Source organism: Stegodyphus dumicola, chromosome 3 (genome assembly GCF_044657685.1).
Source record: "Stegodyphus dumicola isolate Sdum_Otavi_A_Nest chromosome 3, ASM4465768v1".
Taxonomy (NCBI): Eukaryota; Metazoa; Arthropoda; class Arachnida; order Araneae; family Eresidae; genus Stegodyphus; species Stegodyphus dumicola.
Window position 1 is genome coordinate 145,557,072 of NC_140770.1, and position 72,089 is coordinate 145,629,160.

The 72,089-nt window shown below is 32.7% G+C and overlaps 1 protein-coding gene across 2 annotated transcripts; it reads right to left on the bottom strand.

The window, feature by feature from the left end:
* Positions 1–405: 405 nt before the first annotated feature.
* On the bottom strand, positions 406–43,303 carry und (methionyl aminopeptidase und). 2 transcript variants are annotated; one of them, XM_035373891.2, is made up of 12 exons: positions 43,121–43,303; positions 37,670–37,777; positions 37,500–37,565; positions 35,496–35,607; positions 28,090–28,195; positions 23,135–23,190; positions 22,133–22,314; positions 15,394–15,488; positions 11,945–12,041; positions 7,892–7,995; positions 3,909–4,024; positions 406–1,634 (listed from the first exon to the last, which is right to left on the bottom strand). In XM_035373891.2, the coding sequence occupies exons 1-12, from the start codon at positions 43,266–43,268 to the stop codon at positions 1,382–1,384; spliced, it is 1,443 nt and encodes a 480-aa protein (XP_035229782.2). In that variant the 5' UTR covers positions 43,269–43,303; the 3' UTR covers positions 406–1,381. The 2 variants fall into 2 exon arrangements, with proteins under 2 accessions (XP_035229782.2, XP_035229783.2); XM_035373892.2 differs by lacking the exon at positions 43,121–43,303 and adding an exon at positions 43,043–43,109.
* Between the last annotated feature and the right edge of the window lie 28,786 nt (positions 43,304–72,089).

The following is a 72,089-nucleotide window of genomic DNA, read 5'->3' on the forward strand; positions in this document are numbered from 1 at the left end:
TAACAAGCTATTCGTATAGTCTTACCTCTTTACAGCCAATAAGAATATAATAAGAAGTATACTGAATTTAAATGTTTATTATTATTACCCTTTACACCTTATTTCTTACATATTTATATCAGACTTACATATCTGGAGTACGTGTTTAAAATAAAATTAACAAAATGACCTACCAAACTACAAAATAAAGAATTGCAATTCAGTTTTATATAGTCTCTGTTCTTATTAAAGAAAGTAAAATTCACTCACTTTAATATTTTAGTTTAAAAAATATTTTTGTTCATTGTAAATGGCCTCCAATGTTTAAAACATTCGAAATTAAAGATTTTTTGGGAGGCCAAAATATAAAGGCATTCACAGAGTGAATTTCAGTCATGTACTAAATTCAGAAAAAAAGCAATGCTATAATTGATGAATATTTTAATATGGCAAAAGATTTTACATTTTAATAAAGAAGTATTGGTTACAAATATTTATATAATTTACATTGTTTAAAACATTGAAATTACAATTTTCTTTCACATTTATAAAAAATAGCTTTCACAAAATGAAATCTCTATTCATTTATAGATAAAAAAAGAACGCCTGAAACATATTTTACATAATTAAACTGCACATTTTGCTGAATACAAAAACAAAACTCATGCTTCATACAATAAGTAATTGTTAAAGAAAGCATTAAAAACAGCATTAGCAAATAGCTTTTTTGGTAATTAAGTAGTGCACAAAAGCTATATTTTATATGTGACTAGAAATTTCGAAATCCGCATGCATGCAATGTATAAAATTATAATTCTCATAGTATTAATTTATAACTAACCCTGCATAAAATCTATTACATTTATGTGAAGATGAAATGAAGGAAGCCATTAAAATTATTACATAAAAATGCCTTTATAAAAAAATGAGAACCAAATCAAATATTAATTGAAATAAAACCTTTTGTTAAATGGAAACAAACCTAAGGCAAATTATTTGTTACAAAAATTAATATACACACTGTTGTATTTAAAAAAGGTGACATATCCTATCTGCGTAATTTATAATTTCAGTATTAAAACATTTGATTCTGGCTTATTAAACTTATAACAGTAATAAAATCAACGATACTGAAATGGATTATGACATGACTTTTGTAAATCAGGAAATACACTATAATTAAACAATTCATTAACAGTCTTGTATTTGAGCAATATGAATAAATATATCTGCATGATCTAAACCTAACAATTTATTATTTGGCCATATTTTAAGGAAACAATTCAAAATGTAGACTTAGAAAAATTCATTTTTACAACAATTGTAAAATGAAGAAAAACAGCAATTTATATGCATTTTGAGTTTCATATTATTAGATATTTAATTCAAAATTCACTAAAATTTAATAATCATCCCCTCTACTAACTATTTCCTTACATGTTGGGCGTAATAATATCGTATGCTCAAACTGAGCTGTGTATGAGCCTTTGATGTCACTTAGTGGTGGATAAGGATCGACAATTCCTTTATCACATAGATCCTTGAGTGCCATCAGATATTTAGTTTGACCTAAACGGTCGAGCCAGCGTCGGCAGAATGCCAGTGTCCCAAAATTCTGATTTATTACATTGAGTAGTTGTTTAGAACGAGCTAACCTAAATAAGAGAAAACATCAGTGTAAAAAAATAAAACATGAAAGCAAGTACAGACAAATATATAAATGCATTTATAGCACAAAGTCCGAAATTTGGATGTCCGATATACAGACCTCTCGATCACCAGTCCAAAAGGAAAAATAAATATTCTTTAAACAAATTTTTTTCTGATTCTTTACTTCACTTTGGTTCTAAATAAAACAATTATCTTGCTTTGCAAGCCAATACTTTCTAATAATGTTTGTCGTTGAGTTCATGCCTCATGCCTATCGAATATTATAACAAACTGGCGAATCATTTATTATTCGATTACATGATTATCAACTCACAGTAGCTTGAGAAATACCTCACACACTGATGTCTAAAATAATTTTTGTTTTAAATATCAATAACTGAATACCAAACAGCTTGGTAACCTTCTGTGCTCAAGTGTTAAATGTGCCGAGGAAGAAATTTAAAAATATATACTTTGTAAATGATATTCATACGTCATTTAACAACTCATTTGTTGATTAATAACAACTGATTTGTTGTTTCCATAAATAGCAGGTGCCTATCATTTACCACCTGTGCTTGCCATCTAAAAACTATTATTATAATTTGAAGTTGTTAACAATTAGATTAAAAAAACACTACAAAATCTGTGGTAGGTGCATAAGAAAAAGTACCCCTTTAAGTATATCAGGGAATTTATTTCATCCCAACTCAGATACGTATATGCTGTAAATGGTAGAAGAACAAATGTCTTTAGTCACTATTCTCAATAGAATGCTCACCAGCTTAATGATGGCAGCCACAAATTTAAAGGTTTTTGGAAACTGGGGGGGGGGAACTTTTCAATTAATAGAACTTGTGGGAAAGTGTTAAAAGTGATAATAAATGAAGATGATATACCAGAAGTATTTCATTGCAATGACAATGTCCCAGTAACCAATCAATTAAAGCACGCCGAAATCTAGTATAGTTCTTAATCCAGAAAATATCACTACCGATTGTGATGAAAGTGAGAGAAGTTGTTGAAAACGAAAATTTAATGAAAATTCTCTACACGGTAATTACAGGACTTAAAACTGAAGATGAAGTTATCTATAATAATTAAGTATTAGGAAAAGAGAAGCAAAGCAACTTTAACAATTTACTTTGAAAAAAATGTTTAACAAAGCAAAGCAAAATTGTAAATTTTGATTCCCTTGAGGTCAATATGCTTCATTATTTCACAAACAACTATTTAAGATTAATAATTTTTACACGTCATTTTACTAGATTTAAAGTGATGATCTACAATCCGGAATCCCAGCAAGTTCAGATCTTGGACTTTGTACTGCATAAAACTATATAGCAATACATGCAAGTATAAATTGTTTTTTCAAAGATTATATGCATAGCCCATAACTGCAGCACTTTATGTTGATAGATAAGAAATCACCTTATATTTACAGTTATTTAAATTTGGTCACAAGTCTAACAAGGGCAAACGAAATTTCTACACCTTCGCAAGCAGAAGAAAAAGATCACTTTAATACTTTGCACTCTGAGTTTTTTTTGCGGTTTATGCATCAGAAACTCGATATTTGTTTGCTAAAATATAGAGGGAAAATTATGAAATTGCAGAATAAAATTTGTCACAAAATATGAAACATAGTGCAGGTCTTAATGTGTACTATTTATGAACTACATTTAATTTTTGAGTGTCGACTTCTTTTGGGCTGCAGTCTTAGACTGGCTTATCTATTTTTTTAAACTATACAGTGCCCTATAAAGAGGGTAAATAAATTTAGTTTGCATACATGTGTAAATGTATGCAAACTAAATTTATACCTTCCCTACTTTTAATTTATGGTGGCCTTATATAAGGAAACCAAATTTTTTACTTTTACTGAATTAAAGTTAAAAAATTATTTTTTGCATTATTTTGTAATTAATTGTAATTAAATTATACAGATTATTAAAGCATTAATTTAACAGCTTTTCAAAATATGTACACTGTACTATATCTTTGCATATCACTCAAATCAGTGAAAAAATACAAATTAGCAACTAGCTTCATTTTCCTTCACCTAGAAGACTAAGCAATTTGGTAACTGATATTTGATTGTATCTACATTATAGTCAAAAATGAAAATTTTCATATTAGTAAGTTACTTATTTGACAAACGACTAACAAATTTAAATAGAAACAAATATCGATGTTAAATTTCTGAATATCCAAGAATTGCACCTCCCCCCAAAAATATCAGTATTCAATACAAAAGTGATATATGAAACTTTAATTACCTGAGAGGTACATGCCCAGCATCAAAATTTTTCATATAGTGAGATACTTCCATATCATCATGTACATAACCTTTTCCAGTGCTACCAAATGTTTCAATGGCATAAAATTCACCTTCCTGCAATAAAGCACAAATTATGCATTACCTTTAACATGTACGGCAAAGGTCTCAAAATGGCAATTTTATGCATCTCGCCAATACATTTCAATTATATATTTTTTTTAATACAGTACTTATAGATTTTGATATGGCATAAATTCACTGGGCAGTGCCTTGCAATACAGCGTTCATTAAGAAAATAGAAAAGCACTAGCAAACATTTCAACTGAGTTCGAAGCTAATGTTAACACACAGCCAAAACTACATATGTAACAACACTCTGACAGAATCCACAAAAGAAGGAAAACAGGAGAAAAGGACATTAATCACAGCATCTCATCGAACCAGAATTTAAAATATCAATATAAACAAAATTAGACAACTAGACTAAACTGGGATGTTGGTACAGATGTTGGTACAATCTATAAATTTATTCGCTAGCCAAAAGTTAGTAAAACATTCTATAATATGGTGTTGTCCTCCGCACCAATGAATTGATACTTTTACCTTCTTTCAGTAAAAGTATGAATGGTTGAAAAATTAACTAGTCTAAAAGACTGCTTGGCTAATAAGCAACTATAAGCCAACATGATGATAGTTTCCAGAAATTTTTATTTGCATACAATCATTTGTGTTTTTTCTGCATGTGTCGTTAAAAAATTTAAACTCGCTTAGATCAGCAGCCTCTTCCATCCATCACAAAAGTAAGTCAAAAGTACTATGTTATGTTCAAGTTGTATCTAAAGCTCTGCCACTTAAAACACAACATATTAAGATATTTATTGAAGCCATCAATAGGGCTTTTCTGGAATATTCATCACAAGAAATGCTCTCTTGTCTGTAGATAGACACTCATAAACAGAAAATTTCTAAACATACAGTGCAAATAAAAGTGATTTCTCTTGCATATAATATATCTTACACAAAGTCTTGCACGTAATCTATCACAAATGGTTACTTTATACAATGGTTACAATGCAGTTTGAATTTTATTTAATTAGCTGTCCAGGACATTTTCATCATTGGGACAAAACTGACTGCAGACGCACTGTTGAGCCTTTGCAATTTAGGCCGATCTGACCTGTTTAGACCTGTAAGTTTAGAACATATGCAATAATAGCGGCATCTTTTGTGTACAGAAAAATGCTACATTTCAAGTGCAATCTTGCTTCAGTGACTAGCACTGCAAATAATGGCAAGCTAGTTGTCAGTCTTACGAGAAAGCTTTAAGCATGCTTCAAGCTTGAAAGTTAAATATATGGATAGCTTAGCGGTTGCAAACATAAAGCATTCCTTTTCAACATAATAATGCAATATTACCATTGGCAGTGCAAAAAGCGATTTAAAAGTTTTTATCTCAGGTCTTTATATTCAACAGCTATACATTTTATTGTGGTAATATTCAGTTAAAAGAATGCTTCATAATTTGATAAATTTTAGTGAAGATATACTCGTAATCAGAAGTATGGGCTATGATTATTTACAATCTGTCAATCCAAAAATCTTTTTGAGAGGATAGTGATAGTGAAAGAGAGGAAAAGATTCATGGATTCCATCATTTACGATGTTTTTCTTCAGAATGGTATGGATCTTTGTGCATTCAGTCTAAATTAAATATCTAATCACTTTTAATTATCCATCCTTTATATCCTTCAAAAACTAGGATAAAAGGAGAGATAATATCTTGATGTGAATTATTAAGTTTTTAGTATGTCCATAATTTCTTCTTTTGATCTGGTCAATATGATAAATTCTATTACAGTAAATGCTTAACTTCTTGTATTTGTATTGGTATTAAAAAAACAATACATAAATATAATCAAGGAAACTGAAAAAACAGGCATTTATTTTATTAGTCACTCATACCCCCCTCAAAAATTTGCTGTAATTATGGTCTACTACTAGCTGAATATTTTATGTCAAGAAACAATGGCATTTTATCTCCAGTTCGGATCTTTGCTACAACAGAATTTAGACGGTTTTTGAAACATGTAATATATATACGAGTCAGTTTCCCTCAGAAAGTATACAAGACCATTATTCTCCATAACCCAAGTGTAATTCCCATAATGCAAACTTATCTAATATATTTAACCACTTAACTGTTTTGCCCGAAAACTGTTCGGGTGACTTGAAAAGGGACTTTTTTGATTTGCCCGTCCACCACTCGAGCAGTGTATTCTTCTACACAAATCCACTGATTGTTCTGGCCTTTCACACATTTTTCACTTTGCAGTGTTTCTGATAGACGTCTCTAGTGGTTCAGGAGAGAGTGGATTGTAAAATCAGTTCATAGAAAGATTTTCCCGCTTTTCATTAGGCAAAGAAATTCAACGAGTTTGTTTGCACGTGTTCAGTGCATTAGGCTTTGCGGATAATTATTTCTTTCCAAATTTGTCATCAAATAAAAGAACAGTGGGTGACACTAAATGGCTCATAGCAAAATATAATTCTGATATTGTATCAGATAGCAAATCTAAATTTTCTGTAAATGATTATGGTAATCCTGAAAGTTCCTTAATCAGAACTCTGCAGAGTTGATGGAGAAACGGAAAGTTCAGATGGTCTAATTCAGGTTCGGAACTTTTGTAAAATGGATACTAGTAATCCTCCACCACCACCGCCACGATTTCCTTTCACAACGAATTCACTTCTTTCACATTTATCTCCTGTAAAGTGTTCCTGCCAGTTTCGCAGTTTCGTCAGAAAAAAACCAACTTTAACTTCAAATATGCTTTAATTTCGCTGTAATTAAAAATCACCTTAAATTAATAAGTGTAATACTTGTAACAGTTTTGACTGCTGATTTGAATTCATGTAATCGATTAGAATACAAAATATGCTTATTTTTGGTCACAATATAGCAGGAAAATAAAACAGTTAAGTGGTTAATGAGATGCAAATAATTTCATATGTGATTATTTTCACAGTAGACAAAGTAAACTAAAATAAAAGAAAGGATGTTAAAAAAAAATCAACTTTTACAAAACTTATCACAGAAAGGCAGTCTTTTTGCGGTATAAATATGCAAATAAGCTTTTTTAACAGAAATATATAGCTGTATGTTCTATATAACAAGCAACACAATGATTTACAATGTTATTAACAGCTTACAGCCGCACAATTAGCAAATGACCAGGATGTAATGCAGAATTGGTGCAAGGGTTAAGTTTAGGGAAAATGTAATATTGGAATTTTTGTACACAATGGCTTTATTTATTTATTTTTTGCCTCATTTAAGTCCATAAAAACTATTTTTGCTGGTGGATTGCTCAAGTATATACAATTTTTTTCACATAAAATACTTCCTACATATTTTGAAAAAGAGTTCTTAATTTCATCAAAAAAATTCTCTATCACTTTATCTCTTTTCTTTCTCACTGTGTTTCCTCTTGTACTGGCATTATTTTATTTATGTAGAAATTAATTACAAACTATATTGTACTTAATAGATATTATTTACATAATCTCCAATATCTTTAGTTATTTATATGCATACAATCCAAGATTAACATAAAAAAAAAAAAAAAAAAAAAATTGAAACTTAAAGACATGACCATAAATCCATAACATGAACATCTTCACATGAAGACATGATCATAAGATCTTCCAATATCTACAGTCCTTAGTCCCAAAATGTGCAGGTCTCATCAGCAGCTGACTGATTAAGATTACTGGGATTTAAACCTCAAGTTAACAGGATGGCTGCATGATTGGTTTTTGTAGTTACTTGAATATGAGCCAGTTTCCCTCAGAAAGTCTTCCACGATGTCATCCCTCCCCTTAAGCAGTAGTTTTCATGTACTTTGCTCTATTCAAATAACCTAACCCAAGGTGCAGTAAATTTTTATTTATTTATGTATTTATGTAATAATAATAGCATACCTCCATTTTTGTAGCTTCACCTCCTTTCACGATAGGCACAGTTTTCCCTGCATGTATACGATATTGCCCAATAAGATGACCATTTAAATTACGAATAGATTTTACTGAAAAAAAAAGGGGGGGGCAAGAGATGTAAGACCTGATAACTTTATAGTTATGACATTATGTATCCAACATGACATTTCTAAATTTTTAAAGAAAGGATAATCAACACAAAAATAGATCTTTGGAAATACTTAGTATCTAGTTTGAATTCTCTAGTAAAATATATGCAGTCAAAAGTCGTTAATCCGGACTCGTCGGGACTTTGGCAATTCCGGATTATAGATCATCAGTTTAAATCTCGTAAGATGGCATGCAGAAATTCTAAAATTAAAAATATGAAACCATAATTTATGAAATAAAGAACAATTATGATCTAAACGGTATCAAAATTTACAAAAAAAAAAAAAAAAAAGCTTAATATTTATTTGTTTACTTTATTAAACATTTCTCTCAATGTAAGTTGTTTAAGTTGCTTCATTTTACATGATAATACTTTCTCTTTAATTCTATAAAAAGACATAATTTCTTGTTCAGTTACAAAGTTCCGCTGTTCAAGTCCCGTTAATTGCTGTGCTGAGAATACCGACTAACTTGTCAATCGAAATTTTTTCGTTTTCACTAACCTCTCTGTCACATTCTTCATGTCTTTATCCATTTTTTGCAGCAATTCCACTTTTTGTTTGTTGGACATCAAAACATACTTTCGTTTTGTAGATCCTTTGGAAGTTCCAGCATCGGAAATTCTATTTGACATAATCGAAAGTTCAAGTTTACTTTTATAAAATTGCTCTTACAGTCTGCAAAAAATAAGAAGCCTGATCCAATTCCAAGATTAAGGAACAACGCAATCTGCAACATTAACTGAAAGAGACAATTAGATAATTTTAGCTTACACCATCCGTTATACATTAAACGCGCAGGCGAAAACGTATTCTGCACTTGCGCACACGCATATTGTGCAGTAGTCGAGGTCTTACGCGCACGCGTAAAACGCCTGTGCGCATGTGCTAACGCGGCGCATGCGCAGAAAGTTTTTAGCTAGAGGTCCGGATTATAGGTGTTCGAATTAACGATTTTTGACTGTACATCTTGATCTGTTGAAATATACTATTTAGTCAACATTTACTTGTTTTAATCTAATAATTTTAACAAACAGGTGTTGAAGCTTTGAACACTGAACTAAATATATGATAATTTGACTTATCAGCTCAAAAAGTAATGCTCAAATGTTTTTAAAGCACTTGCCAGCTTAACCAACAACTAATTGTTTTATTGCAAGACATCAAGATTGACTGGATGTATTTTCATTACTAAAATTAAAAGTGGTATTTGTTAGTTTATCAGTGATTAATCACAAAGCTGAGTAATAAGAATTATGAAATAAGTTTTTTGTTCATATGAAATCTCTTTCTTAATATTCAAAATGATGACGAATTCCAGTTTCCCATCAAATGAAAATGAACTTTTTAAGTAAGAATTTGTCTTTTCAGAAATAAAGTAAGTTATTTTGGTACTTATGTTCCACATTCATCTTGGTGCAGTTCAGCAAGTTTTTCAAATCACAGAGAAAAGAATTCAAAAAATTATTTTGTAACAACACGTTATTCCATGCATAGTTTACGTTTTAAATATTTATTCTGAAAATAAATTAATCAACCTATTTACAAACTTTGCCGTCATTTTTTTACTCGTGGGAGTTTCATGGTGATCACTTTAAAAATACAATCAAATCAGTTATACTTTTTAGTGATTTTGCTGCTAAATCACTTCACTATTTCTTCCACTGCAGGCAAATCACACAAGCACATGTTTGTGCGATTTGCTTGCAATGGAAGTAGTGTCAAGAGAAAAAATGTTACCATATTTAGGCACCCCCCCTAATAAAGCATCTCGAGTGGCAGATGCCCATGCCCCTAACAATTCCTCAGTTTTAACAAACAATTTTGCTATTTTCATTTTTTGGGAGAAGGGGTTATATTCTAAATTATAACAATTCTTACAGTAAAAAAAATGTGACTTTTTTTTTTATTTATTTAAAGCTCAATTTTAAAGCATGTGCTTGCATGATTTGCCTGCAATGGAAGAAAGCAAAATCACTAAAAAATATAACCGATTTGAACATACTCTTAAAGTGATCACCATGAAACTCCCATGAGGAAAAAAAATGACGGCAAAGTTTATAAATAGGTTAAATAATTTATTTTCAGAATAAATACTTAAAACATAAACTATGCATGGAATAATGTGTTGTTACAAAATAAATAATTTTTCAAATTCTTTTTTCTGTGATTTGAAAAAATTGCTACACTGCACCAAGATGAATGTGGAACATAAGTACCAAAATAACTTACTTTCTTTCTGAAAAGACAAATTCTTAATTAAAAAGTTCATTTTCTGGAAAACTGAATATAGGAAACTGAAATTCATCATCATTTTGAATAATAAGAAAGAGAGAGATTTCTTATGAACAAAAAACCTATTTCATAATTCTTATTACTTGGCTTTATGATACAGTCAAAAGTCGTTAATCCGGACTCGTCGGGACTTCTGCGATTCCAGATTATAGATCATCAGTTTAAATCTGGTAAGATGGCATGCAGAAATCATAAAATTAAAAATATGAAACCATAATTTATGAAATAAAGAACAATTATGATCTAAAGGGTATCGAAAAAAAAAAAAAAAAGCTTAATATTTATTTTTTTTTACTTTATTTAACATTTTTTTCAATGTAAGTTGTTTAAGTTGCTTCGTTTTATGTGATAATACTTTCTCTTTAATTCTATAAACAGACATAATTTCTTGCTCAATTACAAAGTTCCGCTGTTCAAGTCCTATAATTGCTGTGTCGAGAATACCGACTAATTTGTCAATCGAAATTTTTTCGTTTTCATTAACCTCTGTGTCACTTTCTTCACCATCGGAAGCTAATTATAATGACGAGGAATTTGATTTAAATCATATCGAAGACAGAGTACATCGAGATGAAATACTACACTGAGCAAGCCAAATAAAATAAAAACATCTGCCCTGAAGATAAGGATAGTGCTGACAGATCAACTTCAAATTCATTGCGCCCCCGGCGTCTCCCCTTCCCCCCACAGAGCAGCGTGAAATTGATACATAGATTTCGGAATGGTTAGAGAAACAAAGGATATGCCTTTATCCTTTTTTTTTTTTTTTTTTTTTTTTTAGCAATTCCACTTTTTGTTTGATGGACATCGAAACATACTTTCACTCTGTAGATCCTTTAGGAGCTCCAGCATTGGAAATTCTATTTGACATAATCGAAAGTTCAAGCTTACTTTTATAAAATTGCTCTAACAGTCTGCAAAAAATAATAAGCCGGATCCAATTAGAAGATTAAGGAACAACGCAATCTGCAACATTAACTGAAATAGATAATTATGCGTCATAGATAATTGATTAATTTCTGCGCATGCTTCAAAGCTCAAAGCTACAACTCAAACTCAAACCTACAAACTTTCTGCGCATGCGTCCGAAGCATGCGCAGAAAGTTTGTAGCTTTGAGGTCCGGATTATGGGTGTCCAAATTAACGACGTTTGACTGTACTGTTTGTTGATAAATGTTACCAACTTGGTGATTAATCACTGATAATCACAAGTACCACTTTTAGATTTACTAATGAAAATACATCCAGTCAATCTTGATTTCTTGCAATGAAACAATTAGTTGCACACAAACAGACAATAGAATCACATGATCAACACATAATAGTTATACTTAGTAATCATAGTCAAGTTCCCTTTTCTTTCATAACACTTAGATAAAATATAAATTCAGTACTTATGAACTATATATTACAAAGCTTAAAAAATGCAGTTTGTTACCACGAACACTACAATAATTAGATTTGAACTACTATGTTTTAGCATTGAAAATGATTATAAGCTTTATATTCTAATCAAATATGTTGAAATTCTGAAAATAAAATCTTTCAAATAAGACAAACTTGTCGTATGCCTCTAAAATAAATTCAAACACACCTGGATATGTTTTCCCATTCAATTCAACTTCATAAGATTCCATGACTTCTTGAATGGCTTCTCCAATGTCACACAACCTAACATCTATGCCTGCTTCCTACATATAAAAGAAAAATATACACCGATAATTTATGATTCTCAAGTTAATTGCAATCAAATTACTGTGCTTTATTTGAGTTATTTTCCCATAGAAATGTTACAATAATGAGGACATAAGTTTAAAACATGAATATTTTCAATTTCAGTCAGACAAAGAAAAAGACAGAAACGTTAATTAAAAAAAACAAACAACTCAGCTTTTGCAATAATGCCTTGATCCACAGGCTGAAGATGCAAGGTAGTATTGGGATGGAGGGTAAAAAAAGAATTTTAATGCTTGGATAATGATTTTGTTGAGAAGGTGCATTATTCAGAATTAAAAGTATATGGAAAGGAACTGTTTTTTCATAACTTTGTCTTACTTATGGAACGAAATGATATAAAAACCAATCCTGAAAAATTATGGCAGTGACCCAAGCCTTTTTATTGTTTTTTAATTGGGGAGATTATATTTTTAACATTTTTTGGGCTTTCTGATGTATGAGCAAACATATTTGTGAAGGTCACAAAACATCCTGAATAAGTTCCAACAAGATTGTTTCCACTAAAAATCCTCCTGTTAGGCTAACGCATTGAAAAAACTCATATCTCATCAGAATTTTATCTAGCAATGTGCATCGCTAGATATGACAACCCCATAACATTTCAACGGTGTTGCATTTCGTTGCACTCTAATTTTTTTAAACATTCCTGCAAAGATTAAGACTAAACTTTTTCTTTAAGTTATCCATTGATATATTGTTTATATTTATTTATTATATGTCAGTAGTTCACTTTAAAAACATCTTTAATGCATTTTATGCTCAGAGCAAATTAAACACTACAGTTATCTCTTTCATGTGCACTGTAAACAGTAATAAATTTTTTTATATAACATAAACTACTGCATAGCTCAACACTGATATTTATCCAACACACAAGAATCTAATCCTGAAATCATATTCAAATGACAAAATAAGAGGATTCCCCTTTATTGATATATATTGATATTGATTCGAATATATCAATATATATAAAAAAGGGGGATATATATTTATTCAAATCAATATATATTGATTTATTTACAAAGGAATACAACAGGCATACAGAGAAATAAATGTATTTACAACCCTTGTCACTAACAAGCACATTTTAAGAAAAAATAAGCACCTGTTTAATTACATATATACACAACTGCATAATCTTAAAAGGAAAATGAGACTCGACCTGTATTTTAAAATATAAAAAATTCAGTATTTATTAACCTTTTCGCGATGGCGCACCTTTGTTTAAGACGCTCGCGCAGGATGGAAGGGAATTGAAGGCAGTCACTGTACATGATGGAAATTTTGCATCGCTAAGCCTAATTTTATAAAAAAAAATCACACACAAAAAAAGTTTTGCTTCTAGCATCGTAATTTTTGGTATCATTTTAAATTATTACTTGAGCTCTTATATATGTTAAAATTAGCTCTTAATAACGTTTTTTTCTTTACTTTACATGAAAATATACTTAAAAAATTGCTTATCTTGTAAAATAATTTTCGGAAGCGCTATTCAAATTATTTCAAAGTTTTAATTGATAAAATCCATCAATAAAGTTTAAAATTAATAAAACAACACAATAAAGACTATTTACAGTAAGAAGTAACAAAATTTAAAATGAAGACTAAGTGTCGTAAATCTCAAAGCATGGAGAAATATTACTTTCTAACTCTTTAGAAAATGAATTATTACTCTTGTCTGCGTTAGTAAATGGTTTATTGACCATATGAGGGTATTCTTCCTCTGATAAATTGCGCCTTCCCACTATAATAGACTGGAGGTGAGGCTTTCCGAAATAAAAAGAGAAGAAATGGCAATATATCTGGTGGAAATGCAAAACATAACAGTACTCCACATACTAACCCTAAAAGAGTACATAGTAAAGGAAAAAAAATAGAATAAACAAAGAAAATGGAAATAAATCAGACTGGTGAATGTTTTCATTAGCAGGCAGCGATTTAAAGAGCTCACCTCTGTTTATGCTTTTCCTCCCCCCCACCCTCCTAACAGCTGATGACTAAAATACCAAAGTCAAGCAGAATATATCAAACTCAAGGTCAGGAACCTAAAACTGTGTTCATTTCAAAAGTAATGGACATAGGATGCCATCTAGTGGCCTTCAGGAAAACGTTCCAGCTTAAAATGCATATACGCATCACCTGTCCTCTGAATGCAATCTCTAGCGATGTGTGGATGGGACGCTCGGCTGTAAGAGACGTTTTAAGTGAATGCATATATGGGACGCCCGTCATGAAAGGGTTAAGGAAGCATTACTCAACCATAGAATACAATTACTTTTTAATTTTAAATAACAGTTCACTTTACAAAACTAGTTTACAACGAGGGGTTTACTAAACTATATTACAAGATTTAATAATGAAATTTCAGTTTTTAATGCAGAAAATTAATAATAAACCATATTTATTCTATTTATACAAAATACAGAAGGAAAAAATGTATGCTTATTAATGAATAATAAAATTTTTGTTTGATTTTTCTTTTGTCTCTTTTCATTAATGTTTGAATTCAGTTGTCTTAACTCACTTTTCTTCACAAATAGTTTTTAAGATTTCATTAGATGTATTTAAAAGATTTTAATCTCTCGTAACTTCAGCCTTTTCAGCAAATTCATTTGCTTTATTTTCAAACAAATTAATTTTGCTTGAAAATAAAGAGTAAGCATCTATAAGGGCCTTTATAATTTATTTTTAAATATAAAGACATATAAGCATTTGTGAGGATTGCCACATACCCTGTGGCAAATTATCAACAACATCATTAATCAACGTCTGATCAACATTTTGCCCTACTACAGCACTTTTACATAAAGCATTTACACTAACTCTTCTTTTTGCAGTATCCAGTTAATAGAACACCAAACACTAATTGTTTGGTTCCATTTGTTTACAAATAGAATATCTGTTGTGAGTTGTCAGATTTTATTCATCAGTTTCAAACAGCACAGGATCATGCAATATGTCCTCTGGTGTTTTATGCAGATACCACTGAACCACCTAAACTTCATAAATGATAAAACAGTTCTTTTAAATTAAAGAATTTCCTGAATCCTTCCTGAATGAATCTTTTGTTTACGATAAGTGATGACAAGTGGCACAGCAGCATCAAAGAGTAGAAATATACTTTGCAAGTGGTTAATTTGATTATCCACTTATTTAACACATATAACTGAATAATTATCTTCATGAATATCAGATATTTTGGCCCTCATAATTTTATATTTTACTAATGCACATTTTCAATACTTTTACAATTATCACACAAGTATACATCAGTAATAAATCCTTTTAAACAAAAATATGACTTACTTTTATACCAGTATTAGTAGCCTCTCTGACTGCCTCAAGAAGCTTGTCATATTTAGAATTGTATGTCAAAGTGAAGGCACAGTCAATTATACGACCTGAAAATGACCAATCAAGAACAAATCAAAATACTACACATCAGTTTAAGATCTTGAACTGAAAAGATGAAAAATAACTGTTCACTTTCTGTACTGAAAATTTACCATATAGTTTATAATTTTTATACTCAAAAGATACAAAGTACTTTTTCACTACAGAGAGGATGGCAAATAAAAATCATTTGGGCCAATGCTAGTTCATGAAATGTATGTTTTAATAACTAGTAAATTGTTTTTTATTATTTAACATAACACAAACCTCTTAAATAGACTTCAAAACAACAAAAAGCAATTTTTAGTTACTGTTTCTAGTTTCTTTGACTGCCAGCCACAAGAAAATATTGTGTTTGTTTACTGTAGCTGCTTCTACAGGGTTCATAGCCATATTTTAGTTAAAAAAATCTGATGTGTATACCACATGACTTCCTTGTACAGAATATTAAATTATACACATTTTTTCTTGCATTTCATTTAAACTTATTGGATTGAATTAAAAATACTTCTTCGATAGTGCATAAACCAAATAGAATAAATACACTCTTTAAAATTCACTATATTTGTTTACCATAGCGACACTCTGGCGCTAAGTTCACTTAACAGCCTTATATTTCGTTCATATTGTAACTCAGAATGCACAAAATTTATATCACTTGAAGAATTATCTAATGGTTGCCACATGTTCTATTCAAATACTATAATAAATCTAGAACGATGTATAAAAAAAAATTAAGCAAACAAAACTAAAAAGAAACAGTTTTTCACAGACGATTCAATATTTCTTATTCAATCAATTCAGTTCTCACTTTGCGAAAAGGCTCAAAATATCTATACAGTCAAAAGTCGTTAATTCGGACACCCATAATCCGGACCTCAAAGCTAAAAACTTTCTGCGCATGCGCCACGTTGACGTTTAAGCGTGCGTGTAAGACCTTTACGACTGCGCATTTGCGTGTGCACAAGAGCAGAATATGTTTTCGCTGCGCATTTAATGTATAACGGACAGTATAAGCTAAAATTATCTAATTGTCTATTTCAGTTAATGTTGACGATTGCGTTGTTCTTTAATCTTCGAATTGGATCCGGCTTATTATTTTTGCAGACTGTAAGAGCAATTTTATAAAAGTAAGCTTGAACTTTCGATTATGTCAAATAGAATTTCCGATGCTGGAGCTCCCAAAGGATCTACGAAAATGAAAGTATGTTTCGATGTCCATCAAACAAAAAGTGGAATTGCTCCAAAAAATGGATAAAGGCATATCCTTTGTTTATCTAACCGTTCCGAAATCTGTTTATCAAGTTCAGGCTACTCTGCGGGGGGGGGGGGGGGGCATTGTGGCGCGCAATGAACTGAAAGTTGATCTGTCAACACTATCGTTATCTTCAGGGCAGATGTTTTTATTTTATTTGGCTTATAATTCCTTATTAAATGTAGTATTTCATCTCGATGTACTTCATCTTTGATATGATTTAAATCAATTGCAATTTTCTAATTTCGGCTATGCATAATGTATGCTTTACGCATGTGCGCGTTGAAAGAAATGTTTAATAAAGTAAACAACTAAATATTAAGCTTTTTTTTGTAAATTTTGATATCCTTTAGATCATAATTGCTCATTATTTTATAAATTATGGTTTCATATTTTTAATTTTATAATTTCTGCATGCCATCTTACCAGATTTAAACTGATGATCTATGATCAGGAAAAATCAATAATCCGGAATCACCGAAGTCCTGACGAGTCCGGATTAAAAACTTTTGACTGTATTAAAAATTACAAAGTAAATCTTAAACACTTATTTACTCGAAAAAATTCCAGAAAGGATTAAGCATGATTTAATTTGCAAGAATAAATGTAGGTGTTATCTTTGTTGTTGCGAAGCTTAGTCTCTCTAGATTGGAAACAAATCTACTATTCTGCTGTTTCAAATGTAAACAAACATTTCCGCCATGTTATTTAAAAATTAGGCTTAACCATACTTAAACAGCTTTTAAACTGTTGATTAATTCTACAAATATTGCTTGCAGATTTCCTAAAAGCATAAAAACCTTAACAGGAAGATAAGAACATCATAATTCAATCATTTTTAAAGCAGAAAATGCACAATTTACAAACATGTAAGAGTAAAGAAACTCAGATGACTGAGCGGGGTAATAGAGTGGATATATATATATACGTTTGGTGCGGCCGATTGCAACCAAAATACGAAGTGCACATCTACATGTTATAGCAGTCCTATATACAAAATTTCAATGTTCTGAGGGCTACTCGTTTTTAAGTTATGCGAGATACGTACGTGCATACATACGTACAGACACCTCAAAAAATTCTCTTCAGAATTCATTTTGAAGCAGTTTTTATAATTTTTTGGAGGCTTTTGTTCTGTCCTTACATACGGATGTCACACAAAAACATCATTAAATTGCATTTGATAGCAGTCAAAATGGATATTTTCGTTGAAATATGCTGCCTGAAACTTTTCGTGATTACAATACTTCCTTTCTAATTTCATACAAGGAAGTAAAAATAAGCACTTTTCAAGCACATTTTAAGAAAAAAAATAAGCACCTGTCTAATTACATTATACACAACTGCATAACCTTAAAAGAAAAATTAGACTTGTAATTAAAAATACGAGAAATTCAGTATTTATTAAGAGAGAATGAGCATTACTCAACCATAGAATACAATTATATTATTTTTTTTTAAATTTTATATAACAGTTCAATTTACAGAACGAGTTTGCAATGAGAGGGGAAAAAAAAAAAAACTATGCAGAACTAAATTATATTACAAGATTTAATGATGAAATTTCAGTTCAAAATAGAGAAAATAAATAATAAGCCATATTTATTATATTTGCTTGGCACCTAAAAATAAATACAATTTATTTTCCCACTCATATTAATATTTACATAATTTAAATTAAATCAAAATTCTGAACATTTTCTAAATTTTCATTGTATAACAGTTTTCCCTCAAAAGATAGTGCAAGCAAAGAAATTTAAGTAAAAATGAGTAAAAAAGGAACTTTTTCTGAAATCAGAAGATGGGAAATTGCTTCATGCAGTCATCCTTTAACAGTAAAAGCCTAACTAACCGGCATACTCAGAAATTACCGAATATCTGAATATTCCGGATAGTCGAGGGTAACTGGTAAAAAAGGAAAGGGTGTAGATTGTAGCCGTTCTTTAGATTTTTCGGCTAAATAATGCTTTTGACATTTCAATATGTACATCATATAAAAAAATAGCCCAATGGAACTGAAAAATAATCTGCTTAGCAAGCACAAGCAAGTAAAACTCTTTTATCACAGCGAAATATCACAATGTTATTGTGCAATACATGCGCCTTAATTCTTCCACACGTGATATTACGCAATGAGAATCAACAGCTGCCGGTATTCAGAGAATAAATAAAAGAAAACGTCCCTTTGCTTCCTTCGGTTTTCACCGTAATGCATATTTATCATTGAGTAGGACACGTGGAAAGAGATTCACCAATCTGGAGTGTTTTTCATTCTAATTTTGAACAGAGTGCGTTAAATGTCCACAATAGAATCATTCTTCGTTTGGGTTGGTAGACCACAGAACCTTTAGTCCTATTCAATCCAGGACGGTTATTCTGCGCTACGAGAGTCGACAGCAAGTTGTGGGCCGCCAGATGTCGCTGCTAGTAAAAATCAGGTCTGCCCAACATCCTATATTCTCTGAGTACGGAAGTTGTCGGGAGCGTATGAAAAAGTGTTGCCGCGTCGCCAATCAGAGTTGTGCAGTTGACGTAGTAAGTAGACAATGGCTTTGCATGTGTTTTCCCCGATGTTTTTTTCATATTTAAATGAAGAATACGGTCGTAGATCTCTGAATAGGTGGCGAATTTATAGAAAATATATTGATGCTTTTGTTCTGCCAAAAGATGTTTTCATTGCATATTTCAGATTCCCAAAATTTATAGTTATTTTAATTTGCGATGAACTGAGAGAGTATTTGGAGCCACATTCAGAAAACAAGAACACAATTTCTACTGAAAGAAAGGTTATACTATTCCTGAAATTGTAGATATAAATTGTATGCTTTAAAAATGTAGAAGACAATAAGTTTAGCAAGCACATAAACTTTCTTCATTTAATACAAATATAGACATCCGATAAAGCTTCTACTCGATTTATGTACAGCAAGGATTACATTTACTTTAAAATCTAACAGTTGAATACCTTACGAATAATACTGTGAACACAAAAAGGAATGCCGTTCATTATTACGCAAAATTCACACTACTGTAAAATAAAAAATTTAAAAAAAAATTATAAAACAGCTTTATAATATCTTTTTCAGTAGCTGTACTACTACTAGTGTGATACTTTTAAAAATAAGTTTACTTTTAAAATAAATCAGTTCCAAAAAAGTCGGTTGCTTGATTTGCTCGAACTGTAACAGTTTTAATATTAAAAAAAAAAAAAAAAAAAAAAAAAAAAAAAAACACGATTACTTTTTTATTTTATTTATGCCATTCCAAATATTATTCCTTAGAAAACTAATCTGGGTTAAAGCACACTTAGCCATTTTTGAAGTTTATCTATACTTCAGCAGTTACTGCAAATATATTATAAATATTCATACATATGCTCATAATATAAGCATACCAATCATTTTTCTACCACTTTCGCAATTCTTTGACCAATTGAATGATGTGCACCTGTCTGTACTCATGTGCACCAAAGATTATGTTAATGCAGAGAAAGGAGCGAAAAGCTATTTCTTGGAGTATGATTCACGATCTGACACATATAAGGAAGAAAAGTTGTTTATTTAGTTTATGCTTTGGTAAGCGGACAAATGTGCAGGAGCACTAAAAAAAAAGTGCTTTAGAAAAAACGTAAGCACCTATAAGGGCTTTTATATTTTATTTTCAAATATAAGGACTTATAAGCACTTGTAAGGACTGCTACAAACCATGTTCTATTAGTTCTTTCTTTCTATTACTGGCCTTATTTTTTAAATCAAGTTGGCACCATGATTATCTCCAACTTCAAGTTTACTTCTCACATGCACTTTGTGGCCAAATGATTTTAATAAACCATCAGTATTTTAATAAATAAAGCTTTTAATAAAGCATCTGATTATTAATTGCTAAATTACTTGAAAGCATCAGTATCAGAAGCATTTTCTCATCACATGGAATTTCACCATATGAAATGCGCATGCAATGGTAAAGGAAAACCGTGTCTTGTAAAATTTGATTCTGCCACTTAGTGCAGTGTCAGTCTTTCAACATTCTGTGTATGGACAGCTATCGTTGGATCATTAAATTTAAGTATTGGATTGGATTATTCAGTTATGACAAAGCACATGAGGGCTATCTGCCTAAAGGGAGGGATGTCTTTCATGGAGAACTTTCTAAGGGAAACTAGCTCGTATACATGTTACACATGGGGAAAACCATGAAAACGCCCATGCAGCCAGCCCGTTTGCGGGATTCGAACCTCAGACCGAACTACCAGTGTTCAGTGTCTTTACCGCTCGGCCGCTGGTGGGCCATTAAATTTAAATTTATGGTTTACAGTAAAATCTCTCTAACCTGCTTATTTCAGCTCCTTTGCTTTATATGCTCTGTCTGAATAAATCATTGATTCTTCTTGAGCATGGTCAATGATTTTTGCTGTAAATATGGTTACCTTTTCGTTCTGGACCTGAACGAGAAAGAATTCACCAGTTCCTTCTCATAACTTGCTAAATATGCAGTACTGTGTAAACACTTTGCCTGCTTTCCTTTTTCCTTATTCAAACAGATTTTTGTTTTATGTTCACAATTTTTTTAGAGCCTACTCACTTGTAGATTGTCGGATTAGATGTAGTGAATACACTTTTTTCATAAAATTGTTCCAGTCAATAGATGTGTTTTTATAAAGGCTGAGTTGTTTTTCTAATCACTTCTTAGACACCAGTTCCTCTGCACATCAATACATTGCTGTGTTGTAACAAGCAGCATTCTAAAACCACTGAAACAGGTGTCAAAATGTATGCATTTCCTTCACTTGAAACTTTTTACACTGTACCTCCAAAAGCTTTCATTGATAGGTAATTTTATTTAATGGCTATTGTTGCATATTCAGATCAAGTAAAATGCATCTTTCTTAGAAGAAAGCTATAGCAAATTCCTCACTTCTCTGGAAATTAAACATTTCAAACCGTAGTTTTGAAAAAAATATGTTAACATGTGAAATAATGAGAAAATAATAAGTGATTGTGAATTATTAAAATTTAAGTGGAAAAAAAGAAAATATGTCTAGTTTATTCAGATACAGAACTAGCGGTCTGAACATAAAAGATACAGTTTATTCAAACGATAAAAACATAATAGAACATGGTTTCTTCTTGTCATGAGCAAGTAATAAATGATTTTTGCTAGGACTGCCAGCCATATGAATATGGTTTGCATTTTTCAATAATCTTGTTGCCATTTACAAAATAGGGGCAATAATGATAAAGAAGTACCCTTTTATTTCTTAAGTTAGTATTTATTATGCCAAATACTTAATATAACATTTTATACCATAACTGGAAAAAATAATTTCATATTAAAATCATATTCATTTTTCATATTAAAGTAGTTTAAAAAAGGTGAAAAAACTTAAAACAGTTTTACCATTAATATGAGTGCCAAAATCAATTTTACAAACATCGTCATATTGTAAAACTATGGTATCTCCAGCATTAGGAGTATAGTGAGCAGCACAATTATTTAATGAACATCCGGTGGGAAATGCTAATCCAGCCTGCAGACCATTTTCTGAAATTAATGTCCTGGCAGTCTTTTCTAGTTCTTCACTACAAGAATACAAGAAATTAGATTGTATATACCGAATTTATATATGATATACAAAAGGTTAATCCTTCAAGCAGTATAGAACTTTTTTCCTATTTAAACAGCACTTATATGCATACTAAATCTGTATTAAATAAATTTCCATTCATCAAGACAATATTTAGGTCATTAAAGAAAATGGAAATATTTTAAGCAATGAGATAACAAATCTCATGAATGGATAAAAGTGGTCACACCGCTCAGATCAATAAGTCATCTAAACAGATTCTTAAAAAACAGAAGAAAAAAATAAAATGATGACAACATAAGCTGATGAATTACTGTTAACTACATGACATCTTTAATCCTCCTTAAATGCAGTCGCATCAAAGGAGGTGGGAAATGTCAGCTTAGGAGGAATGAAACCCTCCTTATAGCAAAATAGAATTTATACTGAAAATCTAGTTTTCTTGAATAATTAGCCATGTTTTCATTTTTTACATCAAACATGCTTTAAAAAAAAAAAAAAAAACTGAAAACTTTTATGCAATGTCCTTTAAATGCAATGGTGCTAAAAATAACTAAACAAATAAAGTGTTACAATTTAAAGAAAGTAATTTTGATAAGACATAATGGCACTGATGTCAGCTGCAATATAAATATAGAATATAGAAACAGCATTTGTTTCATTATTTCTTAATTTTCATGTAACAGTAATTCATCAGCTTATGTTAGCTTTTGTTTTCTACAAGAATAATCAATAGCTTACTGTAACATGTTAGTTATATTAAATGAGGGGAAGGTATTTTTAAGACAAATTAATTGCCATACAAAATAACTTACCATATTTCTATCATTGTCATCCCAGGTTTTATAAACTTTCTAATATATTGTCTAGTCTGAAAAAAGAGTAAAAATATAAGTGAAGCATGAATATTAAATTTTAAAATGACAAAATAATAATAGATATTAAAACTTTATAGTAATTATAAATCTCACTGAGAATATTAAAATTTTATAATAAAAAATCAGATGTATACGCCACATGACTTTTTTTGTAGGGAATATTAAATTATATGCATTTTTTCTTGCATTTCATTTAACTTATTAGATTGAATTACACCTACTTCGCCGACAGCGCATAAACCACAATAGAATAAATGTATTCTTTAAAATTCACTTTGTTTCCCATAGCGACACTATGGCGCTAGGTTTACTTAACAGTATTATATTTATATTATAACTCAGAATGCACAAAATTTATATCGTTTAAAGAATTATCTAATCGTTGCCACATGTTCTATTCAAATACTATAACAAAGCTAGAATGATGTATAAAAGAAATTAAGCAAACAAAACAAAAAAGAAACAGTTTTTCACAGACGATTGAGTATTTCTCATTCAATTAATTCAGTTTTCACTTTGCGACAAGGCAAAAATACATAAAAACTCAAAATATCTGCATTAAAAATTACGAAGTAAATCTTAAATACTTATTTCAGGGTTGCCACTCAAACAGGAGAATGAAATTCCCTGACTTTTCCAGGTTTTCCAGGTGCGTTTCAAGAAAATTACAGTCTATCCGCGTAATGTACGTTGGCTACGCTAAGAGGTAAATTATGGTATTACTTGTATTGTGTAGCAAATTCACTTAATTATTCAATAAATCCCAGAGGACATTTATTCTTAATTATTCTTGGTATACTTTGTTTGATAATTTTGTTTACTTTTCCACTTAAGAAACTTAATAAAATTTAAGATATATACATTGGATAACAAATGTATGTTTTATTTAATTATTACTCATGATCATCACCAGTTCAACACGAGGCTAATCCGGTCCTTATAAATCACAACGCAATGCTAAATAGTTAGGTTAGATTTTAGGTAAATTTAATTTGTGTGAGGTATGTTCTTAAAAAAGCACCTTAACACTTGAAAACACAAATATAATTATAATAGTTGTTGTTTTCTCCATTGAAGATTGAGATTAGAATCTTCCCAATCTGGACTAAAATAAGGCTTTTTTTGCCGACATTCTGCAGCTAAACGAAAGAAAGAAATCTATTTTAATAAATTGAGGTATTTTATATTTAGTTCGCAGCATACATAAGAAACAAATATGTGCATTAAATTTCGTGATGGTACGTCATCATACTGCTAGAATTAATTTCAAGATTATGCCAGAGAAAATTTCCTGAAATTTAGAAATATTATTTACTAATAATTAATAAATTTAGAGGGAAGAAGCATCATTAAATTATACGAATAACATAAAAATAAAGATAATTACTTAAAAATTGAATTAGAATAATCAACGATATTTTAGCGAACATAGTTATATTACATGGTTAGCCGAGATGACAGATTACTATTTTTTATTTTACTGCAAAATGGCAAGGTATTTATTAAAAAGAAAAGTTTAAAAAGATTTTGCGGTAAAATTCTAGTATACGGTAAGGCTTTGGCACGATTTTGAAAATTGTCGCCAAGACCAAAATGACCCGTTTACTGCGCATCATCATGTCGCCAAATCCATACATGGAGATTATTTTAACCAAAAAACGTCTATGCAAAGAATCTAATTCTTTGGTATATGTAGAGAAGAAAATTTTCCATACAAGTAAAATGCTATTACGCCGCTAGAATGCGGAGGGAAAATTTGCCAAGGGATTTGGCGACGGAACCTGGCGGCCAGAATTTCCCTCTCCGCGATGTGTACCGGAAGCATATTTCACAAGTGCACATCTGTGTAGCCACCGAGGGAGTGGCTTCTAGGATGAACCAATGAGCATCCAGTAATATTTCTGTCATGCCACATAACCTTTCGCATGCTTTAAGATTAAGCAAGATGGCTGAAAATATTCCGCCACGCAATTTTCTGAACAAAATAATGAAAGCATTGTCGATTGCTTCTGAAACTTTTCATTGCGAAGTTAAATCAATTATAGGAATTTATGATGATTTCACTACCTGGTTGAAATAAATGCAAATACAATTTGGATACTTCGCAAAAATATCGATGTGAAATATTACTTAATAAGTGGTAAATAAAATGAAGAAAGAAATACGTGATAAAGATCTGAGCCCAAATGCAATCTTTACATAAAACTGTGCATATGAGAAAAATATTTACACCAATTATATATGTAAATAGAAGTCAGCACTTTTTATTGCAGTCTATATGAAAAAGATGTTCTGTAATAATAACCAATGCAGAATTTTATTCAAAGTGAACTTTACTAATTTGCATTCGAGTACATTTAGTGTGTTAAATTTGTTAAATTTCACATTTAATAACTGCTAACTCTTAAATGTACTGTCTACACAAGAAATACTCATGAAACAGAGTGAATTTATTGTATTCCCAACGAGTATATTCAATTTATTCACATATAATTTTTAATGTTAACAATGGATATAATCAGATCATATGTATTCTGAATCTTACACTTTAATATCAAAAGAATTCAAGCACTGAAATAAGAATTAACACTAGATTCATTGTAATACTTTCAGTCATTCTAAGCTCAATTTAAAAAAAATATGCACTTGAATTCTCTTAATCCACATAATATGCCGTGAACGTCAATCCTAATATTAATGCGTGATAAGACGCGAAAGTGAAATGTCAGCCATTAATCAAATTTAAAAAAACGAAAGCACTACAAGATTTTTTCGTATTACGCCATATATTTATAACTGCGAAACAAATGCAAATAAAACGTGAACAACATACGCGCACATGCAACGAAGATTTAGCGTCAAAAGAGCAATAGCAGCTCATTGGTCCATTTTCGAAACCCCTCCCTCAGTAGCTACGCAGATGTGCACTTGTGAAATATGCGTACCGGAAATTGAGAAACGTGTTAAGAAGAAACGTTCTTTGACAAAAAGAAAGCTACGAAAATCCGTTTTTAAATTATTGCGAAAAATCCAAGAAGAAACGTTTTATCAAAGGACGTTTCTTCTGGGATTTTTCGCAATAAATTTAAAAACGGATTTTCGTAGTTCCCCCCTGAAAATTACTAACCTATGAATTAATTTACTTGCGCCAAAAAATATTTTCTTTTAATTTAGAGTTTAACTACTTGCGCTAAGACTAAACTTCACGGTTGCGGTGCCGTGCGCTACAATATAGCAAGTGGTAAAGTGTTTCATTTACGCCGCTCCGCATCTGCGAGTGCAATCCAGAGCTGTAACTCGAGAAATAAACAATCTCATTGTTAGGCGACGTGTGCACCATGTTATTTTCATTTTTGCGATAAATGCTTATCGACATGGTGTTCACGTCGCTCGCAGTTTGAAACAAAAACATCTCGACGTGCATGGCACGTCTTTTTAGCGCAAGTGGTTAAAGAAATTTTAAAGGATATTCATTTAATGAACTCTTGATAACGTGACCTTCGAACTTCGACACCGGTTTCCAGCTTTGGCGGCAGATATATCACGCATGCACAGCTGTTTCCATCTATGATGGAACGGAGCCACGTCTGTTGCAGAGAGGTTTCCCTTCTTTACAATACACATTCTTTGATTCTAACCTCCATGGTACCGTATACTAAGATTAAACCCATTTTGTTTTATACGAGAACAGATACTTTCTTTAGTTCATGCACTGCACATGCGATTCTCGAGAATACTGGAAACCAAAAGTTGCGGGAAACTTGCTTTGCCTTTCTAAAAGGCAATCAAATTGGAGCTGCGAAAATTGGCTCTATGCCAGCAGACACTCACGTGATAGGCAATTCGCCAAAAAAGTTATCTCTTCCGAAGTCGGCGCAAAAATTGCTTTTTTTGGCGGGATCATTGTATGAACTTCCCTGACTTTTCCAGATTTTGACAAAAATCCTTAAATTCCCTGACTTTTCCCTGAATTTTTTGGTCAATTTTCGAATTCCCCGACTTTTCCCGGTTTTCCAGGTAGCGTGGCAACCCTGTTATTTCCTCAAAAAAATTCCAGAAAGGATTAAGCATGATTTAATTCGCAATAATAAATGAAGGCGTTATTTTTGTGTTGTGAAGCTTAGTCTCTCTAGATTGGCAACAAATCTACAATTCTGCTGCTTCAAATGTAAACAAATATGTCCGTCATGTTATTTAAAACTTAACCGCACTTAAACAGCTTTTAAATTGTTGATAATTGTACAAATATTGCTTCCAGAATTATGAAAGGCATAAAAACTTTAACTGGAAGATAAAAACAACATAATTCAATAATTTTTAAAGCAAAAAATGTACAATTTACAAACATATAAGAGTAAAGAAACTGAGATCACTGAGCCGGGTAGCAGAGTGGATATATTTATAAATATATTTATATACATTTGGTGCAGCCGACTGAAACCAAAATATGAGGTACACATCTACATGTTATAGTAGTCTTATATACAAAATTTCAACGTTCTGAGGCTACTTGCTTTTGAGTTATGCGAGATACGTACGTACGTTTGTACGCATGTACGTACATACGTTCGTACAGATGGCACGAAAAATTCTCTTCAGAATTCATTTTAAAGCAGTTTTTTAGTTTTTTTGGAGGAAAAGAGTCTTTTATTCTGTCCTTACGTATAGATATCACGCAAAAACATCGTTAAATTGCATTCGAAAGCGGTCAAAGTGGATATTTTCGTTGAAATATGCTGCCTGAAGCTTTTCGCGATTACAATACTTCCTTTTTACTTCGTACAAGGAAGTAAAAATACTGAACCTTTTAAAATCCAAGGTATTAAAATTTTATGATAAATGATAAAATGTCATTTTAAAATATATCTTAACAGCATTTCATTCATTTTTACCTGTCTGTGAGCTTCAGCAGCTTGTCTGATATCCTTATATATATCTTGCTCCATCTGCTCAATTGCTTTTTTCTCTTCTGATGAAAATCTGTCTTTTGCTGTACGACTGGAATTAACAGAAAGCTAAATTCATTCTCATGGAATCAGAGAAAAATAAAATGTTTCATTTTCATAATATAGTGTGGAAATAAAAAGTTAAGGTAATCTTGCAACTGCTTGCCCAAAGGCAATTGTCAGATGATTATACAGAATAAAAGAATCATCAAACTAAGGCTTCTAGAACTTTAAAACTGGGAAAGATCACAGATTGTGGTCAGCCTCGAGCTCATACTGCTTTCCTTTCTCTACAGATACTTCATTATTTCATCTGAGTGTGAGGTCTCAGCCGAGTATCAAACCTCAGAAATCTGAAACTGAATCTAGAGATTTATCACAAATATAAACACATATTTATAAATTTATTACACTAGGCGTTGGCAACCATTTCTTGGCTGCTGGTCAAAATCAACTGAAATGTGTATATATTAAGATCAGGGTTCATAGCCACATTTTAGTTAAAAAAATAAGCACCTATAAGCACTTTTCAAGCACATTTTAAGAAAAAAAATAAGCACCAGTCTAATTACATTATACACAACTGCATAACCTTAAAAATTAGACTTGTAATTTAAAATAATGAGAAATGCAGTATTTATTAAGAGAGAATAAGCATTACCTCAAACATGGAAAATAATTACTTTTTTTTTTTTTAATTTTAAATAACAGTTCAATTTACAGAACTAGTTTACAATGAGAGGAAAAAAAACTATGCAGAACTATATTACAAGATTTAATGATGAAATTTCAGTTCAAAATAGAGAAAATAAATAATAAGAAGAAATATTTATTGCATTCGCCTGGAACCTAATAACAAATACAATTTATTTTTCCACTCATATTGATATTTAAATAATTTAAATCTAAATTCTGAACATTTTCTAAATTTTCATTGTATATCAGTTTTCCCTTAACAGATATTGCAAACAAAGTAATTTAAGCAAAAAAGAGGAACTTTTCTGAAATCAGAAGACAGAAATTTGCTTCATGCAGTCATCCTTTAACATTAAAAGCTTAACTAACCCGCATACTTGGAAATTGGCGAATATTTGGACAGTTGAGCGTAGAGCGGAAGGGGGGTAGACTGTAGCCACTCTTTAGATTTTTCCGCTAAACAAATGCTTTTGACATTTTGATATGTGCATCATATACAAATAAACCAATGGAACTGAAAAATATTCTGCTTAGCAAGCACAGTAAAACTCTTTTAAGTGTTCATAAACAAATCTCGGGCAGAACATCAAAATTAATTATCTCTGCAAAATATCGCAAACGTTATTGCGCAATACAAACGCCGTAATTCTTCCCTACGTGATATTGCGTAATCTGAATCAACAGCTGCCGGTATTGGGAAAATAAAGAACTAAATAACTGGAGTGTTTTTCATTCTAATTTTCAACAGACGGCGCTAAATTTCCGGAATAGAATCATTCTTCGCTTGGGTTGGTAGACTGCAGAACTTTTAGTCCTATTCAATCCAGATTGGAAAGTGACCCCCCCCAAAAAAAAGGGTCCGTTGCTTGTTTCGCAGCAAACTGTAACAGTTTCTATATTCGAGATTTTGCAGAGAAAGGGGAGAACCTCCCAATCTTCATACTGTATAATGTATTGGCCAAAAAAGTGAAATTATTTTGACTATTTGATTACTTCCCCTTTATTTAAGCCATTTCGAATATTATTCCTTAGAAAGCTAATCTGTGTTAAAACACAACCATTTTTGGAAGTTTACTATACTTCAGCAGTTACTACAACTATGTTATTATAAACATTCATACATATGCTCATAATATAAGCATAATGATCATAATAAACACGAATATGAACTGACCAAGCGGAACGAGAATGCAAATTATTAAGATCTTGATAGAAATTCAAACGTGTGTAGTATTTGGGTGGGAGGGAAAGAATGCCGAATGTACCGGAATTTTCTACTGCTTTCGCAATTCTTTGACCAATAGAACGACGGGCACCTGTCTGTACTCTTCGTGCACACCAAAGGTAATGTTAATGTAGAGAAAGGGGGAAAACCTATTTCCGCGAGTATGATTCACCATCTGACATTCCATATTAGGTAGAAAAGTTGTTTATTTAGTTTCGGCTTTGGTACGGGGAAAAATAGCACGTTCATTAAAAAAAGAGGGCACTAAAAGCAAAAAATAAACACTAAAAACAAAAAAATAAGGGCTTTAAAGAAAAAGTAAGCACCTATAAGGGCCTTTATATTTTATTTTCAAATATAAGGACTTATAAACACTTATAAGGACCGCTACGAACCCTGTAAGATGCTTTGAGTCAATGGTATTTTTACTTTAAAACAGTCTTTTTAGTGAATAACAAGATAGTTTAATTGAAAAAATTATTACATATGCTTTAAACATGAAAGTGAAAAATTATAATTCTAATTACTATAAAAGTACACATAACTGAATATGTACATACATATTTATGCAATCACCCTGCACAGGTTGTGGTTTTAATGGAAGAAAAAGGTGATTCGGCAAATTTCTGGATTATGACTGATATGGTTATCTAAAAAAGTGGTTGCCAGAGTTGGCTATTTCTGGTAGGGTGGTTGCAATAATACATTTCTATACCAATGAATACCCTGATGCTGAACTTTTGATGTCAATTTAGGCAATACATCAGGCTTATAGTTAGTCATCTTAAGACGAATACATGCATCTGAATCTTTGGTACTTAAGTTGTTCTCACTTAAAATAAATTTCATGTGTGAGAATATTTGCCTGTATGTTATATGTTGAACCAAATGCAGACAAAATGTTAAAGCAAATTTTTTCCGTTAATGAATTTATTCTTGTGCTACTGAAAAAGGTGTTACAACTGCGAGCGAGCTAAAAGAATTGAGATAATGATGACATTAATGTTTTCAGATGTCTATCAATGAATTATGGATTGGCAATGACAAACTTATAAATTTGTCCTTGAAATTATATTACAATTTTTGTTTTTTTGAAAATAAAAATGCATATTCCTTACTTCACAATCAAAAAGAAATATTATTATTATGTATTTTTAGTCCTTTTTTGTATTTTTGAAGCATTCGTTTGATATTTATGTTTTATAATTTATTCTTATATATTATATTTTATTTGTAATATGAAAACTGTCCTTTTACTATCATAAGTCACCACATATTCCATTAGTTATACCTCCACTGTCTTCTTTTTTCTTTAGTAGTTGTATCATCCTCCCCTTGCTATTTGTATTAGCCTCATGCATGATGTGTAACCTAAAACCACATTTTGCTATAAAAAAGAATGACACCTATTTTTTAAAATTGTTATCCAAACACATGATATAAAGCTTGTGGAGTTTCTGTGTTATAATATGTTCTAATCTAATTTCTGTTGCTTTCTATAATTTATGTCGCTATGACAACATAAGAAAGAAAAGTTTCAGAATAGGAATTTCACTCGATCTGCCATAAAAATAATTCTGAAAAATAACAAATGATATTCTATTAAAAGAACTTTGTCTCCACTGTAAGTAATGCCAATTAAGCCAGAAAAAGATGTGTAACCACAGGGAAGAAAATAACCAAGACATCAATGAAGTTCTCTGAAGTAGGTGAGCTGCTTATGAAAGCTTGAAAAGGAGCTTGGTGCTTCCTGATTATTATGAATCCCACCAAAAAGTCATAAATTCATTGATGACTAATTTTTTTACCAAGCTAATGTGTGAAAGGCAACATTTTCACTAAAAATACCATATAAGAGCAATCAATCACTAGAATTAAAAAGGCAGAAATACATGAGTGTTAAACACTTACCTATTTCGAAAAACATTTTTTAATGCTGTTGTTCTCCCCATGTATGCAGTGATCTGTTTCTGCTTCAACAAACATCAAAGAATTGCACGAACTTGGCATCATACAACTTTGGCGCTGCATCCAACCAAAACATATATGTGCTATGCGCATATCTGGGTTGCCAGATAACTTCTTTTCAGCGATATAGTGGGTTGCTACATAATTGTGACAATATACTGCTTTGCTTCATAAATAATTCTAGTTTTTTTTCCTGCAGATGCTGATAATCAGAGAGCACCAGTCGTGTTTCCCATTGCTAGGTTAGGCATGTTTCATTCAAAAATTTGGAGTTCTTAATGTTAATAACAAGTACTAATAAAAAAAATGTCATATTTTTCAGTTAAGTTATAGAAGTAAAGTTAATTAGATGTGGATTTAATGAGAAAGCAAGTTTATGGAAAAGAGAGTGTGTAAAATTGCAGCAATTCGTTATAGCTTTAAAAAAAAGTTAACTTGTTTAAGGAATGATCCAGTTTTTGAGACAATGTCATTGCACCATCCTTTCTTCATGTCCGGACCAATGACGATCTTTTTCTTTAAAACAGGCTTTATTTCTTCTCTCGCACACTATGATCTTTACTTGTTGATCGTTGGAATCAATGTCTTCAAAGACCTTCAGATGAAATTTTACTTTCAGTTTTCATTTTGAAACCATCATACTCCCTCCCCCTGGTAAGTCGAGTTAAGTCTGAAAATTCAGTTTTTTAGTTGTTACTAAAATCAAGATATGCATTCTGATTTTACAACCTATGCAAATAAGAATTTAGTTCTATTCTTTTATTTGAATAGTTTAGTTAAATATTTCTTGATTGTTATTATTACTTAAACTCCCATTATGTAAGCTGCATCAGTGTGCATGAAAAACAGTTGCCAAATAAACAGCAGACCTAATCATTGCTACTTTATAAAGAACTATTTCATTTTTCAGTACGTGTTCTCATGGCATAACTGGTATTGTCTGACTGTCTCATGCCGTAGAACCATTAGGTTTTTTTGAAGTAGGACACATGAAAAATGCACTATACTCAAACCAGGATTTGAACACCAGGTCCTTCCAGTGCTATGTGCTTTCCAGCTACATTATGAAGGTACGTAGTAAGGAGAGAGAAAATACAGTCAAAAGTCGTTAATCCGGACTCATCAGGACTTCGGCGATTCCGGATTATAGATCATCAGTTTAAATCTGGTAAAATGGCATGCAGAAATTATAAAATTAAAAATATGAAACCGTAATTTACGAAATAAAGAACAATTATGATCTAAAGGATATCAAAATTTACAAAAAAAAGCTTAATATTTATTTGTTTACTTTATTACACATTTCTTTCAACGTAAGTTGTTTAAGTTGCTTCGTTTTTTATGTGATAATACATTCTCTTTAACTCTATAAACAGACATAATTTCTTGTTCAGTTACGAAGTTCTGCTGTTCAAGTCCTATAATTGCTGTGTCGAGAATACCGACTAATTTGTCAATCGAAATTTTTTCGTTTTCAATAACCTCTGTCACTTTCTTCGCTATCGGAAGCGAATTATAATGACGAGGCATTTGATTTAAATCATATCGAAGACAGAGTACATGGAGATGAAATACTACACTGAGCAAGCCAAATAAAATAAAAACATCTGCCCTTAAGATATGGATAGTGCTGACAGATGAACTTCCAATTCATTGCACGCTGCCATGGCGTTAAAGGTAAACAAAGTTTAGATAAACAAACGTTAAAGTTTAGATAAACAAAGGATATGTCTTTATCCATTTTTTGCAGCAATTCCACTTTTTGTTTAATGGACTCCGAAAGATACTTTCGCTTTGTATATCCTTTACATATTACTAAATATATATCGGAAATTCTATTTGACATAATCGAAAGTTCAAGCTTACTTTTATAAAATTGCTCTAACAGTCTGCAAAAAATAATAATCCGGATCCAAATCGAAGATTAAGGAACAACACAATCTGCAACATTAACTGAAATAGATAATTAGATAATTTTAGCTTAGCTTATCCCGTCCGTTATACATTAAACGCGCATTCGTAAACGTATTTTGCACACGCAAATTTGCAGCGGTAAAGGTCTTACGCGCATGCGTCAATAGCTTTGAGGTCCGGATTATAGATCATTCCAGATTATGGGTGTCTGAATTAACGACTTTTGACTGTACTTTATATATTCCCTTCTCTTTAAGGATGAATAGGGAGACAGGAACCCCAATTGCTAAATGCTGGTAGTTAAATAGTTAGTAGTGCCTACCTCCTTTTAGTTTGGGCACCATTAGTAGAGTCAATTTGGTTTTTTAAAGCAGGACACATGAAAAATGCAGCGTGTGCCAGGATTTGAACATTGAATGACATGTTTTACTGTTACACCATGAAGACACATGGTAAGGAGAGAAAAAATACCTTATAATGTAACTGATAGTACGTCTCGTTAGCATTTGGAAGATACATAAGTTGTTTTTCACATGCCCTAATGTTGATTTTTCATGTGTTCTGGTTCTAAAAAACTTAATATCTCTACAATGACACCCTAACTAAAATGGGTGAATAATTCACCATCACTTGGATTTAGGTGACTAGGCCTCAGGTTCCTTGGCAGCCAATTTTTAAATGGGGAAGATTAATATTTTAAATAAGGATTCAAGGCATTTCCCCACACATAATCTGGTGTAAATAGTAACATGTCCAGCTATCATTGCAAGATCTGTAGTTTGAATTCTGACAAAGGCATTGCTAATTTTTTATGTTCCTTATTCTGCATTAAAAAAAAAAAAAAAAGAAAAAAGAAAAAGAAAGAAAGAAACTAATGATCCTCGAATTTGCAGTTTACCTGTCATGAGAAAAGCTCCAACAAGGGCAAAAATCCATTAATTGCAGTATGTTTATGTAAATTTAGGGACTGCATGGCAGAAGTAAACATGTTTGCAATATCAGTAGTTAACTTTTTAATTAAAATTTGATGATAACCTTGGGATTGTTGAAATAATGGAATCAGGAGCAAAGCATACTAATAAGGAAATACTAAAAAATTTCAATATTGCATCTAAAAATTTGTTCTATATTTTGATAAATTAACCTTTTTACATCTTTCATTTTTTTCAATAAAATATTAATATTTTTTTACTTGCATTATAATAAAAATTATTTGATCTACCCCCTCTCCCAAAAAGGAAGACAGTTGTCCAGATTTTTCATATATACATGGCTTGTGGCCTCATTAATGCAGACAGTGAAATTCTACTGATGTTATATGTTAAAAATATTTTATGCAATTTCTGAAATATTTCATGGTAATTTTTTTCTTTAATTTATTTACAATATGATAAGCTTTTATTTTTTCATTTAATTATACTAGCATGTAGAAATCAATAAACAAATTCAGAACAATTAAGAAACAATCATGAAAAAAGCCACATTTATATAAGATTTTAACTAGACAATAGCTGTAGAATGCATATAGATTAAAAAAAAAAATACATACCCATCCACCCCAGAGACATATTCAACCTCCTCACCAACAGGATAATTCCCATCTGGATAAAGGACTTTAATAGGAATGGACGGAGGATCAGTCTGTTTCACGGTTGTACCACCTAAAAAAAATATATATATATAATTAAGAATTTAATGCATAATTAAATGAAATAAATCACAGTATATTTACATGTATTTCATCTCAAAAGATGAGATTAACTTACAGTTTAACCCAACACACGAAAATATGTATGGGGAAATGTCAAATTAATGTTTGATAATGCTTTCATAAATATATTTAAAAAAATTAATTTGTTAGCAAAAAAATTTTTTATTTTCCCTTTCTTCAATAATTATGCTTAATTTTTCGTCTTTACACAATTTCTTCACCAAAAAGTTGAAAAAATATTCATTCATGAGACAAATCAAAATGTCACTAAAAAAGTTAGGTGACAAACCACAGTGTCATAAAAAAGTATTTATGTGCTACCTAGGTATGTAGGTAAAATGTCTGCTTTAGCTAGTATGCAATGCTAAATTTATCAATTCTTCAACATTTTTTAAGTAAAAACAGATCACTGTGAACATGCAGAGAACAACAGCATAAAAAGAAAGATTTTTCAAAAAAGGTACGAGTTTTATTACTGATGTGTCCTACCTTTTTAATTCTACCGACTGATTGCTCTTGCATGCTATTCATAGTGTACTACCATTTTGAAAAGGGCTGTTGCCTTTAACACATTGGAGAATTAGTCACCAAGAAGTTTGCAACTTTTCGGTGTTTGTGAGGATAATCAGAAATTATCTTTATAATTTGGTTAACAAATTTTTCATGCCTCTTTTGAACTTTCTTCCCTTCTCTATGAAATTATTCAAATTAAGGATATTATTTACTGGTACTGTTAAGAAAAAATCCAATTTAAAATCAGAAGAATACTTTTAGAAATCTATATGACAATTTCCATTTCCACTTCATCCTCTTGGTTTATTTAGAATTATTGTCTGTTTTAGGCATTTTGTTATTAATACATGAAGATTATAGCACAAGATCATTTCTACTATATCTGTGTTGATTATTACTTAAAAATGTCCTCTTTTCAAGTTTTTTCTCAGGCTATGATAACAAATTAAGCTTCCATGCTTCTCACATCTGAAGTTCCAACGCTGTTTAATATTTCTGACCATAACATGAGGTCATTTACTGTGGGAGATTTAGTTTCATATTTAAGTTATTTTATTGTCACTAAATGATGACATTTAATACAGATAAAATAGCAGAAGGATCACAAATTTTTCCATTCTTGTCAAACCTTAATGGTTTTCTACAGACCTTTACTCATAATAAAAAGCTGTAAGCGCTTCTAGATCAGGTACATTCTGATTATCTGATATCTCCCCAAAAATTGTGAACTCATTGGTGACTTTCACCAACTCACTGGCAGCTTTGAAAAGCATGCATTAATTCAAACATTTGGAAAGCATTCACTAACTCACTGGCAGCTCTGGAAAAAAAAATATTTGTCTGGACAGCTTTACATTTATTTCAACAATGCATCCAATACCACCTATTTTTTTACATTCTTCTTTTTTCCATAAAAGTTATGCACTTTTCTCGACTTTTGTGTTGCTATACACATATAAAACCAGTCTTCAACTTTAAAAAGATAAAAAAAATTAGTTACACAAACTCAGCATCCTTAAAAAGTTCACCGCCAAAATTCTAAAATTATACAGAAAAAAAGAAGCCTATGATGCTTTTAAATATGCCCTGTTATACATGCAGAAAGTTAAGAAGTTCTCAAATTCTGAAATAGAAATGCTTTTAAACCAAACAATAAACATTTTTACAGTACAAAGTCCAAGATCTGGACGTCCTACAAGCAAGATCTGCATTCACATGAAATAAGATTTCCATTTGTTCCAGCTTTCTTTAGAGCTCGAATAACTGAAACCATATATGACCGTGGATAATATAACATGTATGATAATATGCACATTATAAAATAGAAACCTTTGCTTTTCTTCTTGCGCTTCTTTTTGCTTGCTTCAACATTTTCCCCTTTGCAATCATATTCACCTAAAAATAATTTTAAATCAAATTAGTTAGAAATAATTTTAAATCTAATTAGTCAAAAAGTCAGAAATACCACTGATAAACAATATCATCAAAAAATATATTACCATCTGCATCTCTGTTATTAACTTCTCCTTCAATAATTTGTCGCTCTAATTTTTCTGTTACATTTTCTATGTCTTCAGAGTTGTCATTTGCCACATCAGGCCCAGGAGCTAGAAAAAAGCATAAATTTTCAGTAAAAATATCTTAGCCCAATTTTGTAAAATATCCACTTTATGCAGCAAAAAAAGATACTCAATCTAAAATAAGTTAGATTTAATTATATATCTAGGACAACCATTTAATGGTTATTAAATCTGATGAATAAAAATAATTTTATTGAACCTCCTTTAAGAAGAATCTGTTTTATCTTTAGTCTTCGGAAAGGGAAGTTTAATTTTGAGAGTAATAAATTCAGTTTAGCCTCTTTTACAGGAAATGGGAAAAAGCGATCATTATAGCCTTCAAGGTCATTTTCCATCTCCTAGCTTACCTCATAATCATGGTAATGACAACTGCAAAAGAGGGTTAATTTTTCCATTTGATGTGTTTTGTTTCATGGAAAATGCATGAATAAAGCCTGACTTGAACTACAATCTCATATGAGGTGGAGAAAATAAGTGTTGTGCACAGATGACAACACATATTATGAGAGTAAATGAAAGAGACTTTGAAGCATTTATTTTAAAATATACTTAAAAGTAGAAAAAGTTTACATGTGTACATTCCATTCATTACTAACATCCCATAGCAGAAATTTGTGAAAGTGAAATAAAATACTTTATAAAAAAAATGATAAAAGCACAAACAGAAATTTCTTTTAAAAACTAATCTGAATAACTGTTGATATAGATCAACACTGAAGATCTATATCATGATTTGAAGATCCATATGTATAGTAAAAGCTTAACTATCCAGAAAACTTGGGAAATTTATAACATTTGAGCATATAAAAAATGAAATCCATGCTAGAAAAGGCAACTGTCTGGAAGAAATTTCTGGTCTAAAATTATAAAATCAATCATCTTATTCATTATGAACTTGAATATCAAGAACCTATACTTAAAATTATGCAAGATTAAAAAAAATGCATTCAATAATCATAAAAGCCAATCTATTCTGTCTTATTTATTTCAATATTAAGTAGTATAATAGTTAAATATCTTATCCAATTATGAAATCCCATAAATTACAATATATAGAGATATTATACACTGATTATTGTTGCCTTAACAACTCCATAACAGTTCTTTGGTTATTTATATATTTTTGGGGAGATTATGTATGTATTTTAAGTATTTGTAATGAGATCTGCTTTAGAATTTAGATTTTAAAACTGAATTTCGCTTTATATTATTAATAGAATGAGCAAAATAACAATTATTTAGAAAGAATAGAAAACAAAATATAAATTATATTACAAAATAAAATTCACATGACAGTAAAAACTTTTTTTTTTTTTTTGCTTTTGCATACAATAACTTATGTAATAGTTTTAATTGGTTAAATTCAAAAAGAGGAAATTTCCTCTAATTCTATAGTAACACTATATGATTGCAAAAAACACATCTAAACTTTATAATTACATTTACAGAAGTTGAAATCAGTATTTATGTACTTGTCAAGTAGTCAATTTTTATATATAAATTGTACTCTTGCTTTTATTACAACAAATTCAGAGTTCTGTTAGATTAAATGTCTAAAAAATAAAAAGTCAACAGCTATGTCAACATACTATTAATAAAAACAATGATACTCAATGAAGGTTACTCTTAGACAGCTATTAGATTGAGAGATTTACTGAATTTGAGAACTGTAAATTATGAGCAATAATATTTCATAAATCTAAGCTGGCAACATTAAAATTTTTTATAGTCAGACAAATTATAAAATGCTATAAAAGCAATAATGATTTTGTTCTATGAATTCACACAATTACACATCCTTATAGTTCTAATTTAAGAAATGAAGGAAAAAAGTATTTTTAGACTATGGTGATTTTGATCATGGCCCATTTTAAGAAACATGTAAGAAGTCTAAATTTGCATGTGGTTCCTTAGCAAAGAAAACACAAAGTTACCTCATGCTTCTAAAAATCTATGTTTTTTAGGGGGGGATAGCGGAGTTTATAATGTGCAGAGTTGACATTTAAAAAAATGTCAAGAATTTTGACGTAATATTAAAAGCATCAGTCTTACCAATCAAATTTTGGCTTTCTTAAAAATTATATTTTAAAAATTTTCTTTTTATATTGTGCTTTCCTAACACAAAAGTAATTTTAAGAAAAACTTGCAATTTATTCCTTCTGCCATCAAAGCTTTGATACCTACCAAATTCATTCAAGTTACATGGACAGTAATTGTGACATGTTTCAGCTCAGTATACAGCGTTACCATATATAAAAAAGGGTGTTAACATTTTTCATTTATCCCAAAGTCACCAAAGAGGATTATTACTAAAGCTATGCTGACTAAAAAATACAATTAAAAACATGATTTAACTCAGATTTCAATGATCTAATTAAAATTATTGACATTCTGTCACAAAGGAATGATAAATCAATGTCAACACATCTTTTTCAACATGTCATTGCATAAAATTTATGCATTTGAATTGACCATCAAAAAACAGCATTTAAACTATTTAATACACATCAATTTAGATTGGATGAAATATACAAGATTTTATGCCATACAATGTAGAAAATCATACAGAATAGAGGAAGAAAATGATAATTTGCATAAAAATTGTGATCATTTCAATTAATTTGCCATTTCATTTAGTGCTTCGGTGTGATATGCATTTCTCTTCAGCACAGATGCTGGAAATCACAACAAAAATTAATATTATTATATCAGATATTAAGAATAATAGACTGAAGGAACACACTATACTTCACCACAAAATGCAATACGTTTTACCACAGTTCATAAAGCCTTTATCAAAATTTAGAAAGAATGAATTAAAACAAAAAGTTTCATCAAATTATAGATATTTTATATAACAAGTTTTAAGAATGCAGTTCTGCTGCTTTAAATAGCATACAGTAAATATTTTATAATTTAATAGAAACATGGTACTTCGTGATTATCTGGAACCACAAACCAACTCAATCAGTACTTTGATCAAAAGATTTGCTTGCCGGTTTTTACAGCTTATGGCTAATGTTTTGGAGAAGGCAATAACTTTTCTGTCAACAAGGCACTACTTGCCACTAGCATTGCCACCTCTTGGCTGTCAAAATCCGGGAGAGGAAAAAAGTTTCCGGGAGAAGAAAAAAAACGTTTTTTCAGTCGGAACTGAAAAAATCTCTGCCTCCTTAATCTCGTTTAAAAGTACTTTTTGAACTGCAGGAGTAAGCACACTCTCGCAAATACTTGTACATTTTGTTCTACCACAAGAAATCGTTTTGGACAAAGAAGAATCTGGAAATAGAGTGCAATACAACTTGTGTAATCCTGGCTATTTAAAGTGTTATATTGCTTAATCCTATGATAGACTGAAGTAATTTCAATTGCTGATATATTGTCTTGTTCTTCTGAAGATTTCTTCATGTAAAAGTTCGAAACTGATTGTGAAGAATCCCTATTCAATATTAACGACAGATGTTTCTTGCTTTGCGAATGTACAGTTCTCTAACATCCTCGTACTTAATATTAACCGTTTTCCGACATACTTTACATTCTCCGTTAAAGCTGTCTCTCTTCATAAGCTAATCAAATTGAGTTAACCACTTGTCTTGAAACGACGTCAAATATTTTGACTTTTTTTTTTTTTTTTTTTGTGGTACTTGTTTACTTGTAGAATCAGAATCTTTTTTTTTTCACTAGACATTATTATGAAAGAATTTAAATAATTTCAAAATACGTACTTGTTTGTAGATAGCTAGCTAACTGCAGACTAAATAAAAGAATGGACTGAAAATGAGAAGATGAGGGCACGCGCGCACGATACGCCAGCATGAAACCACGACTCATCCCATAAGGCGCTTACTCACCGCAGATCACTGATGCAAAGAATATGTATTGACATAGAGGTTCTTTGGCTGCTGTGCACAGTCGTGTGATTTTCGATGCTCTGAACCATTTCTTCCTTGCACATTGTGTCGTTATTTTTGAGAAACTTTATATTCCGGAAGAGTAATATTTATTTTAAATTCCTTACAGGAGCCGGGAGATTTTAATTTTCAGGACTCAATTCCGGGAGATGTGGGAACCCTACTTGTCTCCAAACAAATGTCAGTAGAAAATCTCACCCTAGATGGTTTGACTTCACAATATGTAAAGCTTCATGAAAAAAACTGTCAATGTCAGTAATATATTAAACAATACAATACATATTTATTTGATACATGTCAGTAATACCTAATATTTAACGCACACAATAATGAATTTGTGCAAAATTCTAATTTTTTTAAAGTGAAAAAAATTGCACAAATTTGTCTTGGCATTAAATATTACACAGCTACAGATGATGTTAAGTTGGTAAAATCCTTGTATATGGTACGGGCAGGGTGCGATTTTGAAAACTGTCACCAACACAAAACTGACTTGTTTACAGCTCATCATCATGTTGCCAAAAGTCTCCAAATCCCGCATGTACTACGCAGATGATGCAATATATACAAACTCAACTGCAAACTCGTCAACACAAAATTTTTTGTTTAATTCTCATATGTAAATCTCTGCATCTCGAAACACGTGTCTAGCATGCCCATGTGAGGGTTAAGGATTACTGCATGCACACTAAAAAATATGCCAAAACATCACAGTTCTAATGGAAATGTGGATAATCAGAAAAAACTTAAATATTATTGTTATGAATATGCTCAATATTCCTGATTATAGTCTCACATAATTTTCTCTTTAATTTCCCCAGAACAGCTCATTAGAATACTCAGCTATTCCTAAATTAGTACACTATAATACCACAACTGAATTTACCCATAAATAACCTAATACAATCCATCAAAATCCCAGACTGTAATTCTATCCCCCCATCAATGTTTTCTATATTTTTTAAATAAAATGTATTATATTACAGTTTAAGTATCCAATGAACCAATAATTAACTCCTCATTGAATGCCACTAGTTTTGCAGTTCTAGACTTTTTCCTGGACAATGGCACAAAAGTACGCTTTCACCACCATTAAAAGATGTCAAAGATAGCACATGCATAAATTTGACTTAAAATATTAACTATGGTAAAATGAAATATCAGAGTATAGTGTGGTAATGGTCTTTTCTGCTCCGACCACAGTGGCGAATATTTCTCATATCGAATACTACAAGTACACGCACGTGCTTTTTTTTTTTTTTTTTAATAATACAAACTGATGTAGTTAACTACATTTGAATGAGAAAAAATTTAACATATTGTATGGTTCTTTCGTTTTACTTTCATTACCTACGATGTCAAAAAGAGAAAATATATTTACGGGATATAGTATTTATAGAGAAGTGTGCCAACAAGTTAAGCAAAAGTAACATATTATTTTCTCATAACGAATCAAAACCTTTCTTTTTCTTCTTCTTTTTTTTCTTTTTCTTAGCAGGATCTTTAGAACTTAATTCATCTTCTGCATCATCTTCATTAGGATCTTCCCTTATGTCTTCATTTTCATCTTCCACTTTTGCATCGTGATCTTGTACGACGGCAGCCATTTTTTGAAATTGAGCACCTTTCAAGATGAGTTGAAAACTATGTTCCTTCCACAGAAGTTACAATTTTGTTATTCTAACTTCTACTAATAAACATGGCGTTTCTATTTTACTCCTTGTTTCCTTCTAATGTTAAATATTTTTGTCGATTAAATAAATATTTAAATAAAGCAAAATAGTGTGGACTAAAGCGAAACTGTAATCCCAAACAAATTAATGATTTTTGGCTAAATTGTACAAAGCCTTCAAAATAGTAAGTTAGAATCTTAGAAAAAGACCATATAACAGCTTAGAAACTACCATTGAACTGCGGTGCTTAACCACCAGGGTGCCTGGGCGCCCTACCCCTCATCGAATAACATGATAAAAGTTTCGAATTATGAGAACTATAACTGAATGTGCTAAATAATTAAATGAGTAAGAGTTTAAATTCATAATTGCTAATAGTTAAATACATATTTTTTTCCTTAAGTATCTAATTACCAATCCTTACATAATTAACTATTTTTTAACAACTATTTCGCAGAAGAATACATGTACACACAAGAGAAACAAAATACGAAGTGCGACGCCTTAATGCCACTAGTGAAAACAAAATGCAATCAGGAGGAAAAAAGAACAATATACAATAAAGAATCTGAGCAACAATTTGCATAACACATATACAAAATTACAAATTACTAACATTTAGGATCGCCCTTGGGCGTTTACTGAAATTGAGGGTCCCTAGTATCATAACAATAGTTAACAACCACAAGATTGTCCAGAAGTTCCTAGTTATCATAAAATGCCCTAGATAGGCGGCAATAAAAATCACAAAGATCCTCTATTCTTAACTCTTTGCGAATTTGGCTATTCCGAATGTACCAGGGGGCATTACATATCATACGCAATACCCCGTTTTGGGCAGCTTGTAACTGCCTTCTCAAACTTTTGCACGAGTATGCCCAGACGAGGCATGCATAACTAAGAATTGGACACAACATGGTTTTGTAAATGAGCAACTTATTATCAATAGATAGAACACTGTTTCGAGCAATTAAGGGGAAGAGCAAAGGCGTAGCTAGAGTTTCCAGCGCCCGGGGGCAACTGAAGAATTTGCGACCCTTTCGGTGTGCCAAGAATGGAAAACATTTCATTAAAAAATTTCGTAGCATGAATTTGACGCCCTTTGGATGCTGCGCCCGGGGACAGATATTCCCCCTTGCCCCACTCTAGCTACGCCACTGGGGAAGAGTGAAGCTTTACTAGCTCGAAACTTCCTGAGAATATGTGTAACATGTGGGTTCCATGTAAGAGATTTACTGAGGATCACCCCAAGATAAGGGACCTGCTTGACCCAGGGAATATCCACACCATACATTTGCAGGTGAGTCGGGAAATTCTTCTTAGTAGTAAACAGTATAGCATGTGTCTTGTCGACATTCACTTTGACTTTCCATTTGGTCAGCCAAGTCTCTAGCGAGTGGATGTGGTGTTGTAGCTGTTGTATTGCTGAACTAACAAATGCACTTTGCGTAAGGATCGCTGTGTCGTCTGCATACATGGCTAGTGTTGTGTTGTGTGTAGTGGGGATGTCGTTCACGTAAATATTGAATAGGGTAGGGCCCAGAAGGGATCCCTGTGGAACACCAGCCCATATAGGCCGGCTTGTGGATAATGAACCAGAAACATGAACGACAAAGTGTCTACCGGTTAGGTAGGATTTAATTATGTTTGTGATGTAGCCTGGGAGTCCCAGGTTGTGTAATTTGTATATGAGAGCATCCAGCCATACTCTATCGAAGGCCTTGGCGACATCTATGAAAAGTCCACCAGCGACACGATGTTGTTGCATCCCACTACTTATTAACTCAACAACTCTGTAGAGTTGATGCGTTGTCGAGTGCTTACGGCTGAACCCAAACTAATAGGGTATGAGGATCTTCTGCTCATCCAGAAAGATGTTTAGTCTATGGAGAATAACTGCTTCCACGATTTTGCTAATTGAGCTTAGCAAACTGATGGGTCGGTAACTCTCAAGAGCAGTCGCAGGCTTGTTTGGCTTTAGCAGAGGGACAATTTTGGCAGTTTTCCAACAGGTTGGGAAGTATTGCCATCGTAGTATGATATTCACTAACTTGATGAAGTAGAGTATTATCGTGACAGGGAAGTGCTTGATCATCTCATTTGTGACCCCGTCTACTCCAGGGCTCTTCCTTTTTTGCAATTCGCATGATATAGAGACAGACCTCCGATGGCATGGCTGAGATAATGTTGTCTGTGCATGGCTGTGTTGTAAAATTGGAGTGGAAGTCAGCAATAAGCTGTTCAGTGTCTGAGTCTGAAATGTTGTTAATGAAGAAGTGATATTCCAGATGCTGAGCTAAAAGTTCTGCTTTCTCAGTTCCTGTGTAATGGATACGTTGAGGGCCGTGAAGGGGCGGAATGGCGTTATAGCATTTTTTGTACCTCTTCACTGCTTTCCACAAGGAGTTATCCTCTGCAGAAAGAGATCTGAGGTAGTTAGTCCAGCGATCTTGTGAGAGTTTATTTGTAAGAAACGTGACCGCTTCGCACAGGCGATTGAAGTTCCTTTTATCATCACGGTGTCTGGTACGTTGATACGCTCGTCTTGCAGCATTTCTCTCTTTAATCAATAATCTGAGCTCTTGAGGCTTGTGTTTCATACCAGGTTTAACTTCAACTTGTGCTTTCTCATAAGCATTTTGTATATTTTTAGTGAGGTCCTTGACCAAACTATCAATGCCACTCCCCTTGTGTATCGTGGGTAAAGTGTACTGGGTGTTGGAGAGGCTTTGGCAAAGACCTGCCAGTCTGTACGAAAGGCTCTGGTGTCTGATGCAGTATATCTGCTGAGAATAATCCTAACAGGATTGTGATCACTTGAAAGTTCGTCCAGTACGGAAATATCCAGTGGAGAACTGGTGTTCCGCAACAGGAAAAAATCAATAATTGCGGTGGACCCAGCAGCATACCGTGTTGGGGTACTTTGAACTGCCAAATCAAACCGTGCCGACGCGGTGAAGGAATAAATCAGTCTGCCTGTTGCATTAGAAGTGTAGCAGTTCCATGCGCGGTGTCTTGCGTTCAAGTCTCCACCAATAATAACATGTATACCAAGTGTGAGTAGAATTTCAAGGTCTGCCTAAACGACAGCCACAGGTCTCATGGGAGGAATGTACAGTCGGCCACAAAAGTATTCGAACTTTTCAGAAACCATTCAGAAAATTTACTTTTCCGTTGAGAAACAAAATTGTCTCCAGAGTCTATCTTGGTTCGATAGACAAAAAAAAAAAAAAAAAAAAAAGGATGGCTGATGTCCAAAATTGGCTAGGTGCATGAAACAAAATACAACATGACCTATCTGGGTGAGATGGGAAACAAAATGGCTGCTCACGTAATCCATTATTGCGCTCATAGAAAACGCAAAGTGTCGCTGCGGCTCGTCTCGGTTCGCGAAGAGTGAAAACCGAAAACGGTCTGCAGTGTCTATCTTTGTTGAATGAGAAAACAAAAGGATGGCTCATGTCCAGTTTATTTAAGTGTGGGAAAACATATAACGTGACCTATCTGGATGAGATGTCTCCAGCGATCCAGTATAGACTTTTTCCCCATCTGCAATAGGTGACATCTATAAACAATTCCATTGAAATCTCCTCGAAATATAAGAAACAGCTAGCTCGTGAAATTGTAAAGTATTCCCAAAAAATTCCACTTCTTGAAGAAGGAAAAACACCCTAGCTGCAGATGAGGTAGAGAGAGAAAAAGCATGTTGCACCATGGAGAGCCCTCACGGTTCTGAACAGAAAACGTGGAATGCTTTTATAGAAAAGAGTTGAAAGTGAAAGTAAAAGCCGATTGGAAATTTTTCAATTGGTTGCCGACTGGGAAAAAATTTTCAGAGCTCAGAAAAAAAATCTGAGATGTAAAAAAAAAAAAAAAAAAAAAAAAAAAACTTTTTGTTAATTTTTATCATGTCTTCTAGACATGATAAAAATTAACCCTACCCCCCTTTTGTGTGGGAATGTTGTCTCACTGATTCTAAAAATAGACCATGACTCATTCTAGGAATTATATGTTTTAAAAAGGATGAGTTTAAAGTTTATAAGATATGATAAGTTTTTAAAAAGGATATGTTTTAAAAAGTCTTTGGGTTTCTCCATTCCAAAGTAAACAAAGTGAAGACATCAAATTAATAGAAAAAAAAAGGAAGAGTTTTTTTTTTTTTTTTTTTTTTTTATAGCTCTGGAAATATTTTTCCAATTCAACAGCCAAGAAATATTTCCAGCCAATACAATTTCATTTTTACTTTCACTTTCAATTCATTTCTTATATCTATAAGAACATTTCATGTTTCTGTTCAGATCAGTGTGGGTTGTTCAAGATGCAGCAACTCTAATCCATCCCACAACCAGGAAAAAAAGATGTTCTTTCATGAGATGTTCTTTTGGCTTTCGAAAACAATGATGACATGATGATTGTAATACATTTCGGTTCTCATGTCCCATGCTTGAACTCAGAATTATTTCCAGAACTCTGAGAATTTTTCCTAGTCAGCTCGATAACCCAACTTTCGTATATTTATTTTTTAAGCCACTCGAGTTTCGACTTCCCATGCGTGTGTGCTGTGCATTCAACCTGGAGACACATTCCCTGAGCTCTAAGAAAATGTTTCCCAGTAGACTCAATCCCTGAAATGGATTAAAAATAAATTCTTTCATACATTTTTAAAGCTCAAGAGTGTTAGCTGTCATGGAAAGAGCCTTTTTTTTCCCTGAGCTCTAAGAAAATGTTTCCCAGCAGACTCAATTGCTGAAATGGATTAAAAATAAATTTGTTCCTATATTTTTAAAGCTCAAGAGTGTTAGCTGTCATGGAAAGAGCATTTTTTCCCCTGAGCTCTAAGAAAATGTTTCCCAGTAGACTCAATTGCTGAAATGGATTAAAAATAAATTCTTTCATACATTTTTTAAACCTCAAGAGTGTTAGCTGTCATGGAAAGAGCCTTTTTTTTACCTGAGCTCTAAGAAAATGTTTCCCAGCAGACTCAATCGCTGAAATGGATTAAAAATAAATTCTTTCATACATATTTTAAACCTCAAGAGTGTTAGCTGTCATGGAAAGAGCCTTTTTTTTACCTGAGCTGTAAGAAAATGTTTCCCAGTAGACTCAATCGCTGAAATGGATTAAAAATAAATTCTTTCATACATTTTTTAAACCTCAAGAGTGTTAGCTGTCATGGAAAGAGCCTTTTTTTTACCTGAGCTCTAAGAAAATGTTTCCCAGCAGACTCAATCGCTGAAATGGATTAAAAATAAATTCTTTCATACATTTTTAAAGCTCAAGAGTGTTAGCTGTCATGGAAAGATCCTTTTTCCCCCTGAGCTCTGAGAAAATGTTTCCCAGCAGACTCAATCGCTGAAATGGATTAAAAATTAATTCATTCATACATTTTTAAACCTCAAGCGTGTTAGCTGTCATGGAAAGGGCCTTTTATTCCCCCGCCCACTCAATCGCTGAAATGGATTAAAAATAACTTCTTTCATACATTTTTAAAGCTCAAGCGTGTTAGCTGTCATAGAGCTGCAGATGAGGTAGAGAGAGAACAAGCATGTTGCACCATGGAGAGCCCGCACGGTTCTGAACAGAAAACGTGGAATGCTTTTATAGAAAAGAGTTGAAAGTGAAAGTAAAAGCCGATTAGAAATTTTTCACTTGGTTGCCGACTGGGAAAAAATTTTCAGAGCTCAGAAAAAAAAAATCTGAGATGTAAAAAAAAAAAAAAAACCTTTTTGTTAATTTTTATCATGTCTTCTAGACATGATAAAAATTAACCCTACCCCCCTTTTGTGTGAGAATATTTTCTCCCTGTTTCTAAAAATAGACCATGACTCATTCTAGGACATTCCAAAGTAAACAAAGTGAAGACATCAAATTAATAGAAAAAAAGAAAGATTTTTTTTTTTTTTTTTAACTCTGGAAATATTTTTCCCAATCAACAGCCAAGAAATATTTCCAGCCAATACAATTTCATTTTTACTTTCACTTTCAGTTCATTTCTTATATCTATAAAAACATTTCATATTTCAGTTCAGGTCAGTGTGGGTTGTTCAAGATGCAACATCTCCATCCCACAACCACGAAGAAAAGATGTTCTTTCATGAGGAATTTTTTTGGCTTTCGTAAACAATGATGACATGATGATTGTAATACATTTCTGTTCTCATGTCCCATGATTGAACTCAGAATTATTTCCAGAACTCTGAGAATTTTTCCTAGTCAGCTCGATGAACCAAATTTCGTATATTTATTTTTTAAACCACTCGAGTTTCGACTTCCCATCCGTGTGTGCTGTGCATTACACCTGGAGACACACATTCCCTGAACTCTAAGAAAATGTTTCCCAGCCCACTCAATCGCTGAAATGGATTAAAAATAAATTCGTTCCTATATTTTTAAAGGTCAAGCATGTTAGCTCTCATGAAAAGGGCCTTTTTTTTCCCAGCCCACTCAATAGCTGAAATGAATTAAAAAGAAATTCTTTCATACATTTTTAAACCTCAAGAGTGTTAGTTCTCATGGAAAGAGCCTTTTTTTCCCCTGAGCTCTAAGAAAATGTTTCCCAGCAGACTCAATCGCTGAAATGGATTAAAAACAAATTCTTTCATACATTTTTAAAGCTCGAGCGTGTTAGCTGTCATGGAAAGGGCCTTTTTTTTCCCCAGCCCACTCAATCGCTCAAATGGATTAAAAATAACTTCTTTTATACATTTTTAAAGCTCAAGCGTGTTAGCTGTCATAGAAACTGAAATTTATGTCATGGTTTGTGTCTCACACGTCGTCAACGGTGTGGTTTGAGGTGAAAATTGAAAACCCGGTATGAAAAATCTCTTTAAGTTCACTTTAGAAGAAGCTGTGGGATAGAGAGATTTCGTCATGGAAAAATGTCTTTCAATGTCCGTCATGGAAAAATGTCTTTCAATATCATGACATCTCCTTTCAAATAGGATTGAAGGATTTTTCTTAAACTATGTTGAAATCTTGATCCATCCAAATTACAGATGGGAAATTCTGATCCATGGATGGATCATCCAATTTCGCTAGAACCTGATAAACGGTTGCTGATGAAATCCAAACGAAAACCCTAGCTTTTCAAACAGGAAACATTTTCCCCTAAACGTATTAATGATTTCTATTCTGTGAGACATTAAAAAGTGGAAAGAAACTTGTGTTCACAGACGCTCTTTCTAGAAGAGTTGTCCTAGGTCCAGATGAGATAGAGAAAGAGAAAAAGCATGCTGCACCTTGGATAGCCCGCACGGTTCTGAATAGAAAACGTGGAATACTTTTATAGAAAAGCGATGAAAGTGAAAGTAAAAGCCAAATCGTCTTGGCTGTAGAATTTTCACTTGGTTGCCGACTGGGAAAAATTTTTCAAAGCTCAGAAAAAAAAAATTTGAGATGTAAAAAAAAAAAAAAAAAAAACAATCTTTTTGTTAATTTTTATCATGTCTTCTAGACATGATAAAAATTAACCCTACCCCCCTTTTGTGTGGGAATGTTGTCTCCCTGTTTCTAAAAATAGACCATGACTCATTCTAGGAATTATATGTTTTAGAAAGGATGAGTCATAGTCTTTGGGTTTCTCCATTCCAAAGTAAACAATGTGAAGACATCAATTTAATAGAAAAAAAGAAAGAGTTTTTTTTTTTTTTTCAGTTTTGGAAATATTTTTCCCATTCAACAGCCAAGAAATATTTCCAGCCAATACAATTTCATTTTTACTTTCACTTTCAGTTCATTTCTTATATCTATAAAAACATTTCATATTTCTGTTCAGATCAGTGTGGGTTGTTCAAGATGCAGTAACTCTACTCCATCCCACAACCAGGAAAAAAAGATGTTCTTTCATGAGGAATTCTTTTGGCTTTCGAAAACAATGATGACATGATGATTGTAATACATTTCTGTTCTCATGTCCCATGCTTGAACTCAGAATTATTTCCAGAACTTAACGTATATTTATTTAAGCTACTCGAGTTTCGACTACCCATCCGTGTGTGCTGTGCATTCAACCTGGACACACATTCCCTGAGCTCTAAGAAAATTTTCCGAGCCCACTCAATCGCTGAAATGGATTTAAAATAAATTGTTTCATACATTTTTAAAGCTCAAGAGTGTTAGGTGTCATGGAAAGAGCCTTGTTTTTCCCTGAGCTCTAAGAAAATGTTTCCCAGCCCCCTCAATCGCTGAAATGGATTAAAAATAAATTCTTTCATACATTTTTAAAGCTCAAGTGTGTTAGGTATCATGGAAAGAGCTTTTTCTTTCCACAGCCCACTCAATCGCTGAAATGGATTAAAAATAAATTCTTTCATACATGTTTAAAGCTCAAGCGTGTTAGCTGTCATGGAAAGAGCTTTTTCTTTTCACAGCCCACTCAATCGCTGAAATCGATTAAAAACAAATTCTTTCATACATGTTTAAAGCTCAATCGTGGTAGCTATCATGGAAAGAGCTTTTTCTTTTCACAGCCCACTCAATCGCTGAAATGGATTAAAAATAAATTCTTTCATACATGTTTAAAGCTCTAGCGTGTTAGCTGTCATGGAAAGAGCCTTTTCTTTTCACAGCCCACTCAATCGCTGAAACGGATCAAAAATAAATTCTTTCATACATTTGTTTAAACCTCAAGACTCTTAGCTGTCATGGAAACTGAAATTTATGTCACGGTTTGTGTGTCACACGTCGTCAACGGTATGATTTGAGTTGAAAATTGAAAACCCGGTATGAAAAATCTCTTTAACTTCACTTTAGAAGAAGGTGTGGGATAGAGAGATTTCGTCATGGGAAAATATCTTTCAATTTCCGTCGATGAAATCCAAACGAGGGGTCCTAGCTTTTCAAATGGGAAACATTTTCCCCTAAACGGAGGAATGATTTCTATTCTGTGAGACGTCAAAAATTGGAAAAAAGCTTGTGTTCACAGAAGCTCTTTCTAGACGAGTGGTCCTGGGTCCAGATGAGGTAGAGAGAGAAAAAGCATGCTGCACCTTGGACAGCCCGCACAGTTCTGAACAGAAAACGTAGAATACTTTTATAGAAAAGTGTTGAAAGTGAAAGTAAAAGGCCAATCGTCTTGGCTGTAGAGTTTTCACTTGGTTGCCGACTGGGAAAAATTTTTTAAAGCTCAGAAAAAAAAAATTTGAGATGTAAAAAAAAAAAAAAAAAAAAAAAAAAATCTTTTTGTTAATTTTTATCATGCCTTCTAGACTTGATAAAAATTAACCCTACCCCCCTTTTGTGTGGGAATGTTGTCTCACTGTTTCTAAAAATAGACCATGTATACCAATATACTACAAACGGACTTGAACGCCTGTTCTCAGTATGTAGCTATACAAATTTGAAGGTAAAATTAAAAAAAAAGACATCTTTTTGGGGAAAAGGGAGTAAATTTGTATAGGAATATACTACAAACGGAATTTAAGGCCTGTTTTCAGTATATAGCTATACAAATTGGAAGGTAAAAAAAATAAAAAAAAAGACATCTTTTTTTTTCGGGGTGAGGAAGGCAGTGAATTTGTATAGGAATATACTACAAACGGAATTTAAGGCCTGTTTTCAGCATATAGCTATACAAATTGGAAGGTAAAAAAAAATAAAAAAAAGACATCTTTTTTTTTCGGGGGGAAGGCAGTGAATTTGTATAGGAATATACTACAAACGGACTTTAAAGCCTGTTTTCAGCATATAGCTATACAAATTGGAAGGTAAAAAAAAATAAAAAAAAGACATCTTTTTTTTTCGGGGGGGAAGGCAGTGAATTTGTATAGGAATATACTACAAACGGACTTTAATGCCTGTTTTCAGTATATAGCTATACAAATTGGAAGGTAAAAAAAATAAAAAAAAAGACATCTTTTTTTTTTCGGGAAATTAAGTGAATTTGTATAGGAATATACTACAAACTGACTTTAATGCCTGTTTTCAGTATATAGCTATACAAATTGGAAGGTAAAGAAAAAATAAAAAAAAGATATCTTTTTTGGGGAAAAGGAGTGAATTTGTATAGAAATATACTACAAGAACATCAAGAAAAGAACATCATGGGTCCAAGAATTGAAACTGAAAGTCCAAAAACGAAATGTTAACGACTGGGAAGAAAATTTTCAAAGCTGAAAAAAGATTTTAAAAAAAAAAAATACTTCCTTTTTCTTTCTTAATTTGATGTCTTCATTCTTTTGACCTTGTAGAAATAAAAAAAGTGAAGACATCAAATTAAGAAAGAAAAAAGGAAGGTGTGTTTTTTTTTTTTTTTTTTTTTAATGTGTTAAAATTTTTCCAGAGCTCTGAGAATTTTTCCCAGTCGGTTTCTAGAAGCAACTCGTTAATGTATTTAAACCACTTGCGTTTCACTTTCAGATCAGTCTGTGCTGTGCACTCAACGTGGATACACGCTTCTCACTCTCCTGGGAAGAGCTTCTGTGAAGGTATGTGAACATTTTTTTCTTACTCTTTTGTATTTCATAGACTACAAATATTTATTGAGTCACCCATTTTATAGAAATGTATTCTTATTTCCTTTCAATACTTTGAGGTAGGGTAATATTTTTCCCCCTGCTACTGTTTTTGCTTTTCAAGGCTAGAAATGTTTTACTCAATAGCTGTTTTTATAGAAAACATGCTATTATTTCGTATACTGATATATTTTGTGAAACTTTAACAAATCCTTTTCAAGAAAGCAAGATCATGTGATCCACAGCTGGCTAGATACGTCAGTGTAATCGGATCACGATTGTTCCATCCTATACTGATATATTTTGTGAAACTTTAACAAATTCCTTTCAAGAAGCCAAGATCTCGTGATCCACAGCTGGCTAGACACGTCAGTGTGATCGGATCACGATTGTTCCATCCTATACTGATATATTTTGTGAAACTTTAACAAATTCCTTTCAAGAAGCCAAGATCTCGTGATCCACAGCTGGCTAGACCCGTCAGTGTAATCGGATCACGATTGTTCCATCCTATACTGATATATTTTGTGAAACTTTAACAAATTCCTTTCAAGAAGCCAAGATCTCGTGATCCACAGCTGACTCCATTAGTCAGGAAAAACGGATCAGGATTTTATCAATCGTATACTGATATATTTTGTGAAACTTTAACAAATCCCTTTCAACAGGACAAGATCTCGTGATCCATAGCTGGCTAGAGCAGTCAGGATCAATGGATCACGATTGTCCCATCGTATACTGATATATTTTGTGAAACTTTAACAAGGCAAGATCTCGTGATCCACAGCTGGCTAGACTAGTCAGTGTAATCGGATCACGATTGTTCCATCCTATACTGATATATTTTGTGAAACTTTAACAAATTCCTTTCAAGAAGCCAAGATCTCGTGATCCACAGCTGGCTAGACCCGTCAGTGTAATTGGATCACGATTGTTCCATCCTATACTGACATATTTTGTGAAATTTTAACAAATTCCTTTCAAGAAGGCAAGATCTCGTGATCCAGAACTGACTCAATCAGTCAGGATTAACGGATCACGATTGTTCCATTGTATACTGATATATTTTGTGAAACTTCTTTAACAAATGACTTTCAAGAAGGCAAGATCTCATGATCCACAGCTGACTAGACTTGTCAGTATTAACGGATCACGATTGTTCCATTGTATACTGATATATTTTGTGAAACTTCTTTAACAAATGACTTTCAAGAAGGCAAGATCCTGTGATCCACAGCTGACTCCATCAGTCAGGATAATGGATCATGATTTTTTTTCAATCGTATATTGATATATATTTTGTATATTTTGTGAAACTTTAACAAATCCTTTTTAAAAAAGGAAAGGTCTTGTGATCCACAGCTGACTCCATCAGTCAGAATAACGGATCATGATGGTTCCATCTTATACTGATATATATTTTGTGAAACGTTAACAAATGACTTTCAAGAAGGCAAGATCATATTATTCAATAGAATTGTTCAATCGTATACCTGGCATATTCTGATAAAACAACAGAATGATCCAATTTTGAATACGATCCCAATATGTTTTTATAAAATCCATTTCATAGTTTGTTAAACGTGAACGACTGACTTTCAAGCTGGCTGCATGGGTGTTTTTTTTCGTGGTTTTTCCCCATGTGTAACGTGAATACGAGCCAGTTTCCCTTCCAAAGTCCTCCACGAAGGCATTTCTTAAGGCAAATAGCCCTCAAATGCTTTACCGTCCTCCAAATCGACTTGACCTCTCTCCAAATTTCACGGTGATATTTGAACGATCGAGTCGGCTGTTGGAAAAAAATGTCTGACAGCTGAAAACAATTCAGCTCCAGTGCACAGCACAGACTGATTTAAAGCTGAAACGCGAGTGGTTTAAATAGATGAGAACCCTCTATAGAAATAATTTAAATATATATGGTTTTGTGAATCAAGCCGACTGGGAAAAAATTCTAAGAGCTCAGAAAAAAATTCTGAGATGTAAAAAAAAAAAAAAATCTTTTTGTTAATTTTTATCATGTCTTCTAGACATGATAAAAATAAACTCTCTTCTCTTTTTGTCTGGGAATGTTGTCTCATTTTTTCTAAAAATAGACTATGACTCATTCTTGTGGAATTCTGTTGGGATTTTACTTTCGATTGGCTTTTGACTTTGTTTCAATAACTGGGGATAACTGGACATGATCAATAGATAACTGGGGAAGTTATCTATAAAAGCATTCCGCGTTTCACTTCAGATTCGTGTGGGCTGTGGAACAGGCAACACGTCTCTCTCTTTACCCAATCTCATGATATTCTTTAAGAATTTCTTAGCCATTTGTCAAAGAAGGGGACTATAATTGAAGAATTTATGAATTTGGGAACATGTCACCCATGGCAAATCTAAAATCTTGGAAGTGGATACTGGAAAGCCCCGCTCTGATTATAATTCTGAGTTCTAGCATGGGACATTTTTTAAATCAATAAGCTAAACTATTTTTCTAGTCTCATATTCTCTCCTGACTAGGGTTCCAGATTTAGGTAGAGAGTGACATGTTGCCTCATCAACAGCGTGCACTGTTCTGAACAGAAACGTGAAATGCTTTTATAGAAAAATGAAGAGTTGAAAGTGAAAGTCGAAGAACGAAATGGGATCGGCTAGGAAAAATTTCTCAGAGCTCAGAAAAAAAAATTCTGAGATGTAAAAAAAAAAAAAAAAAAAAAAAATTGTTAATTTTTATCATGTCTTCTAGACATGATAAAAATTAACTCCCTTCTCTTTTTGTCTGGGAATGTTGTCTCCCACATTCTAAAAATAGACCATGACTCATTCTTTCTAAAGAATAGAATTCCAAGAAAAGATTGGATGAGTCATGGTCTATTTTTAGAAAGTGGGAGACAACATTCCCATACAAAAGGGGGGTGAGTTAATTTTTATCATGTCTAGAAGACATGATAAAAATTAACAAAAAGATTTTTTTTTTACATCTCAGAATTTTTTTCTGAGCTCTGAAAATATTTTCCCAGCCGATCTCATTTCGTTTTTCGACTTTCACTTTCAACTCTTCTCTTTTCTATAAAAGTATTTCGAGTTTCTGTTCAGAACACTGTGGGCTGTTGAAAAGGTAACACGTCTCCCTCTCTACATTAATGGGGAATCCAAGATGTTCTAAAGAAGAATTCTTTGAGAATCTCTTAACCTTTCTGAACTTTAGAAGAGCTAGCTGGATATTTCTTCATTTCTTTTTCAAGTATGGGTTCAAAGGATTCTTTTAAATAGTTGCAAGTAAGACGTTGTATTATTTTCTGTTGATCATGAATCTATTAAAAAATTTCAATGCCTGATTTTAGGGCTACCTATACCCGGTATGATTCATATGTTTTACTCTACGTTTTAGATGAGACCCTCTCTTAAAAACATGATTTTCCTATTCAAAGTTGAAATGAGTTTCCAAAAGCATGATCCTTTTTTTTAAAAAAAACGTGTGTGTTTGTGTAGGTGTGGTGGGACGGTTAGCTTTCTTTCTTACGAGATAGTCATCTCCACGAGATGTGTTTTGGATATCTTCTCCAGTCTCTCTCTTTACCCAATCTCATGATATTCTTTAAGAATTTTTTAGCCATTTCTCAAAGAAGGGGACTATAATTGAAGCATTTATAAATTTGGGAACATGTCACCATGGCAAATCTAAAATCTTGGCACTGGATACTGGAAAGCCCCGCTCTGATTATAATTCTGAGTTCTAGCATGGGACATTTTTTTAAATCAATAAGCTAAACTATTTTTCTAGTCTCATATTCTCTCGTGACTAGGGTTCCAGATTTGGGTAGAGAGAGACATGTTTCCTCATCAGCACCCCGCACTGTTCTGAACAGAAACGTGGAATGCTTTTATAGAAAAGTGAAGAGTTGAAAGTGAAAGTCGAAAAACGAAATGGAATCGGCTAGGAAAAATTTCTCAGAGCTCAGAAAAAAAAATTCTGAGATGTAAAAAAAAAAAAAAATCTTTTTGTTAATTTTTATCATGTCTTCTAGACATGATAAAAATTAACTCCCTTCTCTTTATGTATGGGAATGTTGCCTCCCACTTTCTAAAAATAGACAATGACTCCTTCTTTCTAAAGAATAGAATTCCAAGAAAAGATTGGATGAGTCATGGTCTATTTTTAGAAAGTGGGAGACAACATTCCCATACAAAAGGGGGGGTGAGTTAATTTTTATCATGTCTAGAAGACATGATAAAAATTAACAAAATGATTTTTTTTTTTTTTTTTTTTTTTACATCTCAGAATTTTTTTCTGAGCTCTGAAAATATTTTCCCAGCCGATCTCATTTCGTTTTTCGACTTTCACTTTCAACTCTTCTCTTTTCTATAAAAGTATTTCGAGTTTCTGTTCAGAACACTGTGTGGGCTGTTGAAAAGGCAACACGTCTCCCTCTCTACATTAATTGGGAATCCAAGATGTTCTAAAGAAGAATTCTTTGAGAATCTCTTAACCTTTCTAAACTTTAGACGAGCTAGCTGGATATTTTTTCATTTCTTTTTCAAGTATGGGTTCAAAGGATTCTTTTAAATAGTTGCAAGTAAGACGTTGTATCATTTTCTGTTGATCATGAATCTATTAAAAAATTTCAATGCCTAGTTTTAGGGCTACCTATACCCGTCATGATTCATATGTTTTACTCTACGTTTTAGATGAGACCCTCTCTTAAAAACACTATTTTCCTATTCAAAGTTGAAATGAGTTTCTAAAAGCATGATTCTTTTAAAAAAACATGTGTGATTGTGTAGGTGTGGTGGGACGGTTAGATTTCTTCTCTTACGAGATAGTCATCTCCACCCTCTCGTGGTCGCTGAAATCTCGTGATGGCTCAAGTGAAAAGAGTTCGTTTATTTTGACTCACAACCACGTTATATTTTTTTGGATATCTCCTCCAACGACTCGTGGAACTCTTTTCCCTGAAATCAGGTATGTTTAGCAGTGCACGCCCTCTGAAGTGAAGCTCGGAATACTTTGACAAATCCTGTCGAGTGGATTATGAAACCATTTTTAAAGGACCTCAGAGAAACACCCATGAAGACGATACCAACGTGTCGTTTTTCAGAAAGCATGAAGGTGGTTCATGGTGAGAGATGAGATGGTAAAATAGTTTTTTTTCTTAGAAATTTGAAAAAAATCAAGAGTAGTAAGACACAGTCTCTTTTTTTCGAAACTGAGTAGGAGGGTCATTTTGAGATGAGCTGGAAAATATTTAATGAGAGATTTGAAAAAAAAATTTAAAAAATAAAATATATATATATATATATATTATATAATATATATATTATATAATATATATATTATATAATATATATATTATATAATATATATTATAAATACTTTTTGTTCATTTTTATCATGTCTTCAGACATGATAAAAATGAACGACATCTCTCTTTTTTCTTTGAAACCTCTCTCAACCTATCTCGTCCTGTTTCTCAAGTAACATTCCTTTCCTGAAAAGCTAATTTCTTTAGAAACCTGAGACAACTCCTTTCCTGAAAAGTGAATTTCTTTAGACACGTAAGACAGCAGGTAGAGACATACTTCGAACCAAAAAGAGAGTAGAGATCCTTTTGAATAATGTCGAATAGACAAAAGACGGCTAGCCATTTCAGTTCTATGCTTTTTTTCCTAGGGACGATCCACGAAAGGGTCCTCTTTTGTTCACGACCCGTGGTTAACCCATGAATTAAACACGTAGGCTCGAAACTTTGTAACATCTCTACCTCCACGGTGCAGTTTGAAAGGAAGGTGACCCACCCATCACCCCAGCTATGAAATGAAACGTCAAAACAGTGCACACGTTCTAGAATAAGGACCCTTGTAGACATTTGGGGGCTCTACAGCACAGACTCAACAGAAACAAAACGATAAAAACTTTCATAGATCCCAGAGAGTGGATGTGCTTAAAAATAAGGTGATGTCTCGTCGATCAAATCAGCTGTAAATAAATGTCTAAGAGCTGTGAAGAATGGATGGTCTACCTTCACAAAAGCTCTTTCTAGCAGGGAAAAGTATGTATCCAAGCAGAATACAGAGCACAGACTGATGTTAAGTCGAAACTGGAGTGATTTCAATACACAAGTATGAATTCGTTCTAATAACCCTTTAGATAGGTCTCGTTTGACTCATCGAGTCGAGGGGGAAAACATTGACGTGTTGCCTTTCCAACAGCCCACACTGTTCTGAACAGAAACGTAGAATGCTTTTATAGATAAGAGAAGAATTGAAAGTGAAAGTAAAAAAACGAAATCAGATCAGCTGGGAAAATTTCTGAGCCGAGAAAAAATTCTGAATCAAAAAAAAAAAAAAAAAAAAAAAAAAAACTCTTCCTTTTTTTTATTAATTTGATGTCTTCACTTTTTGACTTTCTACAAGGTCAAAAGAGTGAAGACATCAAATTAATAAAGAAAAAGGAAGAGTTTTTTTTTTTTTTTTTTTTTTTTAATCTTATAATTTTTCCTGAGCTCTGAAAAATTTTTTCCCAGCCGATCCCATTTCGTTTTTTGACTTTTTTTGACTTTCACTTCTTCTCTTTTCTATAAAAGTATTCCACGTTTTTGTTCAGAAAAGTGTGGGCTCTTGAAAAGGTAACACGTCTCCCTCTCTCTTTACCCAAATCTGGAACCCATGATGATCTTAAGAAGAATTCTTTAAGAATCTCTTACAATTCCTGAACCTTAGACAAGCTGAATGTTTCTTTTTTGTATTTCGAAGCTATTGATGGATCAAAGAAGAAGATTTCAATGGAATGACTTCATCGTTCTAGGATAGAATATTTTTTCGAAATCTCTTCCTACTTTCGTCTACACAGAAATGCTTTTCACGAAAGTTTGGTCCTCTTTTACATTTACTTTTTAAATAGTTGTTCAAAGGGATTTTCGTTCTGCTGATTCAGGTTTCCCGCGCTTCACGCTACCCATCCTCACCCATTTCTAAAGGATCTCAGAGAAAATTAAAAGGGAAAGAAATAGCCTCCAGTGAACAACAACGACAGTGGATAGTTTTTTTCTGTCCTTCCAGAGATATCACCGGTGACCGATAGGTTGTTCAGCCACACGGGTGTCGTGAAAAGGCACACCATGCCTGTTTCCCTCCCAAAAATGTTTCTTCGGAAAAGGGAAAGTTTTTTTCCCACCCCTTTGGAGATTCCTTTTCCGCATCGATACCCAAACCCATCGGCCAGAAAAATAAATTTTTTTTAAGAACATTTCCATTCTTGAAACTCAATATAAGATACGTATTCAGTCTAATATTTTTAATAAATCATGCATACATGTATTTTACGAGCTTATCTATTATTTCTTACAATGCTTCGTCAATCTTACGTAAAGTAGCTTGGAAGAACCGTATTATTATTTCTTTCTTCTAACCTCTTACAACTATATTGTTTAAAGTTTCTAAGGAATTTCTAATACATTGTATATACAATTTAGCTAAAACCTGTGAAAAGATGAATTTAATTCCCCCCCCTCAAAACAATTTATATACAGTCAGTTTGAGTTAGCTGGATCCGTGTAAATAGTTAGATAAAATTTATGTCACGTAAATTATTTGCTAACATAACATATTTTTCCTTCTTATCATGCTATTTCAACTATTTTGTTTAGCAATCATCCATCTCAAATAAAAAGGATTTGACGAGACACAATATACTTAAAAGATTGATGAAATAACACTAAAATCTCATGTTGTTGGAATCATTTAAGAAATTTAGAGTTTACAGACTCTTTCATCCAATGAAGGTAAAATATCATGCTATTTCAACCATTTTGTTTACCAATCATCCATCTCAAATAAAAAGGATTTGACGAGACACAATATACTTAAAAGATTGATGAAATAACACTAAAATCTCATGTTGTTGGAATCATTTAAGAAATTTAGAGTTTACAGACTACTTCATCCAATGAAGGTAAAATATTAGACTGAATACGTATCTTACATTGAGTTTCAAGAATGGAAATGTTCTTAAAAAAATTTATTTTTCTGGCCGATGGGTTTGGGTATCGATGCGGAAAAGGAATCTCCATAGGGGTGGGAAAAAAACTTTCCCTTTTCCGAAGAAACATTTTTGGGAGGGAAACAGGCATGGTGTGCCTTTTCACGACACCCGTGTGGCTGAACAACTATCGGTCACCGGTGATATCTCTGGAAGGACAGAAAAAAACTATCCACTGTCGTTGTTGTTCACTGGAGGCTATTTCTTTCCCTTTTAATTTTCTCTGAGATCCTTTAGAAATGGGTGAGGATGGGTAGCGTGAAGCGCGGGAAACCTGAATCAGCAGAACGAAAATCCCTTTGAACAACTATTTAAAAAGTAAATGTAAAAGAGGACCAAACTTTCGTGAAAAGCATTTCTGTGTAGACGAAAGTAGGAAGAGATTTCGAAAAAATATTCTATCCTAGAACGATGAAGTCATTCCATTGAAATCTTCTTCTTTGATCCATCAATAGCTTCGAAATACAAAAAAGAAACATTCAGCTTGTCTAAGGTTCAGGAATTGTAAGAGATTCTTAAAGAATTCTTCTTAAGATCATCATGGGTTCCAGATTTGGGTAAAGAGAGAGGGAGACGTGTTACCTTTTCAAGAGCCCACACTGTTCTGAACAAAAACGTGGAATACTTTTATAGAAAAGAGAAGAATTGAAAGTGAAAGTCAAAAAAAGTCAAAAAACGAAATGGGATCGGCTGGGAAAAAATTTTTCAGAGCTCAGGAAAAATTATAAGATTAAAAAAAAAAAAAAAAAAAAAAAACTCTTCCTTTTTCTTTATTAATTTGATGACTTCACTCTTTTGACCTTGTAGAAGTGAAGACAAGTGAAAAAGACAAAAAGTGAAGACATCAAATTAATAAAGAAAAAGGAAGAGTTTTTTTTTTTTTTTTTAATTCAGAATTTTTTCTCGGCTCAGAAATTTTCCCAGCCGATCTGATTTCTTTTTTTTACTTTCACTTTCAATTCTTCTCTTATCTATAAAAGCATTCTACGTTTCTGTTCAGAACAGTGTGGGCTGTTGGAAAGGCAACACGTCAATGTTTTCCCCCTCGACTCGATGAGTCAAACGAGACCTATCTAAAGGGTTATTAGAACGAATTCATACTTGTGTATTGAAATCACTCCAGTTTCGACTTAACATCAGTCTGTGCTCTGTATTCTGCTTGGATACATACTTTTCCCTCCTAGAAAGAGCTTTTGTGAAGGTAGACAGACCATCCATTCTTCACAGCTCTTAGACATTTATTTACAGCTGATTTGATCGACGAGACATCACCTTATTTTTAAGCACATCCACTCTCTGGATCTATGAAAGTTTTTATCGTTTTGTTTCTGTTGAGTCTGTGCTGTAGAGCTCCCAAATGTCTACAAGGGTCCTTATTCTAGAACGTGTGCACTGTTTTGACGTTTCATTTCATAGCTGGGGTGATGGGTGGGTCACCTTCCTTTCAAACTGCACCGTGGAGGTAGAGATGTTAGAAAGTTTCGAGCCTACGTGTTTAATTCATGGGTTAACCACGGGTCGTGAACAAAAGAGGACCCTTTCGTGGATCGTCCCTAGGAAGAAAAGCATAGAACTGAAATGGCTAGCCGTCTTTTGTCTATTCGACATTATTCAAAAGGATCTCTACTCTCTTTTTGGTACGAAGTATGTCTCTACCTGCTGTCCTACGTGTCTAAAGAAATTAACTTTTCAGGAAAGAAGTTGTCTCAGGTTTCTAAAGAAATTAGCTTTTCAGGAAAGGAATGTTACTTGAGAAACAGGACGAGATAGGTTGAGAAAGGTTTCAAAGAAAAAAGAGAGATGTCGTTCATTTTTATCATGTCTGAAGACATGATAAAAATGAACAAAAAGTATTTATAATATATATTATATAAAATATATATTATATAATATATATATTATATAATATATATATTTTTTATTTTTAATAATTTTTTTTTCAAATCTCTCAGAAAATATTTTCCAGCTCATCTCAAAATGACCCTCCTACTCAGTTTCGAAAAAAAGAGACTGTGTCTTACTACTCTTCATTTTTTTCAACTTTCTAAGAAAAAAAACTATTTTACCATCTCATCTCTCACCATGAACCACCTTCATGCTTTCTGAAAAACGACACGTTGGTATCGTATTCATGGGTGTTTCTCTGAGGTCCTTTAAAAATGGTTTCATAATCCACTCGACAGGATTTGTCAAAGTATTCCGAGCTTCACTTCAGAGGGCGTGCACTGCTAAACATACCTGATTTCAGGGAAAAGAGTTCCACGAGTCGTTGGAGGAGATATCCAAAAAAATATAACGTGGTTGTGAGTCAAAATAAACGAACTCTTTTCACTTGAGCCATCACGAGATTTCAGCGACCACGAGAGGGTGGAGATGACTATCTCGTAAGAGAAGAAATCTAACCGTTCCACCACACCTACACAATCACACATGTTTTTTTAAAAGAATCATGCTTTTAGAAACTCATTTCAACTTTGAATAGGAAAATAGTGTTTTTAAGAGAGGGTCTCATCTAAAACGTAGAGTAAAACATATGAATCATGCCGGGTATAGGTAGCCCTAAAACTAGGCATTGAAATTTTTTAATAGATTCATGATCAACAGAAAATGATACAACGTCTTACTTGCAACTATTTAAAAGAATCCTTTGAACCCATACTTGAAAAGAAATAAAAAAATATCCAGCTAGCTCGTCTAAAGTTTAGAAAGGTTAAGAGATTCTCAAAGAATTCTTCTTTAGAACATCTTGGATTCCCAATTAATGTAGAGAGGGAGACGTGTTGCCTTTTCAACAGCCCACACAGTGTTCTGAACAGAAACTCGAAATACTTTTGTAGAAAAGAGAAGAGTTGAAAGTGAAAGTCGAAAAACGAAATGAGATCGGCTGGGAAAATATTTTCAGAGCTCAGAAAAAAATTCTGAGATGTAAAAAAAAAAAAAAAAATCTTTTTGTTAATTTTTATCATGTCTAGAAGACATGATAAAAATTAACAGAAAGATTTTTTTTTTTTTTTTTTTACATCTCAGAATTTTTTTTTTCTGAGCTCTGAGAAATTCTTCCTAGCCGATCCCATTTCGTTTTTCGACTTTCACTTTCAACTCTTCACTTTTCTATAAAAGCATTCCACGTTTCTGTTCAGAACAGTGCGGGCTGTTGATGAGGCAACATGTCTCTCTCTATCCAAATCTGGAACCCTAGTCACGAGAGAATATGAGACTAGAAAAATAGTTTAGCTTATTGATTTAAAAAAATGTCCCATGCTAGAACTCAGAATTATAATCAGAGCGGGGCTTTCCAGTATTCAGTGCCAAGATTTTAGATTTGCCATGGTGACATGTTCCCAAATTTATAAATGCTTCAATTATAGTCCCCTTCTTTGACAAATGGCTAAGAAATTCTTAAAGAATATCATGAGATTGGGTAAAGAGAGAGACTGGAGAAGATATCCAAAACACATCTCGTCGAGATGATTATCTCGTAAGAAAGAAAGCTAACCGTCCCACCACACCTACACAAACACACATGTTTTTTTTTTTAAAAAAGGATCATGCTTTTGGAAACTCATTTCAACTTTGAATAGGAAAATCATGTTTTTAAGAGAGGGTCTCATCTAAAACGTAGAGTAAAACATATGAATCATACCGGGTATAGGTAGCCCTAAAATTAGGCATTGAAATTTTTTAATAGATTCATGATCAACAGAAAATAATACAACGTCTTACTTGCAACTATTTAAAAGAATCCTTTGAACCCATACTTGAAAAAGAAATGAAGAAATATCCAGCTAGCTCTTCTAAAGTTCAGAAAGGCTAGGAGATTCTCAAAGAATTCTTCTTTAGAACATCTTGGATTCCCGTCCCACCACACCTACACAAACGCACATGTTTTTTTTTTAAAGGATCATGCTTTTGGAAACTCATTTCAACTTTGAATAGGAAAATCATGTTTTTAAGAGAGGGTCTCATCTAAAACGTAGAGTAAAACATATGAATCATGTTGGGTATAGGTAGCCCTAAAACTAGGCATTGAAATTTTTTTAATAGATGCATGATCGACAGAAAATAATACAACGTCTTACTTGCAACTATTTAAAAGAATCCTTTGAACCCATACTTGAAAAAGAAATAAAGAAATATCCAGCCAGCTCTTCTAAAGTTCAGAAAGGTTAAGAGATTCTCAAAGAATTCTTCTTTAGAACATCTTGGATTCCCCATTAATGTAGAGAGGGAGACGTGTTACCTTTTCAACAGCCCACAGTGTTCTGAACAGAAACTCGGATTACTTTTATAGAAAAGAGAAGAGTTGAAAGTGAAAGTCGAAAAACGAAATGAGATCGGCTGGGAAAATATTTTCAGAGCTCAGAAAAAAATTCTGAGATGTAAAAAAAAAAAAAAAAAAAAAAAAAAAAAAAAAAAAACAATCTTTTTGTTAATTTTTATCATGTCTTCTAGACATGATAAAAATTGACTCACCCCCCTTTTGTATGGGAATGTTGTCTCCCACTTTCTAAAAATACAGCATGACTCATCCAATCTTTTCTTGGAATTCTATTCTTTAGAAAGAAGGAGTCATTGTCTATTTTTAGAAAGTGGGAGACAACATTCCCATACAAAAAGAGAAGGGAGTTAATTTTTATCATGTCTAGAAGACATGATAAAAATTAACAAAAGATTTTTTTTTTTTTTTTTTTTACATCTCAGAATTTTTTTTTTCTGAGCTCTGAGAAATTTTTCCTAGCCGATCCCATTTCGTTTTTCGACTTTCACTTTCAACTCTTCATTTTTCTATAAAAGCATTTCACGTTTCTGTTCAGAACAGTGCACACTGTTCATGAGGCAACATGTCACTCTCTACCGAAATCTGGAACCCTAGTCACGAGAGAATATCAGACAAGAAAAATAGTTTAGCTTATTGATTTAAAAAATGTCCCATGCTAGAACTCAGAATTATAATCAGGGCGGGGCTTTCCAGTATCCACTTCCAAGATTTTAGATTTGCCATGGGTGACATGTTCCCAAATTCATAAATTCTTCAATTATAGTCCCCTTCTTTGACAAATGGCTAAGAAATTCTTAAAGAATATCATGAGATTGGGTAAAGAGAGAGACGTGTTGCCTCTTCCACAGCCCACACGGATCTGAAGTGAAACGCGAATGCTTTTATAGATAACTTCCCCAGTTATCTATTGATCATGTCCAGTTATCCCCAGTTATTGAAACAAAGTCAAAAGCCAATCGAAAGTAAAATCCCAACAGAATTCCACAAGAATGAGTCATAGTCTATTTTTAGAAAGAGTGAGACAACATTCCCAGACAAAAAGAGAAGGGAGTTAATTTTTATCATGTCTAGAAGACATGATAAAAATTAACAAAAAGATTTTTTTTTTTTTTACATCTCAGAATTTTTTTCTGAGCTCTTAGAATTTTTTCCCAGTCGGCTTGATTCACAAAACCATATATATTTAAATTATTTCTATAGAGGGTTCTCATCTATTTAAACCACTCGCGTTTCAGCTTTAAATCAGTCTGTGCTGTGCACTGGAGCTGAATTGTTTTCAGCTGTCAGACATTTTTTCCAACAGGCGACTCGATCGTTCAAATGACACCGTGAAATTTGGAGAGAGGTCAAGTCGATTTGGAGGACGGTAAAGCATTTGAGGGCTATTTGCCTTAAGAAATGCCTTCGTGGAGGACTTTGGAAGGGAAACTGGCTCGTATTCACGTTACACATGGGGAAAAACCACGAAAAAAAAACACCCATGCAGCCAGCTTGAAAGTCAGTCGTTCACGTTTAACAAAATATGAAATGGATTTTATAAAAACATATTGAGATCGTATTCAAAATTGGATCATTCTGTTGTTTTATCAGAATATGCCAGGTATACGATTGAACAATTCTATTGAATAACATGATCTTGCCTTCTTGAAAGTCATTTGTTAACGTTTCACAAAATATATATCAGTATAAGATGGAGCCATCATGATCCGTTATTCTGACTGATGGAGTCAGCTGTGGATCACAAGACCTTGCCTTTTTTGAAAAGGATTTGTTAAAGTTTCACAAAATATACAAAATATATATCAGTATACGATTGAAAAAAAATCATGATCCATTATCCTGACTGATGGAGTCAGCTGTGGATCACAGGATCTTGCCTTCTTGAAAGTCATTTGTTAAAGAAGTTTCACAAAATATATCAGTATACAATGGAACAATCGTGATCCGTTAATTCTGACAAGTCTAGTCAGCTGTGGATCATGAGATCTTGCCTTCTTGAAAGTCATTTGTTAAAGAAGTTTCACAAAATATATCAGTATACAATGGAATAATCGTGATCCGTTAATCCTGACTGATTGAGTCAGCTCTGGATCACGAGATCTTGCCTTGTTGAAAACAATTTGTTAAAGTTCCACAAAATATATTAGTATACAATGGAACTATCGTGATCCGTTAATTCTGACGGGTCTAGTCAGCTGTGGATCACGAGATCTTGCCTTCTTGAAAGTCATTTGTTAAAGAAGTTTCAAAAAATATATCAGTATACAATGGAACAATCGTGATCCGTTAATCCTGACTAATTGAGTCAGTTCTGGATCACGAGATCTTGCCTTCTTGAAAGGAATTTGTTAAAATTTCACAAAATATATCAGTATAGGATGGAACAATCGTGATCCGATTACACTGACGGGTCTAGCCAGCTGTGGATCACGAGATCTTGCCTTGTTAAAGTTTCACAAAATATATCAGTATACGATGGGACAATCGTGATCCATTGATCCTGACTGCTCTAGCCAGCTATGGATCACGAGATCTTGCCCTGTTGAAAGGGATTTGTTAAAGTTTCACAAAATATATCAGTATACGATTGATAAAATCCTGATCCGTTTTTCCTGACTAATGGAGTCAGCTGTGGATCACGAGATCTTGGCTTCTTGAAAGGAATTTGTTAAAGTTTCACAAAATATATCAGTATAGGATGGAACAATCGTGATCCGATTACACTGACGGGTCTAGCCAGCTGTGGATCACGAGATCTTGGCTTCTTGAAAGGAATTTGTTAAAGTTTCACAAAATATATCAGTATAGGATGGAACAATCGTGATCCGATTACACTGACGAGTCTAGCCAGCTGTGGATCACGAGATCTTGGCTTCTTGAAAGGAATTTGTTAAAGTTTCACAAAATATATCAGTATAGGATGGAACAATCGTGATCCGATTACACTGACGTGTCTAGCCAGCTGTGGATCACGAGATCTTGGCTTCTTGAAAGGAATTTGTTAAAGTTTCACAAAATATATCAGTATAGGATGGAACAATCGTGATCCGATCACACTGACGTGTCTAGCCAGCTGTGGATCACGAGATCTTGGCTTCTTGAAAGGAATTTGTTAAAGTTTCACAAAATATATCAGTATAGGATGGAACAATCGTGATCCGATTACACTGACGTATCTAGCCAGCTGTGGATCACATGATCTTGCTTTGTTGAAAAGGATTTGTTAAAGTTTCACAAAATATATCAGTATACGAAATAATAGCATGTTTTCTATAAAAACAGCTATTGAGTAAAACATTTCTAGCCTTGAAAAGCAAAAACAGTAGCAGGGGGAAAAATATTACCCTACCTCAAAGTATTGAAAGGAAATAAGAATACATTTCTATAATATGGGTGACTCAATAAATATTTGTAGTCTATGAAATACAAAAGAGTAAGAAAAAAATGTTCACATACCTTCACAGAAGCTCTTCCCAGGAGAGTGAGAAGCGTGTATCCACGTTGAGTGCACAGCACAGACTGATCTGAAACTGAAACGCAAGTGGTTTAAATACATTAACGAGTTGCTTCTAGAAACCGACTGGGAAAAATTCTCAGAGCTCTGGAAAAATTTTAACACATTAAAAAAAAAAAAAAAAAAAAAACCTTCCTTTTTTCTTTCTTAATTTGATGTCTTCACTTTTTTTATTTCTACAAGGTCAAAAGAATGAAGACATCAAATTAAGAAAGAAAAAGGAAGTATTTTTTTTTTTTTTAAATCTTTTTTCAGCTTTGAAAATTTTCTTCCCAGTCCTTAACATTTCGTTTTTGGACTTTCAGTTTCAATTCTTGGACCCATGATGTTCTTTTCTTGATGTTCTTGTAGTATATTTCTATACAAATTCACTCCTTTTCCCCAAAAAAGATATCTTTTTTTTATTTTTTTTTTACCTTCCAATTTGTATAGCTATATACTGAAAACAGGCATTAAAGTCAGTTTGTAGTATATTCCTATACAAATTCACTTAATTTCCCGAAAAAAAAAAAGATGTCTTTTTTTTATTTTTTTTACCTTCCAATTTGTATAGCTATCTACTGAAAACAGGCATTAAAGTCCGTTTGTAGTATATTCCTATACAAATTCACTTAATTTCCCGAAAAAAAAGGTCTTTTTTTTTATTTTTTTTCCCTTCCAATTTGTATAGCTATATGCTGAAAACAGGCTTTAAAGTCCGTTTGTAGTATATTCCTATACAAATTCACTGCCTTCCCCCCCGAAAAAAAAGATGTCTTTTTTTTTATTTTTTTTTACCTTCCAATTTGTATAGCTATATGCTGAAAACAGGCTTTAAAGTCCGTTTGTAGTATATTCCTATACAAATTCACTGCCTTCCCCCCCCGAAAAAAAAAGATGTTTTTTTTTAATTTTTTTTACCTTCCAATTTGTATAGCTATATACTGAAAACAGGCCTTAAATTCCGTTTGTAGTATATTCCTATACAAATTTACTCCCTTTTCCCCAAAAAGATGTCTTTTTTTTAATTTTACCTTCAAATTTGTATAGCTACATACTGAGAACAGGCGTTCAAGTCCGTTTGTAGTATATTGGTATACATGGTCTATTTTTAGAAACAGTGAGACAACATTCCCGCACAAAAGGGGGGTAGGGTTAATTTTTATCAAGTCTAGAAGACATGATAAAAATTAACAAAAAGTTTTTTTTTTTTTTTTACATCTCAGATTTTTTTTTTCTGAGCTCTGAAAATTTTTTCCCAGTCGGCAAACAAGTGAAAATTCTACAGCCAAGACGATTGGCCTTTTACTTTCACTTTCAACACTTTTCTATAAAAGTATTCTACGTTTTCTGTTCAGAACTGTGCGGGCTGTCCAAGGTGCAGCATGCTTTTTCTCTCTCTACCTCATCTGGACCCAGGACCACTCGTCTAGAAAGAGCTTCTGTGAACACAAGCTTTTTTCCAATTTTTGACGTCTCACAGAATAGAAATCATTCCTCCGTTTAGGGGAAAATGTTTCCCATTTGAAAAGCTAGGACCCCTCGTTTGGATTTCATCGACGGACATTGAAAGATATTTTCCCATGACGAAATCTCTCTATCCCACACCTTCTTCTAAAGTGAAGTTAAAGAGATTTTTCATACCGGGTTTTCAATTTTCACCTCAAATCATACCGTTGACGACGTGTGACACACAAACCGTGACATAAATTTCAGTTTCCATGACAGCTAAGAGTCTTGACGTTTAAACAAATGTATGAAAGAATTTATTTTTGATCCGTTTCAGCGATTGAGTGGGCTGTGAAAAGAAAAGGCTCTTTCCATGACAGCTAACACGCTAGAGCTTTAAACATGTATGAAAGAATTTATTTTTAATCCATTTCAGCGATTGAGTGGGCTGTGAAAAGAAAAAGCTCTTTCCATGACAGCTCCCACGATTGAGCTTTAAACATGTATGAAAGAATTTGTTTTTAATCGATTTCAGCGATTGAGTGGGCTGTGAAAAGAAAAAGCTCTTTCCATGACAGCTAACACGCTTGAGCTTTAAACATGTATGAAAGAATTTATTTCTAATCCATTTCAGCGATTGAGTGGGCTGGGAAAAAAAAGGTCCTTTCCATGACAGCTAACACGCTTGAGCTTTAAACATGTATGAAAGAATTTATTTTTAATCCATTTCAGCGATTGAGTGGGCTGGGAAAAAAAAGGTCCTTTCCATGACAGCTAACACGCTTGAGCTTTAAAAATGTATGAAAGAATTTATTTTTAATCCATTTCAGCAATTGAGGGGGCTGGGAAACATTTTCTTAGAGCTCAGGGAAAAACAAGGCTCTTTCCATGACACCTAACACTCTTGAGCTTTAAAAATGTATGAAACAATTTATTTTAAATCCATTTCAGCGATTGAGTGGGCTCGGAAAATTTTCTTACAGCTCAGGGAATGTGTGTCCAGGTTGAATGCACAGCACACACGGATGGGTAGTCGGAACTCGAGTAGCTTAAATAAATA

Excerpts from the sequence above, each read along its gene's own strand:
- und (XM_035373891.2), bottom strand. The coding sequence starts at position 43,268 with ATGGCTGCCGTCGTACAAGATCACGATGCAAAAGTGGAAGATGAAAAT. Across the intron at positions 7,996-11,944 it reads GAATGGGAAAACATATCCAG|TAAAATCTATTCGTAATTTA; the intron begins GTGTGTTTGAAT and ends TTTTTTTTTCAG. Across the intron at positions 1,635-3,908 it reads GCTGGGCATGTACCTCTCAG|GTTAGCTCGTTCTAAACAAC; the intron begins GTAATTAAAGTT and ends TCTCTTATTTAG.